This window comes from Hemiscyllium ocellatum, chromosome 35 (genome assembly GCF_020745735.1).
Source record: "Hemiscyllium ocellatum isolate sHemOce1 chromosome 35, sHemOce1.pat.X.cur, whole genome shotgun sequence".
Classification (NCBI taxonomy): domain Eukaryota; kingdom Metazoa; phylum Chordata; class Chondrichthyes; order Orectolobiformes; family Hemiscylliidae; genus Hemiscyllium; species Hemiscyllium ocellatum.
In genome coordinates, this window is record NC_083435.1 from 10749484 (window position 1) to 10810431 (window position 60948).

The 60948-nt window shown below is 44.2% G+C and overlaps 1 protein-coding gene across 1 annotated transcript; it reads left to right on the top strand.

Moving 5' to 3' along the window:
• Positions 1 to 32155: 32155 nt before the first annotated feature.
• On the top strand, positions 32156 to 57460 carry LOC132832834 (zinc-binding protein A33-like). Its single transcript, XM_060851009.1, has 6 exons — positions 32156 to 32566; positions 32802 to 32897; positions 32991 to 33224; positions 33936 to 33958; positions 35039 to 35154; positions 56563 to 57460. Exons 1-6 carry the CDS (start codon positions 32156 to 32158, stop codon positions 57111 to 57113), a joined length of 1431 nt encoding a protein of 476 aa, XP_060706992.1. The 3' UTR covers positions 57114 to 57460.
• The last annotated feature ends 3488 nt before the right edge of the window (positions 57461 to 60948 follow it).

Genomic DNA, 60948 nt, shown 5'->3' on the forward strand with positions numbered 1-60948 from the left:
TAATTTATGGTTATTAAAATAGTTGAATAAAGAACATTTTAAACACAAATGCATGGAGCAGGACTGCCACCTCCTGGCTGAAATCGGAGCTTCACAAATTTATTTCCCTTGCAGCACCGATGTAGACCACTTGATGGCGCTAGAGGACCATCTGTCGTCTTGTTGATCTTTTTCATTTCGTTCTTTGACTAATTTTAAATAACTATCGCAGTTTTTACAGTTTTTAACCACACGTTATAGGGGCAGAATTAGGCCAGTCAGCCCACTGTGTTTTATTGAAAGGCATTATTAGTCAATGTAGATACTGTACGTTGTGTTTAAAAGTTCTTAAATGCTGGAAATACAAAATTAAACAAGACACAAGAGAAACTGAGCAAGAGAATAACTTCCTTCCACAAGAAAGAAAAACCTCAAGGAACTGCGGATACTGCAAAATAGAAACAAAAATAGAAATGGCTGAAAAATTTCAGCAAGTCTAACAGCATCTCTGGAGAGAAAACAGAATTAACGTGTAGGGTCTAATGACCCTGAGTGATGGAACAAAATTATAGGGCTGCACTCCCGTTTCTGGCCAGCTGATGGCAATATTGTACCACGCAAAAGAATCGATTATGGGAAATTATTACTTGCAATACCGCTTAATGCCAGCAAGTGGTAGTGTGCACCATTTGTTCTCCAACCGGGATTTAAAAATTGAACTGGAAACAGTTCGTTGGAAATGAAAAAAAAATTCACAGATTTAGAGTGATCTAAATGCTTTGGTCCTTTAAAATATACAGTCTTGCTGAAGAATACAGTAACACAAAGTAATGGGGAAGGACAGAAAATTGGGAATTCACTTGCTGTCTCATCCCAATATCATTGAAATCATGAATCTAGTTCCTGATGAAAACTGAGCACAGTCCATTCCACTTCACCACCTCCTCACTCATTCTCACTGCTACATCTGTGAAGTTGCTGGTCCAACATGTACTGTTGAATTAATTAAAATTTCCGCTGTTAAATGTTAAAAAAGATCAAAGTCATTGTCTTCAATTTGCATCAGACTAAATCTAATCCTGTTGTGGTTCTGTTCGCCGAGCTGGGAATTTGTGTTGCAGACGTTTCGTCCCCTGTCTAGGTGACATCCTCAGTGTTTGGGAGCCTCCTGTGAAGCGCTTCTGTGATCTTTCCTCCGGCATTTGTAGTGATTTGAATCTGCCGCTTCCGGTTGTCAGTTCCAGCTGTCCGCTGCAGTGGTCGGTATATTGGGTCCAGGTCGATGTGCTTATTGATTGAATCTGTGGATGAGTGCCATGCCTCTAGGAATTCCCTGGCTGTTCTCTGCTTGGCTTGTCCTATAATAGTAGTGTTGTCCCAGTCGAATTCATGTTGCTTGTCATTTGCGTGTGTGGCTACTAAGGATAGCTGGTCGTGTCGTTTGGTGGCTAGTTGGTGTTCATGGATGCGGATTGTTAGCTGTCTTCCTGTTTGTCCTATGTAGTGTTTTGTGCAGTCCTTGCATGGGATTTTGTACTCTACATTGGTTTTGCTCATACTGGGTATCGGGTCCTTTGTCCTGGTGAGTTGTTGTCTGAGAGTGGCTGTTGGTTTGTGTGCTGTTATGAGTCCTAGTGGTCGCAGTAGTCTGGCTGTCAGTTCACAAACGTTTTTGATGTATGGTAGTGTGACTAGTCCTTTGGGTTGTGGCATGTCCTCATTCCGTTGTCTTTCCCTTAGGCAGCTGTTGATGAAATTGTGCGGGTATCCGTTTTTGGTGAATACATTGTGTAGGTGTTCTTCTTCCTCTTTTTGCAGTTCTGGTGTGCTGCAGTGTGTTGTGGACCTTTTGAACAGTGTCTTGATGCAACTTCTTTTGTGTGTGTTGGGGTGGTTGCTTTCATAGTTCAGGACTTGGTCTGTGTGTGTGGTTTTCCTGTGTACCTTTGAACGAATTCTCCGTTCGGTATTCTCTGTACCATCACGTCTAGGAATGGGAGTTGGTTGTCCTTTTCTTCCTCTCTAGTGAATCGGATTCCTGTGAGTGTGGCGTTGATGATCCTGTGTGTGTTCTCTATTTCTGTGTTTTTAATGATTACAAAGGTGTCATCCACATATCTGACAGAGTTTGGGTTGAATTTGCGGTAAGACTGTTTGTTCTAATCTTTGCATTATCACTTCTGCTATGAGTCCAGAGATGGGTGAGCCCATGGGTGTGCTGTTGATTTGTTCACATATTTGGTTTTTGAATGTGAGGCGATCATTAATTTTATCAACATTATTAATTTTCTGTGGATTAGTATTTAAGAAGCAATTTCCCTGCAGTTACACATTTGGCCGAAGGAGGGAGAGAAAGTGAATTCAGTCAAAAATGAAAGTAATTGTTTTCAGGGAGGGGCTGCTGTTGTGAATGTCTTTACTTTTTACACATCTGTTGGGAAAAGGCGGAAAATGTTCGATCAGATTGTGGGAAAGTAAGAGGTGAGTCCCAAATCCACTTTAATTTCAGGAAGGGGTCATTCCCAGTGGGATCGGGTGGATATTATTCCCACTGAAAGATCCCAATCAAATCCAAGGAGTTGAACGGGGAGCTGCTGGGGATTGTCCCGGGAAAAGGTGAGAACTTTCTCCAATGTCTCTGATCAGCTGAACAGAGCCTGGAGCTGGCTCCTGTCAGTATAAGGGAACAGGAGGGAGAGGCAATCTGCAACATTAAAGTCTCAGGGTCAAACACAGAGACTGGAAAGGGAGACGGAAGTAAAAAGGAGGAACATAGTGAGGGCCATGAGACAGAACATGACCCACTGGGGTTTTTATTTAGAGAGAAATAATTCAATCCTGGAGATAGTTGTGACGCTTCATTTCCATTTCCTGAAATAAACATTAATTGAAGAGTTTCTCTTGTGCTGAGTCCATTCTCCGATTCCATTCTTTCCCCTTTCCGGTTTTCTGTCCCCACCATCGACAGCAGTGACTCCAGGTGCCTGAGTCCTAAACTCTGGATCTCACTGTCTCAATCCTTCCAATGGTCTCTGCTCCTTTCAGGGAGTTCTGGAAAACTATCACTTTACCGAAGTTTTTACTGAAATAATTTACATTTTATTCCCTGCTTTCACTCTCAATGTCTCCCTTTCTGAAGCCCAAGAGCCGCTGTGCTTTGCTGACTGTTCTCTCAATATGACCTGTCACCATCAAAGATTCATCCACATGACCCTCCCACCAGGCCCCTCTGTTCCTGTCGATAGAATTATAACATTAAGTCAACATTGTACCTCTTTCCTCCTTCTGTTAAGACACATCACCTCATAATCCTCTGCTTCAACTCAGTCTGTCACTTATCTGCCTACTTTCTCACCCAGGATGTGAACAAGACTCCTGTCATCCATCAGATTTGGAAGAGAATGTGGTGGGGGAGGGTTTTGTAATCAGTAAGTTTGCACATGGCACAGGGATTGGCTGGGTGGTGAATAGTGAGGAAGAAGGTTTGAGCTTTGAGGAAGATAAAGGTGGGTTGGTCAGAATGGCAGATCAAATGGGAGATGGTGCGCTGTAAGAAGTAACAAGATAAGGCAGTTCTCAATGAATGACAGGAGACTAGGAAGCTCAGAGGAACAGAGGGATCTTGGGATGCTTATCCCACTGATCCTTAAAGGTGGCAGTACAAGTTAACAAGGGAGTTAGAAGGATATGGGCCATTGCCTTCATCAGTTAAGGTCAGGGGAGTTATGTTGGAGCCGTAAAACCTTTGGTCAGGCCACAGTTGGAGTACTGTGTGGAGTTTTGTTCACCTCACTACAGGAGGTGATTTCACTGGAGGCAGGTACAGAGGGGATTCACCAGGATGTTGTCCAGTTTGAAGCCTTTTACCTTTGGGGTGTGCTGGATAAGCTTGGGTTGTGTTCTTCCGAGCAGAGAAAGCTGAAAGTGAACCTGATTGAGGACCTAATGTGGGCATAGACAGGGTGGGTGGGAAGCAGCTGGTCTCCTTGTTGAAGGGTCAAGAACAAGGGGACACAATATTAAGGTGAAGGTCAGGAGGCTTGAAGGATATGTGAGAAAATAAACATACTTTCCCCAGAGGATGGTGAGAATCTGGAGTGTGTGGTCTGCGAGGGTCTGGGGGGAGAATACCTCATAATCTTTAAAGGTATGTCAATGAGCATTTGAAATGTCATAATGTTCAAGCCCATGGGCCAATGGATAATGGGATTCGTTGATAGGTCAGCACAGATTCAATGGGCAGAAGGATATCATCTGCACTATATGACTTTGTGACAGTTCGGTTTCCTGTTTAGAAGAATTACTCAACAATAGGTTTTAGTAATATAAAGTAGTTTAAACAGAATCTTAATAAGTTATGAAAATTTCCCACCTACCTTTAAAATTACTATCCCAGTAAATCAATGCGTTTAGACCTACTCTTGTTAATTCACTTGCGGTTAGTTACCCAATGGAACTGTTTAATTTCTCTACTTAGTGCAAAACTGTTTCAAGTAAAAATTCTCAATTTTCTGTTTCTCTCTGACAGCACAATAAAATGTGGTCAGTGGTCTCTCACCCAATGGTCCTCTCACTGATCTCACTTTCTCGTTGAACAGGCTGGGGCTGTTTTCCCTGGAGCATCAGAGGCTGAGGGGTGACCGTATAGAGATTTACAAAATTACAAGGGGCATGGATAGGATAAATAGACAAAGTCTCTTCTTGGGGTCGGGGAATCCAGAACTAAAGGGCCTAGGTTTGGGGTGAGAGGGGAAAGATATAAAAGAGACCCGAGGGGCAACGTTTTCACACAGATGGTGGTGCATATATGGAAGAGCTGCCAGAGGAAGTGGTGGAGGCTGGTACAATTGCACCATTTAAAAGGCATCTGGATGGGTATATGAATAGGAAGGGTTTGGAGGGATATGGGCTGGCTGCTGACAGATGGGACTAGATTCGGTTGGGATATCTGGTTGGCATGGATGAGTTGGACCGAAGGGTCTGTTTCCATGCTGTACTTCTCTCTGACTCTGTGCTCTTCCTAAGCAACAAACACTAGAGTGATACCTGTAAGGAAATGCAAATATTGGTTTTGTTAAAATCATTAGTAAAATATTCTTCATAAACAGTACTTCCATGTGATGACAAGTCTAATTTGGGGGAGGGGGATGGGGTAGTTTCATTTGAAAACAGGGCTTTCATCCTCAAACGTTTGAGAACGGTTTATCTAACCAGCCGCTCAGTTCTGTCAAACCTTCACCAACATTTCAAAAAAGAGACAAGTCAGGCTGACCTTTAATCACTCGCCAGTGATATCCATGGGAGAAAGTGAGGACTGCAGATGCTGGAGATCAGAGTCGAGAGTGTGGCACTGGAAAAGCACGGTAGGTCAGGCAGCATCTGAGGAACAGGAGAATCGATGTTTCATCAGGAAATCCATATCCAAGGATAAAATGGGAAGCCATTGTATGACAGGTCAGGAGGACTAGAAATCAAAGATCCTTTCCTGACTAGAATGGATGGTAGCTCAGTGTCAAACCGATTATATCTTTGCACCATTTGCTAATGTTACTCATCTTTCAGTGCAGTTTATGGAGAGCCAGCACAGTGTTTCCAATAGGAATCAAGTGCTGTAAGGTTAAGGCCGGAAAATTTATAATCAGGTGAGAGAAACCCCTTCACACAGAGTGTTGGGAGGATGTGAATTTCTCTTACAGGTTTAATGACTGAGGTTCAATGCTGTGGAGTGACAGGTCGTTCTCAAACTCTGCCTCAATACAGACCCCTCAGAGCCTGGAAAGTAATTTTTTTTTAAGATTCCCTACAATGTGGAAACAGGCCCTTCAGCCCAACAAGTCCACACCGACGCTCTCAAGAGTAACCCATTTCCCTCTGACTAATGCATCTCACACTATGGGCAATATAGCATGGCCAATTCACCTGACCTGTACATCTTTGGACTGTGGGAGGAAACCCATGTCGACACAGGGAGGATGTGCAAGCTTCACGCAGACAGTTATCCAAGGCTGGAATTGAACCTGGGACCCTGGTGCTGTGAGGCAACAGTGCTAACCAGTGAGCCACCATGTCACCCTTGGTCCTGGTGTGAAAAACATTTACACAGACCTCACTTCATCAACCAAAGACATTTATTGACGTGACTATTAATTTCATTAACATACTTCCTATGTAAGTTTTGATTTTGTTTGTTACCTTTTGTATGGTACCTTACCAATTCCCTTTTGAATGTCCAGGCATGGTACATACGCTATTCCCCTTTCTTCGCCCTACAAGTTTCAGCCTCAAACTAATACATTTGTCAAATAGGCTTTTGTAAAACCATGCTTGTGCATTCTAATCAAACTATACTTCAAATGCATTGTTAAGACTTCCTTAATGATGGATTCCAGCATTTTAATAACATCAGATGTTAGGCCTGAGTAATTGAACCATCAGGCGCAGTGTCATTAGGAATAAAGGCACAACAGCTTCCTCCTAACATCACACACACACACACACACACACACCTTTGCTGATTTCAGAAAATGTAATTTATCCAATCTACATTTTTATTACTTGTTAATGACCCAAAGAGAGCTGACGCAAAGCCTGCTGCAATCTGGTTACGAGCCTTGAACAAATCAGGTACCTCTCCCCACGGACTCCTACTGAATCAAGATAAATCCTGTCATCGAAAGAGGTGTCTAATAATGATCTTTTACTTCTTCCCTTTTTCTCTACTATCTTTTCCTTCTCAAATTCCAAGGTGAATTGTACAATTGCACATATCCCTCCAATTTGGAGGTGGGGTGGTCTCAATATTTTGCCTACAGAGTACCATCACAGATCTGCTCGGGAATCTTCAGTGCTGAGTAGTTCCCTCCCTTGTTCGTTTCGGTGACATTCTTAATCTCTGTACATAATGTCAGCTCCCCCAAGTCTCTGGACAGATTTGTACCTTGCTGACACACACGCGGCGTGTGAGTTTCAACTGCGGCTGAAACGCAGAGGGGGGCTTTTAGGTCTTTCTTCTCCAAGGATGGGAATATCAGAGATAGGGACGTACAGTTCCTATCATTCCATGCAATCTCATCCTGGTACAGGGCTATCATACATTTCATGCCCTTCCTGTCTCGCTTCCACCCGAGCAGAAAGGGAACTACCTGGGCCACTGGTCTACTGGCGGCATATGCAAAGCAATTGCTCTTATTCAGACTTTTTATAGTATAATTTACCCATTCAACCCAGGCATTTGCATCCCTATTTCCAGTTTCTATTTCAATGGTCTGTTTCAAGTCCTTTGCCTCTATAACGTTTACTACTTTCAGGTCATCGGGAGGGATGAAAGGTTGTATCTTATTATCCAGTAGGTCTGCCCATTTTCCCTGTCCTACCCTAATTCGAAAACAACAGCCCAAGAAATTCTTCCCGTTTGCTTTCATTCCTATCCCAAATGTTTCATCTAATTGTATATCATAGGTGCTCTCCCACCCAAGAATTACTTTATGCCATGTGGCTTTCTTTATCGCTATGTATATTGGCTACACTCTTTATCAGGATAATCGGGCCCAGTGTACAGTGCCGAGATGATTATACCAAGTACCATCCCCAAGGCTAGCCCTGTAGGACTTAAGATGTATCTCAGAGCTGCGGTACTGTCTTTGATTATCTACATCCACACAATTTACAAAGCTGCATGCATCAGCGTCTATTACTTGCGGATTATCAGACTCAGGAACCATGAATAACACACATGAAGACGATATTTGACAAAATCCCAATATTAAGAGAGCTTGTATCATAACGCTCAGCATCCCCAGCATTCTAAAAATCGTGTTGAAGCACCAAAAGACTTAATATACAATCCTACAGAAATAATCCCGCGCTCGCGTCGCCACGGTACAATCAGTTACTCAAAGTCTCTTTAGTCTGAGTTTCAGCAGGTCTTGCGTTGATATGGCTGTCCAGACTTCTTCCTCAACTGGAGATTCCACTGGTCCTTTGATCCGAATGTAGTGAATCCAGCCTTTTTCTGCCGTTCTTATCACCGTTTCGGTCATCAAAGGAGCCTGGTACGGCCCTTCCCACTCCGGTTGCAATTTAGTCTATGTCCGTGATTTTACTAAGACCCAATATCCCGGTCGAATCGGATGAACAGTGAATTCAAGGGCGGAGTCTGTGCCAATAAACTCTGTTTCCTGAGGAAAGACAAAGAAGAGGACAAGCCCAGTATATACTTCTTTTAGAACAAATCTTTAGTTTCTGGGATTGGCAGTGGCCAGAGACAGGAGCTTCCCGAGGACCTGGGACAATAGATATGAGGGAATAAACCACTGCTTCCTGTGGATTCAGGGCTGCTTCTTTTGTTACCTCATCAGCCAGTAAGGTAGCTTTCCATTCTTTAATTAACAATGAATTAATGTATTCATGTTTTAAATTACCCAGGAATCAATATGACAAGTCACTGAGAATATGTGAAGGAATCCTGTCAATTAATATTGATTCAGGCTAACACAATTGATTTATTATAAATACTAATTATTTATATATTATATAAATATAAAAATCATTATCGGTAATTCGAGGTGGAAATGCAACAAATGACCAAAACATTTTAAAAACTGTAATTGTGCAGTTCTGTTTGTTTACCAGTCACTTGTGACGTCTCATTTTGTTTCTGTAATTGTTTTGCTCAAGCACATTCATTTTTAAGAACCTCAACAGATTTCATAGCACCTTTTTCAGTTAATTCAATCCCAATTTGGTGGCAGTATTTTGTCATGAGCGCAAAACTGATGCCTCATGCCTCTCATCACAAAACTGTCGCCATAATCCAATTAACTCTTTAGTTCCCGCTGCCTTGGGCTTAAAATTTAAGGATGACCTTGCTGCCCCCATAACGACTGGGAAAACTACATCCTCTTTATAAAGTCTCACCTTTAAATTTACCGAGGGCTCCTGGTGGGTCCCCAGGGGCAGGAACTCCTGACACCCCTATTCTTCAACAAGGTTCATAAACGGCACTGCCTTTACTTCCTTTTTTGGACCTGGATACTCTCTCTTAGAGTGACCTGTCTTTCCACAGTAATAGCATCCCGCCCGTGGGGATTTCCACTTTGATCCTTGTTCCTGTCCACCAGACTCCTTAACATCTCCTCCCCGACCATTCCGGTTTCTTCTCCTTTTAGTTTCTTTATTTTCTCATCAACTGTGGCTATCATTTTGTTTCTACTTCTCATGTTACGTTGCCAGATCAATTGCTGACCCGATTTAACCAACTGGACAGCCTTAGGGCCACCTAATGGCCGTTCTTCATCACCCAATGTTTTATTTAGACCTTGAGATTTTTTTTAAGAATTATTGCAATATTTCTTGCTCCCCATGACTTCAAATACCAATTCATCAATTTATGCTTGTCTAACTTTAAAACCTGTTCCTAACTATATATTTTGGAACCTTACTTGTAAATATATTTATATACTATAAATTCATTTATTCAGTATTTAATGTTGAAAAGGTAAAATGCATACAGTTCCCAACTTTGAAATCCACATTAATTACCCAGTTGTAGTCCCTTAATTTAAACCCAAAATTAGTTTTCTTAAGTAGTCCTGACCAATCATTGCTCAATTACAATGCTACAGGTCGTGAAATAATCGGAGCTGCCTTTAAAGGATTTGTCTATTCAAGTTAAAAAAAAACTTCTAATGCATGAACAATGGCTGAATTCAAGGTCACAGATATTAACCATAGGAATTTTTTTATTACAATTTAATGTTGAACTGAAACTTCAACTGTCCTGTATAAATCACTTTTATGTAAAGATAAAAGAGATTAGTTAGAAACTAAGGTAGTCAAGACCTGTAAAAAGAACAGGAGTTAACATTTTATTTTATAATCTATAAAATCCTTAACCTTAAAAGAAATCATGTTAAATTTCCATAATAAAAATCAGATTCAAAACAGTCCTGGATCTCAAACTCCAGGGAACAAAGCACAAACACTCAATCACCAACAAACAAATGTGCGTTCAAACCAAATCACAAAGGGTTAAACTTTCTACCAGCTGTACAGCTCTTTTTTCTCTCTCTCTCTCTCTCTCAAACACTCTCTCTCTCACACACACCGTATCTCACAGACACTTTGTGAGTTTCCCACAACAACACCCCTAGGTGCTCCTCACTTCACCCCTCTATCTTTTGAATGTTTCTGGATGTCTGACCATGATTTAATTACAAAGTGTATCCTCATAGCCCTTCAGCAACTAGCCCCTCCGACATGAAGCATAATCTGATTCCTCCTGACTGTAAGGCTGTTTTTCATTGACATATAAATTCAAATATTTACAAATCCAGTCTTCGTCCGACCCGTACTTTGGCCAGAAGACGGCAGGACGAAGAATGGATTCCTTAGTCTATACAAAGCAACAATATTTAATAATCTTTTTCCTATCTTTTTCCCTTGTACAGGTATTATTTTTCCAATTCCACAACATCCTGCCCAACGGACTTTCTGGAGGTATGTTGTAAGGGACCCTGCCTCCATTTCCCTTGCCTTATTCTTTTGTTTTCCCGGAGGTTTTTTCGTTACCCACAGCACAGCCCATATTGAGTTCCTTCGTTAGTCCCTGATTAACGACTAAAATTCAATCTCAGCCACCAAGGCAGTACTTAAAAATCAATTTTCTTAGCTTGGTCTGTGCACAGAGTTGCCTGGCCCCATCTCACAGTATTTTCTATCGACCTCCTGTCACTGTCTGATTCAGATGTCTCTCTTGTGGGATTTGTACCAGTTGCCCAACGGAACGGACCAAACCGGGAAGCGAGACCTCTACTCAATGGAGAATGGGACGCGTCTTCCCAGTGGCCAGGGCCAGCCATTCCTCCGGTGATGGAAGAATATCCCGGACAGCCCCCAATTGTGAGAAACGAAGCTCACTCACTTCAATAATTTCAGTCTGAGACAAGATCTGAATCAGTAGTATTGTTTATTATGCTCTTGCAAGAGGGGTCTGGTGTCCACTGTCCACAAGGCAGGGACACACACACACACACACACACACACACTGAATTCAACAAGTACACAATATTTGTGTAATTCGTTTCTCTTCCCTCCTCCCATTGCTCTTCCCCTGTTTACATCTGTTTCTAATCTAAACCTGGCTGTTCATCTCTGAACTCATCCGGCCTTGTCCGTGACGAATTGTTTATCTCTGGCCTCACAAGGCTGTTTGTCCACCTCCCTCTGTGGTCTTATTATTATTTACCTTCTTCTCTGCCATCTGTTTCCGTGCTTATCAAAGCAATATTTCTTTTTATTCTTTATTTACACAGAGCCTTATGACCTCTTGATGGTGGTTTTTTTTGTTTTTGCTGAAGCAGGAAACAGATGCTTGTAACTGTTTGTACAGGCATATCTTACTTAACCGACACCCCCTCCCCTCACAGCATCTTATCTATTTATCTGTAACATCTACCATTGTTTGCAGGCACATTTTAGCTCAGACAAAAACAATTACGTATTTCCTTCTCATAGTTTTCATTCTTGTTAACTCAGCTCTAGGCTGAAAGAATTATACACTGGTGTGAGTTCATTTACTTTGCATAAGCAATTATGTTTGCAGAAGTAACACTGCTTTACCTATATCCCACACATATGAATAGGAAGGGTTTGAAGGGATATTGGCCGGGTGCTGGCAGGTGGGACGAGATTGGGTTGGGATATCTGGTCGGCAGGGATGGATTGGACCGAAGGGTCTGTTTCCATGCTGTACAGGTCTATGACTCAATGATTAATTTTCTGTGGATTACAGTTTATGAAGCAATTTCCCTGCAGTTACACATTTGGATGAAGGACGGAGCAAAACCCAAAGGTGAATTCAGTCAAAAACGAAAGTAATTGTTTTCAGGGAGGGGCTGCTGTTGTGAACGTCTTTACTTTTTACACATTTGTCGGGAAAAGGCAGAAAGTATTCAATCAGATTGTGGGAAAGTAAGCGGTGAGTCCCAAATCCTCTTCAATTTCAGGAAGGGGTCATTCCCAGTGGGATCGGGTGGATATTATTCCCACTGAAAGATCCCAATCAAATTCAAGGAGTTGAACGGGGAGCCGCTGGGGATTGTCCCGGGAAAAGGTGAGAACTTTCTCCAATGTCTCTGATCAGCTGAACAGAGCCTGGAGCTGGCTCCTGTCAGTATAAGGGAACAGGAGGGAGAGGCAATCTGCAACATTAAAGTCTCAGGGTCAAACACAGAGACTGGAAAGGGAGACGGAAGTAAAAAGGAGGAACATAGTGAGGGCCATGAGATGAAACATGATCCAATGGGGTTTCTATTTAAAGACAAGAAAATGCTCCTTGAAAGACACTCTTTGATCTGCCTGAAACCTGTTGGTCCAGAACAAGGGGTTGACCCTGACCGAGTGTTACAGACTGGCACATTCCAAGGTCTAGGACTACGTGCTGAGGGACCCACTACAGCTCAGGGCAGCTGCTGCCAAGGTGCAGTGGGAAAAGAAAATCTCCTGGCACAGGGAGATCCCATGATCCAGAAGGTGGGTCTCCCAGGACGGGACTGAGCTGAGTCCCTGCATCATCAGAGGATCTTGGGATCATCACTGGATTGTGATTGTGGGAGGATTGTCAGTTGAGCTGAGCTGCAATTGGTTGATTTTTGTTTTAAATTTTAAAAATATAGTGTATTCATAAAAAAGCCTTTATACATACATCGTCACAAAAGCAGTTGGGTTCTGTACAGAGTCGAGCACAGAGTCCCGTGTCACGGAGCTGCTCGGGATGAACCCTGACACAAACATCTTCCTCCAGACTTCCTTTACAAAGGAACATTCCAGAAGGAGATGTGTTACAGTCTGAACCCCTCCCCCCACAGCCACTTCGAGGTGGCCGACCAAGCTGTGGCCTCTGCTAGAGCCCGCCCCACAGGCCAGCTGGGGGGGGGGGGGGTATGGGGTGGGTCACTAATCCAGTCAAGGTGACTGTGAAGAAGGTGGAGGAAGGATCACCATTTGACCGGAACTTCTTCCTGAAGAGAATCCTCCTGAATTGCTGCGGGTTCCAAGCAGCAGGATTTCCGCCTCAGCCCTGGGAGGGTCCAGCAGTTTGCCGTCCCCACGGGGATGCACACAGCTACCCCAGAGAGGCAAGACCAGCAGCAAATGGACACTGGTAACCTTGTAAACTGTTAAAATGGGGATAGAAATTGCCAGCATCAATGTGCGCACCATCAAATGGGCTACGCAATGTGTTTCTACGATGGCCTTCCTGGCCAATGTTAAAGCCGATGTCCTGTTTCTGCAGGAGTGTGGGATACTGCACCTCAGCAGCTACAGGAGATGGTCGAGCTTGTGGGCCCATGGGCCGTCAGTTTGGTTGGGGGGCAATGATAGCCGTGCCTCCGGTCTCGGTATCCTGTTGCATGGAGGCAACTTCACCATCTCCAAGATCATGTACAGGAATGCTCCCCTGAGACTGATTAATGTTTATGCCCCAGTGGGTAAGGGTGAACGGTTGGCCATCCTGCAGCAGCTTCCATGTTGCTAGCTACGTCCAGGCCGGTCATTCTGGCCAGAGACTTCAACTGTATCATTGATGAAGATGGACGATCCGGCGGGGCGGACAGTAAACTGGACGCCATGTCCAGAGCCCTGATGGACACGGTAAAAGATGCCAAGCTGCACGACGTCTTCAGCACCCCTGCAGACGGAGCGCAGAGTAGATACACCTGGTCACGGGCAGACGGGTCTATCCGCTCAAGGATAGATTACCTGTTTGTGTCCCGAACACTCTCGGTCAGATCCACCGACGTCAAGCCGGTCTTCTTCTCTGACCACTGCCTCCTGCTGGCCGACTGTCACCTACAGGACGAGCAGCGGGCGGGTAAGGGAACGTGGAAGCTGAACACAAAGCTGTTGACCCCGGGAAACATTGAGGAGCTCAAGAGGGACGATGCAGGTTGGAGAACTGTGAAGCCCCTCTTTGAGTCCCCAGCAGACTGGTGAGAAACAGTAAATGGGAACATTAAGAAGTTCTTCATCCTCAAAGGTGTTCAGGAGGTGAGAGAGAGGTAGGGAATACTGTCCCAGCTCCAGGAAATTATGCAGAACCTGCTCCTGCTGCAGACGATGGGGGTCGATGTTACGGAGGACCTCAAGGAGGTGAAGGGCCAGCAAGCCTCGTTCTTTTCCTCAGAGGCCTCCAAGATAATCTTTCGGTTCAGGATCCGCTCGGTGGAGCAGGACGAGACGTGCTCACGTTTCTTCTTCCAGAAGGTGCACAAAGAGAGCTCCGTGCACAGCAGCCTGAAGGAAGAAGACGGCTCGATAACGTCATCTCAGGCTGACGTCATAAGGATTAGTAAATCCTATGCCAGTCTGTATGACGCGAAGCTGACCGACAGCGCGGCCTCCCAGTCGTTCCTGTCCTCTATCACGGAGGTCTTAGACAAGAGAACACGGGAGATGCTGGTCCAGCCGCTATCTCTGGATGAGCTGACCAAGGCCCTCAAGACTTTCGAAAAGAATAAAGCTCCCGGAAGTGCCGGCGTACTAGTTGAGCTCTATTCTGTTCTGTGGGATGTGATTGGCCAGCACCTGCTGGAGGTGTATGTCAGTATGCATCAGGCAGGTACCATGAGTGAATCCATGATCAGGAAAGGCATCATCACCCTCATCTACAAGCGGAAGTGGGAGAGGGAGGAACTCAGAAATTGGACACCAATCTCATTATTGAATGCGGATTACAAAATTTTGTCAAAAGTCATCGCCAACCGGGTCAGGTCTGCTCTGGGGTCGGTGATTCACCCTGACCAAACCTGTGCTGTGCCGGGCAGGAAGATTGCTGACAGTCTCGAACTCCTCAGGGATATGATCGCCTACGTGCTGGACAGAGGGTTGGACACCTGCCTGATCAGCCTGGACCAGGAGAAAGCCTTTGACAAGATATTGCATACATATGTGAGAGATGTTCTCTCCAAAATGGGCTTTGGGGAGGGAATCTGCAATTGGATCAGACTGCTCTACACCAGCATTGTCAGTGCAGTCTCAGTCAATGGGTGGGAATCAGATAGCTTCCCAGTCAGATCTGGAGTCAGGCAGGGCTGCCCTCTCTCTCCTGCCTTGCTTGTGTGCTGCATAGAGCCATTTGCCGAGTCCATCAGGAAGGATGCGAGCCTGAGAGGGGTGACTATTCCTGGCAGCGGGGCCTGCAGGTTAAGGCCTCCCTGTACATGGATGACGTTGCCGTTTTCTGCTCGGATCCGCTGTCCGTGCGCAGACTCATGTGCATATGTGACTGGTTCAAACGGGCCTCAAGGGCCAAGGTAAACCGAGGCAAGAGCGAGGCCATACTCTTCGGGAACTGGGCCGACCAATCCTCGATCCCTTCACCGCCAGGGCCGACCACCTAAAGGTGCTGGGTATTTGGTTCGGATGGGGCTGGGGTGTGCGCCAAGTCTTGGCAGGAGCGTATCAGCAAAGTGAGGCAGCAACTGGGCAGATGGAAGCTACGGTCACTCTCCATCGCAGGAAAACAAACCTGGTCATCAGGTGTGAGGCACTGTCGTTGCTTTTGTACGTAGCACAGGTTTGGTCTATTCCCAGAACCTGTGCCGCTGCAGTCACCCGGGCCATCTTCCACTTTATATGGAGGTCAAAGATGGACCGGGTCCGAAGGGACTTGCTGTACAATTCTCTGGGCAACGGGGGATAAAACACACCCAGTGTCACCCTCACCCTGATGGCCACCTTTGTGTGTGGCTGCATCAAGCTGTGCGTGGATCCCCGGTACGCAAACACCAAGTGTCACTACGTACTGAATTTCTACCTGTCCCCGGTGTTGCGAAGGATGGGCCTGGCCTCGCTGCCGCGGAACGCTCTGAGTAGTTGGACCGTTCCGTATTACCTGTCCTTCGTGGAGAAGTTTATGAAGAAAAACACCTTTGACCACAAATCCATCAGGAAGTGGTCAGCATGTAGTGTCCTTGAGACCCTTCGGGAAAAGGAGAGGGTAGATCCTATCAAGCAGTTCCCTGAGCAGACTGTCAAAATTATTTGGCAGAATGCCTCATCGCCAGAACTTTCCAACAAGCACCAAGACATGACTTGGCTGGTGGTGAGAAGGGCTCTGCCTGTGAGATCCTTTATACACGCCCAGACTCTCAGCCGCACCGCACGCTCTCCTCGAAGTAGCTGCGGTGGGGGACGAGACTGTCACACACCTCCTTCTGGAGTGTTCCTATGCACTGTCTTTGTTGGTGTGTTTGATATTATCTGAAATTGAACAGGGAGCTACAAGAGAGTAATAATTTAATGAAACAGAAACAGTTGTATATCACGGTGGCAGTTATTGAAAAAAGTTTGAGAGAAGTTGAAATGAAGGAGTCCAGAATGATTCAGAATAAGATAAATGATCTGACTCATATTCAGTGATCACCTCCTGTCTGAGAAACCAGGGAGAGATTGAAGCATTATGCACCATTCCGATATTGCCTGTTTTAATATTAGCACCAACAGTTAAAATTGCCCTCCTCTGATTTCAATATTTAGGTAGTCAAGGAAGGAACAGTAGGTTTCATATGAAAACGTAGAACATAGAACAGTACTGCCCAGAAACATGCCCTTCGGCCCACCATGTTTGTGCTGACCATGATGCCATTCTAAAGTAATTCCATCGGCACCTGGTCCTTATCCCTTTATTCCCTACCCGTTCATGTATCTGTCGAACTGCCTCTTAAATATCGCTGTGATACCTGCTCCTTCCACCTCCCTGCCATTGCATTCCAGGTATGTACTTCCAGGTCTGTGTTAAAAAATATGCCTCGTACATCCCCTTTAAATCTTTCCTCCTCTCATCTTAAACCTATGCTCCCTTGTTTTTGACATTTCCACCCTCATTAAAATAATCCAACTCTCTACCCTATCCATCACCTCACTTGGTTTTATATACTTTGATCAGGTTGCCTCTCAGCCTCCAATGCTCTAGCAACAACGATCTACATTTGTCTAACCCCTCCTTTTAGCTAATGCACTCTAATCCAATCAACATTCTGGTGAGCTTCTTTTGTATCCTGTCCAAAGTCTCCACATCCTTTCTGTGGTCTAGTGACCAGAACTGGATACAATACTCGACATGTGGCCTAAGTAAAGTTTAAACAGCTGTAACATGATTTGCCAACTTTTATATTCAATGTCCCAAGTATGCTGTACATCTTCTTTACTACCTTATCGACTTGTGTTGGCCCTTTCAGGGAGCTTTGGGCTGCTACCCAAGATCTCTACATATCAATGTTCCGATGGATTCCATCATTTATTGTATACTTTCCTCTTGCATTTGGCATTCCAAAATGCATCATCTCACAATTTTCTGGATTAAGCTCCACCTGCCATTTCTCCACTCAATTTTCCAACTGATCTCCCTGTATATCCTGCTGAATCCTTTGACAACCTTCCTCACTATTCATAACTCCACCAATTTTTGCATTGTCTATAAACTTACTAATCAGAACATTTACATTTTTATCCCAGTCATTTATCTGTATTACAAGCAACAGAGGTCCCAGCACTGATTCTTGTGGAACACTACTGGTCACAGGTCTTCAGTCAGAAGTATACCTCTCCATAACTACCCTCTATCTTCTATGACCAAGCCAATTTTGTCTCCAATTTACCAATCTATCATAGATCCCATGTGACTTAATCTTCTGGACCAGCTTACCATGAGGGACCTTGTCAGATGTTTTCATAAAATCCAGGTAGACAACATCCACTGCCCCATCTTCATCAGTCATCTTCATCACTTCCCCAAAAAACTCAATCAACTTTGTGAGATTAGACCTCCCCTGCACAAAGCCATGCTGACTATCCCTAATGTGAGTAAATTCTCTTCCTAAGAATCTTCTCCAATAATTTCCCTACCTCTGATGTAAGGCTCGCTGACCTATAATGTCCGGGTCTATCACTGTTACCTTTCTTAATCAAAGGAATAATTATTGACTTTTCTCCAGGTCTGCTGGGGCTTCATCAATGGCTAAAGAGGATATAAAGATTGTTATCAAAGCCCCAGCAATCTCCTCCCTTGCCTTTCATAGTATCCCATCAGGCCCTGGGGACTTACCTGTTTAATATCTTCTAACCTTATCTTTTATCCTGACAGAAACATGCTAGAAATGAACTCTGATCAACTGGCCTTTCAAAGACTCCCACGTGTTTGAAGTAGATTTACCCTCAAACAGCCACTCCAATCTAATTTGTCTAGTTCCTACCTAATACTGTTGTAATTAAAGTTCCTCCAATTTGCCAGTTTTACCCAAGGACCAATACTATTTTTGTCCATAACTACCTTAAAACTTACAAAATTATGATCACTGTTCCCAAACTGTACCCCACTGAAACTTCAATCACCTGGCCAGGCTCATTCCCCAATGCAAAGTCTCATTTTTCCCCTTCCTTTATTGGACTATCTACATATTGTTTCAGGAAATCCTCCCAACAAATTCTGCCCTGTCTAACTCCCTGGCATTAAGGGAGTCCCAATCAATATTGGGGAAGTTAAAATTACTCTCCCCAACAACTCTGTTATTTTTATACCTTTCCATGGTCTGCTTACATACCTGTTCCTTTATCTCCCACTGACTATTGGGAGACCTTTGATAGTGAGTGATTGAAGCTTTCTTATTGCTGATTTCTACTCATATAGCCTCACTGGATGATCCCTCCAAGATGTCCTCTCTTAGTGCAGCTTTGACATTCTCCTTAATAAGTCATGCAACTTGCCCATCCCTTTTCCATCCCTCTTTATCATGCCTGAAATATCTAAACCCTGGAATGTTGAGCTGACAGTCCCACCTTTCTCTCAATCAAGTCTCTGTAATGGCTGTTCTCTGTAATTGTTGTTTCATGAACTGATTCAGATCTAGATTCATTTGCCTTATCTGTTATACTCGTTACATGAAATATACATCAGATTACCAGTCCTGGTATGTTCATTTACCAGGTCCTGCCTGTGCTTCCTATTAGACTGACTTGACTTAACATCTACCTTTTCCTCAATCACTTCACATGACGACCTACTGCTCTGGTTTCCACTCCCAACACCACCACTACCAACTCCTCCTGCCAGTGCCATTCCGGACTGAAATGATTATGTGCTGTTACATTAAACATTTAACAACTTAAAATGAATATGAGTTGAATGACTGATTAAACCCTAATTGCCGAGTTTGGACACTGGCCTTGGGTTCACGTGGAGGAAAGCAGCAAAGAAGGACTTTGTGTTGTGTGTCAATCAGATGGATGGTATCCTGAGCCACTGATTCACTGGGTAAATGGGAAAGGAGAAGATGTGACAGCACAATCTAAAACAGAATTTATTCAGGACCCCACAGGCCTCATCATCGTCCAGAGTCATATTGATGTCACAAGTGATTCTGTAAACAAATTTTCATGTTTCATAGAATAGTTATTGAGCAAAGGACAAGTGGCTCATCTCCAGATATCAGAGTTCAGTAACAATTTGATGAGCAATATTTCTCCTCTCCTGAAGACAATAACTCAGACTGGGTGTGGATCATGAGCATTGATTCTTCTCTGGACCACACCCAAGGGGCTGCTTTGCATATTTAAACCTGAAGCGCATCGACCATCCTCAACACTGAAGCTGGGCCTGATGTGCCCTGACCCAATGTCCACATTTCATATTCCAGCTGTAGCCACTGGGTTGAGATTAGGACCAAGGACACTCAGTATTGTGGTTTTGGCTGAGTGTTATTGAGACAAACAAATGTTTGTTCAGAACTTCACCTGTAATCCAAGTGATTCCAAGTTCTATCAATAGAGACCCTTCTTGTTATTGGTATTATTTACCTGTATCAGCAACAGAGATTATGGTAAGAATTGATTAACTGATGTTATCTGGGTGGAAACCTCACTGTTTTGGACATCACAAATCGATTACTAATTCCTTTCTTTTTTTAACCTCAGATGAGTTCTTCGCCAAAGTCAATGCGACCAATATCTGGCTGATAATTCTCTCGGTGTTTGTCAGCCCATAAATTATGGCAATTACTGTCGATGTAATGATCCACAGAAAAGAGAACAAAATAATTAAAGGTTGGAGCAAAATAGGCCATCAAAAGGTGAGATTTATGTTTGTAAATTGAGGAGAAACAGTAGATAAATTGAAATTAATTGTAACTGTAGCAGATTTTTAACCATCTAAAATTAATATGAATTAGAATGTAGAGTGAAAATGATAGTTCATTTTTGTCTGTTTAGGAATAATCACTTATTTAACCACGGCTTCTCTGATAAAGAATGAAACATTATCTAATCAATCTCTGGGGAGGAATGAGACCTTTCTAAAATTTATTTTGCGTCATGTGTATCGCTGGCTTGGCCAGAATTTATTGCACATCCATAACTGTCATTGAGAAGGTGGTAGTGAGATGCTTTCTTGATCCACTCTGGTCTGGGTGGTGTGGGTACATCCACAGGCTTTTTCTTTCTGTCACAGTTTGATATAACTGAGTGGCTTCCGAGGCCATATCAGAGGACAGGTCAAAGTCAATCGCATCACTGTGGGTCTGACCGATTTCCTTTCCTGAAGGATATTAGTAAAACAATCAGAACTTCATGATCAGTACCAGCTAAATTTAACTTTTTGTATGATTCCAGATTCATTGAATTCCCCAGCTGAAAAATGTCCCATCTAATAATAGTCCAATTGGAAGCACTTAAACGGTGTTGTGTGATTTTTAACTTTGTACACCCCAGTCCAACATTGGCATCTCCAAATCATGGACATCTAATGATACCATCCTTGGGATAGACTGTCCAGAATGTTGGGTCTCCAACTTGGAGAGGGTGATGGGTGCAGGATGGCATTGTGCCAGCGTTCTTTGGGACTTTGTCACAGCAATTTTATTAAATATTCTTTTTGCTCGGCCTTGTCCCACGCACCCCATCCTGCCACTCACTTGCTGTGGCCGTACATGACAACCTAATACCAAAGCATTCTCCTGACACCTACATGGTTTCTTATAGCCCTTCTGCCAACTTAGTGCTGACTCATGCCCCATATCCACCATCCTTTGCTGAGACCCTCCACACCAACTCATTGTGTTCACAAAGGGTAAACCTCAGGGCCTATGGTGAAATAAAACAAAATAAAATAAAATGATAAATATCAATAACACAGTTCACTCTATAAAACAAATGTTGGCAATCACAATGTCATATAAAAAGCAGCAAATCTTTAGTAGCCTCCTTGTCAAACAAATTGTGGTCATATAGATGTGCAATGTAATAATAACAAGCTGTACAATGCAGGAAAACAGTAATCGTGCCATAATGTGATTAATGTTAACAATCAGCTATTGAAATTGGAATCTTCTCTGATCCAACCTACCACCACTGACAAAAATACGTTTACATGTTTCCTGTATTCAATAGCCACTGTAATTAACTAGACAAGCTGGAAAGATGAAAAAAGATCCAAAATACTATGCCCTCCCAATCCTCCTTCTGTTACTAATGGTTTCGTTATTCAAGCTAAATTCCATGATCAATGTCTTATCTGCTCTCTCTTCCATCGTTCTGATGTACGGTGTATAAATAGGACTCACCCACTTATGCAATCCCTCACTTGTGATGGAAATACCCATTTGGTAGAAGAAGCGGGTCATTGTGTGAAGTGCACTAACAAACCTGAAGGATTCGACATTAACATTATTCCACTGTTAGAATGGTGTGTTGAAAGAACGTTCAGTATCCATGACATGGGGCAAGTAAAACAAAAATTGTGCAAAAATATTATGAAAGACTCAGGTTGTACTCTTGCTCTCCATCCGTCAATGCATTTGGATAATGAAACATTTGGTAGCAAGATTCAGCTCTCGCTCTGAGTAGACTAGTCATTCACTCACAGAAATGCATCCTTGTAACTCCTTTTAGCTTTCATTGGTTATGCGAAAACAAAACCTACCCATATTTACCCAATGACTGGAATGGATGTTGTGCTCTAGTACATACCTTACCACTTTTTACCCTCCTCCATGAAGCAACTGAAATAGATGATGAATGGAACGCCCACAACATGTGAATCAGTACGGAACAAAACATGGAGGAAAAACAGAACAGAACTTACACGACTTCTTCCATCAACAAACCTGGTGGTCCAGGTTGCTGGGAGGTCTTATTCCTGGCTGAAATGTTGAGATGACCCTATAAAGCGTTTGACTTTGAAAAACTTGCCAGCTTGACCGCCCTTACTATGAAGCTGGTGAACAAAGTGTTACAGGAGACCCAGATGATGATGCTTCAGAATTGGCTAGTGCTAGATTTCCTCCTTGTTAAAGAAGGAGATGCCTGTTCAGCCATTGGCCTGAAATGTTACACCTAGATCGACGGTTTCTCGAAAGGCATTTTGGATGATGCCAATGTTATCAACAAAACGGGTCACGACGCAGGGAAGATACCTGCCCCACCATCATATGATTCATGTGGATGGAGTGTTACTTGCTGGCCATGGTCGCTGTGTGGATGGACCGAGTGGGTCATACTGATTGATAGTCCCTGGTCTCATCCTAGGGATATACATCTTCGTCCGCTTCTGCAAAAAATGGACTGTATATTTATTTTTCCCAAAGCCAAAGAGGAATCTGGTTAATCGACCTTGTCTACTCCCGTAGCCCCATGCCCAAATGATGCTGAAATGCAGTATCTATCAGACTCTACTCCTCTGGAGGATGACTCAATAGAGGAGCCACCTGACTTATTGAGAATACAAGTCAACTGAATGAAATATTTATAAATGTATAAGCTATGTAGTTGTCATGAAATGACAAAAGGAGGGAATGCAGAAGTCTCTCGTCTTAAAACTTGCCCTTCAACGTTTAGACTTATGTTGTATTGTAAGAACACATTTGCTGCACACCAGAAAATAAGTCGTCATACAGGGAGGGTCAGGCCCCAAAAGGGGGGAATACAACTTATGCAGAACATAAAGACATGTGTTCTCATCAAGTGATAATAGGATGCTCTAAGGCAGTTAAGAACATTTACCTAAACATCAGTGAATCTGTGTAATCAGGACACCGATTGATAACAGTCACGCCTGTCCCCTTGTGAAATTAATGACAGTGTTTAATTCTGACCTCAAACAAAGTTTGGTATCATCAGGCACCTTGTAATTGATGGTCAGGTGCTATCAATTATAATGGATTCTTATTACCCCTTGCAAACTAGGCAGAGGGAAAAACATCTTTTCTGTGTCAAGTCCCTGATTTGAGAGTTCAGAAGAACATAAGAGAGAGAGAGACAGAGAGAGAGAGAGAAAGAGAGAGGAGAGAAAGAGACCATTTTAGTGATGGTACTGCCAATGCCAGTTGAAAATTTACTCATCGTGCTTGCTTGCTATGGACTGAATGTAATTGAATTTTGGAACTTTATGATTATTTTGAGTAGCCATTACTGGTGATAAAATGCAAAATCTGTAAAAGGTAATATTGACAAAGCTTTAACTTACTTACTGTTCTTACAGACCATTCTACAGACATTACAGTCCGAACCACTATCAATTCTAACTAATCAGATCTTATGTGATATTTGAATTTGAATCACAACACTGAAAAACAAGATGTTTATTTGATTATATTAGATTAGATTACCTCGAGTGTGGAAACAGACCCTCCGTCCCAAAAATCCACACCGACCCTCCGAAGAGTAACCCACCCAGAGCCATTTCCCTCTGACTAGTGCACCTAACAGTATGGGCAATTTTACATGGCCAAACCACCAGACCTGCACATCTTTAGACTGTGGGAGGAAACCAGAGCACCCAGAGGAAACCATCACAGACACGGTGAGAATGTTCAAACTCCATACAGACAGTTGCCCGAGGCTGGAATCTAACCTGAGCCCCTGATGTTTAATTCGAGACTAATGAATCAGTTTAAATAAAACTTGCGGTAACATCTCAGCCTCAGGTACAGAATGATTCTGTGCTTACGATAAAAAGCAGAAGTCTGCTCCGAGCTTAAAAATTATTCTAAGACATTCTGGCACAATCGGTCGGAAAGTCATTTTATGGTCAAAAGTTTGCCCTCCTTCCTAAGAAACCGTTGTGCAAAACAGTTGTATCTGACATGCGAGCTGTGCAAGGTTACTGTTAAGTTCATCTTATCTCGAGATAAAGGTTAACATCCCATTAACCTTCTTAATTACTCACAGTTCCTGCACAATGTTTTCTGACTCATGCATTCGAACACCCAGATCACTCTGTAACTCATAATTCTGCAGGTTTTCTGTGTTTAAGTAATGCTCTTTGTTTTTAAAATTCTTCCTTGTGAAGACTTCCTTTCCCCTGACATTGCTCAGGCCTCACAGTATTCCCCATTCTCTCACCCCCACAATTCCCATCAACTTTTCTGAAGTTATTGTATGTCCTCAGCCTTGTCTCCCCACCTCTCTCGCATCTCTCCCTCTTCAACCTCTCTCACTCACTGTGGCAAAGAAACCCATTTTGACAAAGCCCCACCTTTCTTACACTTCTCCTTCACTTACCCCTTTTCCTCATACCCCCCTCCACTCCACATCACTCCTACCCCACTGTCTCCTTCCATGCTCCCACTTCAATCGCACTCCTCCCGCTCATCTCTCTCCTCACATTTCAAACTCATTCTATGTCAACATCAAACACATCACTCTCCAGGCCCTGTTACCCTCATATTCACTTGTCCTCAGTCTCCCCTCTCACTCACACTTCCCCCTCATTTTCTCTTCCAGCCTCCTCTCCAATTATTCCTCCACCTCACTCCAACTCCCTGACACCTTGCCCTCATAAGAATGGGGTACGATTCTCAACTCATCGACTACCGGTTCCAACATGCCACAGCAAAGGACCGTAATGACCTCTTCAGATGTCAGACACATACTGTAACCAATAGGATACCCTTCATTGTCTAGTACTTCCCCAGGAGCTATACCATGTTCTTCGCAGCCTGCAACACATAATCAATGAGAATGAGCAGCTCGCCAAGGCCTTCCCCACACCTCCACTACTCTCCTTTAAACAGCCACCAAACCTCAAACAGATCATTGTTCCGAGCAAACTGCCTGGCTTTCAGGACAACTCCATATAACTCTGTCACGGTAGATGCTGCAAGGTGTGTCAGAGTGTGGACATTGATATCACCATTACATGTGGGGACACCTCCCACCATGTATGTGGCAGGTACTCATGTGACTCAGCCAACATTCTCTATCTCATATGCTGCAGGCATGGATGTCCTGAGGCATGGTACACTTGGGGAAACCGAGCAGAGGCTACAGCAACGGATGAATGGGCACCACACAACAGTCAACAGACAGGAGTGTTCCCTCCCAGTTGGAGAACACTTCAGCGGTCCAGACATTTGGCCTTGCACCTTTGGGTGACCATCCTCCAAGCTGGACTTTGGGACAGGCAGCAGTGAAAAGTGGCCGAGCAAAGGCTGATAGCTAAGTTTAGTACTCATAGGTAGGGCCTCAACCGGGACTTTGGGTTCATGTCACACTACAGGTGACCCTATTGCACTATATACACACATAGACACTGCTACAGACAGACAGACACACACACACACACAGACACATGCACTCCCAGACGTGTACATGCACCCTCTCACAGACTTACACCACTTTACACTCACACACACAAGCATACACTCTATCTCACAGACACTCACAACCACCCCACACCCACACACACCCACCCACATGCACACATACACATACACGTTTGTGGGGTGAATTTGTACTTGCAGGGTTACATTGTACTTTGCTCAAAAACTGCATGAATCCGTGTAAGATACCTTTAATTCATTTTTTAGATTAGAATCAGTCTAAACGTTATAGCACAGTCAGCAGCACAAAGAGGTGTTAACAGCCAATACATTATCTGGGCTGACACCAGTTGTTCAAGTTGACTTTGAGAGTAAAAAAGTTTTGCAATTTCCATATGAAAGGAGTGATTCTGACATGGTCATTCTAACAGATGAGAGACTTAACAAATAATCAAGGTATTTTTCAATGTATAATTTCAGTTACATCACACTGTAAAATTTTGCTATACATTCTGTATCTTACAATTGTGCACTCCACAGCCACCTGACAAAGGAGCAGTGCTCTGAAATCTAGTGCTTCCAATTAAACCTGTTAATGTGACTTTTGGATTAGATTCCCTGCAGTGTGGAAACAGGCCCTTTGGCCCAACCAGTCCACAATGACCCTCTGAAGAATGACCCACCCAGACCCATTTCCCTCTGACTAATTTACCTAACACTACAGGGCAATTTGGGTAAAAAATGAGGTCTGCAGATGCTGGAGATCACAGCTGAAAATGTGTTGCTGGTTAAAGCACGGCAGGTTAGGCAGCATCCAAGGAATAGGAAATTCGACGTTTCGGGCATAAGCCCTTCATCAGTCTCATTCCTGATGAAGGGCTTATGCCCGAAATGTCGAATTTCCTATTCCTTGGATGCTGCCTAACCTGCCGTGCTTTAACCAGCAACACATCTACAGGGCAATTTGGCCAATTCACTTGACCTGCACATTTTTGGACGGTGGGAGGAAATCGGAGCACCCAAAGGAAACCCACGCAGACACAGGGAGAATGTGCAAACTCCGCACAGACAATTGCCGGAGGCGAGAATTGAACCCTAGTGCTGTGAAGCAGCTGTGCTAACCACTGAGCCACTGTGCTGCCCCATGGAGACACAGCAAGCTAACATTTCAAGTCGAGATGACTCTCTTTCAGAGCTGAAGTGAAGTGTGGAGGGAGCAGCATTTAAGGTATAATTGGCAGTGGGGGTGTGGTGTGGGTGTAGTGGCTGGAGGGTGTTGTGACAGAAAGGATGTTGATTGTTCAGATTAATTGATCAGAATGTGAGAGTGGCAGAACAATGGTGTGTCTAATTGCCATGCAGGAAAGATCAGAGTCCCAAAGGGGTGGGGGTCAGGGAGAGAGGTTATGATAACAGAGAATGTAACAAGCAAAGCCAAAAGGGAAGAAATGGCAGTTGGTTCACAATTTGAAGGTGTTGACCCAATATTAAATCCAGAAGGTTGTGAAGTGCCTAGTCTGAAGAGAAGATGTTGTTGCTCCAGTTTGTGCTGTGTTTCACTGGAAGACTGCAGCATGCCGAGGGCAGACATGTGGGACGTGAACAGGAGCTGTGTTAAAATCACCACATACAGGAAGGTTGGGGGTCATGCTTGTCACCTGGTCTGCGTTTGGTCTCTCCAATGTAGAGTAGGCCACGGTGTGTACAGTGAATACAATACACTAGATTGGAGGAGGTACAGGTGAAATGCTGCTTCACCTGGAAAGACTGTTTCGATCTATGGATGGAGAGCGGGAAGGAGGTGAAGGGGCAAGTGATGCTCCTTGTGCAGTTACATGGGAACGTGCGTTGGGAAGGATGGGGTAGTGTTGGTAGTTGTGGAATGGACTAGGGTGTCCTGGAGGGAACTATACCTATGAAATGCAGACAGGGGAGTGAGGGAAAGATATGTTTGGTGGTGGCTTTCTGCTGGAAATATCTGCAATGGCAAAGAATGATCTTTTGACTGTAGAGGCTGGAGGGATGAAAAGTGAGGACAAGGGGAACCCAATCACATTGTTGTGAGTGATGGACTAGGCAAGGGCAGAAGTACAGGTAATAGGTCAGATACAGTTGAGGGCCCTGTCAACCACAGTGGGTGGGAAACCTCAGTCATGGAAGAAGGAAGTCACGTCAGCAGCGCTGTTTTGGAAGGTTGCATCATCCAAAGAGATACAACATAGGTGAAGGAACTGGGACAATGGATGGAGTCCTTGCAGGACATGGGATGGGAAGAACAGTAGTGAAGGTAGCTTTGGGAGTCAGTGCCCTTGTAGCAGATGGCAGCGGACAGTTTATTTCACACAATGGAGACAGAGATCTCAAGGAATGGAAATGAATGAGGTGAAAGGTATAGAAGGGTAGACATGGAGACAAAATGAACAGTTTTCAAGGTATTTCAAGAAAAAGGTATTAGAAGGGACCAGTACAGGATTGGAACAAGGATTGTTCCACACACCCCATAAAGAGGCAGGCATAGCTGGGACACATGTCAGACCCATAGCCACTCCTGTGACTTGGCAGAAGTGAGATAAATTAAAGGAGAAATTGTTCAGTGAGAGAACACTTTCAGTCAGGCAAAGGAGGGTGGTGGTGGATGGGATTGTTCAGGCCTCTGGTCAAAGAAGAAGGGCATCAGAAGAATTGTAGATGGAGGTGGGCAGGGTCTGGCCAAGTGGAGAGAGGATGGAATCAAGGGAGGAGGAAATGAGCTCAGTGGGGCAGGAACAGGCTGATATGACGGGCCTACTGGGGCAGTCTGCTTTGGAAGGAAGTAGAAGCGAGCTGTCCAGGGTTGGGAGACTGTAAGGTTAGAGGCAATGGGTGGGGGGGAGGGGGGGCGAGTAGGGATCTCTGGAGGCAATGAGGTGATTGACAGCCCTGGCAACAATGGCTTCATGTTTGAATGTTGAGTCAGGGTCCAGGAGGGGGTAGGAAGCAGCATCTGAGAATTGGGGTTGTGCCTGAGCAAAGTGAAGATCACTGTGCCAGACTACAACAGCACCACCCTTGTCAGCCGGTTTGATAACAATGTGAGGGTCAGACCTTAAAACAAAGTGCAGCAATTTCAGATTGTGGGAGGAAACCAGAACACACCCACGCAGAAACGGGGTGAATTTGTAAACTTCACCCAGACAATCACTCGAGACTGGAGTCAAACCCGGACTCCTGGCGCTGTGTAGTGCCATTACAGTGTTCCATAAAAGTGCTAACAACTGAGCCATGATGCTGACCCACACTGCAGCCACACATTATTGGTAATGGATCTGGGTCTTACACCAGATTTCACCAGAGGGGTTGTCACCGGTCATGAGGTCAGTCTGCAGCAGGGTGGAATGCACAGTGGTTCCCAGCTGTCACCTCTCTCTCTCTGTCTGTATCTCCCACCCCATCCCAATTGGCAGCATCAAATGTACATTCACCCTCCCCAACCGAAGTCAATTCACCTTCCACATTTTAATCCTTTCTCGTTCAAAATTACAACATTTGCCCCCTCCTTACAAGTATGTTGACAGAACAAAGTTTACAATCAGGTACGGGTATGGATAAATGACTAGTGAACATGCAGACACAGAGCGGAGAAGTGACTGGGACATTCCTGCTCTGACAGGCTGTGACTGACAGGAGCCACAAGGATTAGTATTTGGGCCCCAGCCATCCACAAAGTAGATCAGTGATTGGAAGCTGAGAGTCAAATCTAATCTTTACAGGTTTGTTTTTTTTTAGATCACTTACAGTGTGGAAACAAGCCTTTCGACCCAACAAATCGACACCAACCTGCCGAAGCACAACCCAGACCCATACCCCTACATTTACCCCTGTCCCGAACACTAGCATGGTCAATTCACCTGACCTGCACATTTTTTGATTGTGGGAGGAAACCAGAACACACGGGGAGAATGTACAAACTCCACACAGTCAGTCGCCTGAGGTGGGAATTGAACCCAGGTCTCTGGTGCTGTGAGGCAGCACTGTTAACCACTGTGCCACCATGCCGCCCATGCCTCCATGCTGCCAGGTCAAGTGGCTCCTCCCTGCGGTTGAGGAACTCCTTCCGGAGTCTCAGTGTGACTTTTGACCACAGAAAGTTACAATGGACATGGTTTTCACTGCTGTCTTGGACACTCTTTGACCTCACAAAGGCCTTTGACACAATCAACTGGGAAGCATTTGTGGAGTGTTCTTCTCCAATTTAGTTGCAATATGATGTTTGTCGCAATCTTTGGCCTAATCCACAATAAAGTGTAAGTCATTATAATGGCAAACAGGGTCAACACCTGCCCATTTCCCTCTCTGAACCAGTGTCAAGCAGGGCCAGGTCATCACCTGAACACTGTTCTGAATCTGTGTTGTTGCAGGACCACAATGCCAACCAGCTGACAACTTTTGACCCAAGAGGACTTTCATTGTAGTCCTGCATTGTCGCTGTCCCAGAAGCTCTTGATGGGGATCAGTGTGAGCTGTAAGTTATTTTTAGTTAAAATGTGCAGCTGTACTTCCCCTCAATTTTATGCATCATTGTTCCTTTTCATGGAGTGTTCAATCATGTCAGAGCAGAGAGGATTCATTTATTTAGTTGAAAAGAACAAATCCTGGAGATCACAACAAGTCAGACAGTATCCATGAGAGAGAGCAAGCTAAGACTTTGAGTCTTGTTGACTCTTGATCAAAGCTGCTCATTTATTGTTTGTTTTCTTAAATTTGCTTGAGTTTGTTTTGATTGTGGCCACTGCCTAAAACTGGTTGTCAGGAACATTGTCATGGGAGAGCCAATTTTGATGTGAAAATTTGTTTTTGCCTTTCCCCAGAGTCATAGCGTCTTCATGTTTGGTTAACACACTGAAAGTTGCTTTTATTCTTGTTTTGTAAGAGCAGAGTAAAAAAAATCACACAAAACCAAGTTCATCCAAATGTTTATTTGGAAGTACTGTGTTTTGGAATGCTGCTGGTGGTTCTTCCAAATGAACAGACTGATTCGGGATAGTCAACAGGGCTTTATGCATGGGAAATCATGTCTCACAAACTTGATTGAGTATTTTGAAGAAGTGACGAAGAAGATTGATGAGAGCGGAGTAGTAGATGTGATCTATATGAACTTCAGTAAGGCGTTCAACAAGGTTCCCCGTGGGAGACTGATTAGCAAGGTTAGATCTCAGGGAATACAGAGAGAACTAGCCACTTGGATACAGAACTGGCTCAAAGGTAGAAGACAGAGAGTGGTGGGGGACGGGGAGGGTAGTTTTTCAGACTGGAGGCCTGTGACCAGAGGAGTGCCACAAGGATCGGTGCTGGACCCTCTACTTTTTAAAAAATCATTTGTGGGGAGGACAATTCTACGGGGGAAGGGTGTGTCTTGAGGAAGATGTAAAACAGCTTCTGGAGGAATTGTCAGGCTTCATGAATGGTTAAGAATATCCTGGATTGATCATAATGTGGAGAAATGTGAACCCATGTGGAGAAACAGATTTGCAGGGTATTTCCTGAAGGATGAGGTTGAAGAGTGCAGGTGGACAGTGGGACCTAATGTCCTTGTCACTAAATCACTAAAAGGTAATCAGTAGGTGCAGCAAGGTATGAGGAAGGCTAAAGTAATGTGACATTGCTCGGGGATCTGAGTACAGGAGCAGGGAAGACCTGCCTCAGTTGGAGCTCAGTTCGCCTGCATCTGTACATTTGGTCTCCATATCGGAGGAACAATAGCATTGCCGTCCAGGTACAGCAGCGAAGGGTCACCAGACTTATTCCCGGGATGGCGGGACGGTGTCCAATGGCGAGAAACTGGGCAAACGGAGCCTGTATTCTTGTGAGTTTTGAAGAATGAGGGGTGTTGAAGTTGACATTTACAAAATGCTTAAAGAGCTGGACAGTGCTGCTTCAGGTAAAAACAATGACTGCAGATGCTGGAAACCAGATTCTGGATTAGTGGTGCTGGCAAAGCACAGCAGTTCAGGCAGCATCCAACGAGTAGCGAAATCGACGTTTCGGGCAAAAGCCCTTCATCAGGAATACAGATGAGAAAGGGCTTTTGCCCGAAACGTCAATGTTCCTGCTCCTCGGATGCTGCCTGAACTGCTGTGCTTTGCCAGCACCACGAATCCAGTGCTGCTTCAGGTAAGATATTCCCCCCGGGGCTGGAGATTCCTGAACCAGGGCCCAATTTAAACATAAGGCGGTTGTCACTTCAGTCTGAGATGAGAAGAATTTTGAATTCCCTTGGATGGCTGTGAATCTTTGTAATTCTCTACAGAGAGGGGCGTGAGAGATCACTCTTTCAGTATGTTTCAGGAGAGAGGTCACTCATTTCTGATTACCAACTGCATTCAGGGTTATTTGAATGAGGAGGGTAAAAGGTACTGGAGTAATCGATCAGACAGAATCATGTTGAATGGTGGGGGTTGAATAGCCGAGACCCGTTCCGATTTCCTGTAATCAGTCTCTGAGTATTGCAGTGAAATTCCTCGGGGAAACGCTGAACTGAACGTGTTCACCAGCACAGGAACATTGAAACTGAAAGCGGTTTGAAACAGGAAGTACTGAGGGTGAACATGGCTTCCAGACAGCAGGGAGAGAGTTGGACCGAGGAGACAATTTGTCCCATTTGTCTGGATTTCTTCACCGAGCCGGTTATACTGGATTGTGGACACAACTTCTGCCGCTCCTGTATCACCCAGAGTTGGGAAAAGAAGGAGATAAACTCCTGCCCGGAATGTAGAGAGGAGTTTCCGGAAAGAAACCTCAGGGTAAATCGGGCCTTAGCGAATCTGGCCGAGAAAGCTCGAAAATTAAAGCTGGATCCGAAAGAGAAGGAAAGTAAACCTCACTGTGAGGTACATCAGGAAGAACTGAAGCTGTTTTGTGAAACTGACAGGAAATTGATCTGTCTGATTTGTAGAGATTCACGTGAACACAAAACTCACAACTTCTTTCCGATCAGCGAGACTGTTGAAATCTACAAGGTAAACATTGTATTTTGTAATCGATATTTCTAAGCAGCTTTTTCAGACAATTCTATGAGACACATCTGGAGCAGGGGAGACCCGGACCCTCCGTCAGGGACCACAGACAGGAACTCTATCGCTGACAGGACTCCCCAGTAACGTTCGTCTACTCTGAAATATTGTTAAAAAGGGTTTTTTTGTCACATTTTCAGGGGAAACACTTTAAAAATGTAATTTTATTTTCCAATGCCAGGATCAACTGAAAACTTCCTTAGATTCTCTCACAGAGAAGAAATCGGCGGTTCTACAAACGGAACTGACCCAGAAACGGAAGATTTCCGAAGTGAGGGTGAGTTCTCCCTGTGCTGATTTTCTGGGATCTCGGTTAGTTTTGTTCCCTTTATCGCGGGACATTAATGAGGTTTCACATTTCATTTGGTAGGAACAGGCGAGCAGTCTGCAGACCCACATCACATCCGAGTTCTCTAAAATGCACCAGATTCTCACTGAGAAAGAGCAGCGTTTACTCAGAGATCTCAGGGAAGAAGAGGAGAGGATTGTAGAACCAATGGAGAAAAACCTTCGAGAGATTCAGGAGAATTTAAATTCCATTGAAGAGGAACTCTCAAATTTACAGAAACAAATGGAACAAAAAGACGAATTGATGTTTCTGAAGGTGAGGGAAGATATTGCAGGTTATTTCAGACAGATTTCGGACATGATGACAACTGTAAAAATAATGTGGGATTTAGTGTAAAAGAGTGAACTGATCTTGTGGCTGTCCGGGCGTTTCTGCCGTTGTCACTGAAGGGTCAATGTCCCAAAACGTTCACTCTGATTTCTCTCCACAGATCATTCCAAACCTGCTGAGATTTTCCAGTAATGTTGTTATTTTTGTAACTGCTGCCACAATGTCTACAGATTCTCGGGAATACCGACATACTCCCGGGAATGGTTTGTGATGTTTTTAGTTTTGTTATTATCTCCGTGTTCCCCAAGTTTAATGATCTCCTGGAACTCCCATTGTAATCCAGTTCCAGTTCCATGTGGAGTGTGTGGGTGTTTCTGGTACGGTGGGAGTGAGAGTCACTGTGTCTGTGAGCGGAACTGATGGTCAGTTCCAGTTTATTTTAAAGCAAAAGAGAAAATGCTGGAAAATCTCAGCAGGTCTGGCAGCATCTATAAGGAGAGAAAGTGCTGACGTTTCGAGTCTAATTGACCCTTTGTCAAAAGCTTTTATCCAGTTTATTTTACCCTCTCCTCAATCTTCCTTCCAAAATGTATCACGTTACACTTCCGTGTTGTGTCTGTTCATTTCAGCAGCCTGTCTGTCTCCTCCTGAAATCTGTTACTGCCATCCTCACTGTTTGTGATTCATTTCTTTCAGGAGGAAGTTTGTCGGAAGAGAAGGTAGGACATGCTCTTTACTGAAACTCTGCCCAGTTTGCTCAGTAACTCAGGGACGGGCTGTTTTGGGGTTATTTCCTGGTTATTGTCGCCGCTTTAAAGGGTTATTCATGGGATAACATTTCCTCCGGTTATGGCTCACACGCGAGTGTTTTTATAATAAGAAGCTTATTGCAGTGTTAAGACAGTGTTAGATTTCATAAAACTGTTCTGCAGTATTGTTAGCAATGAAAAGATGACTGTAAATAATACAGCCTGGTTCTCAGGATGATTTTGGCTGTGTGTGTGTGACTGTGACTTTGAGAGACACACATTCCAGGGAATGGCCTGTCCCTGCATGGATCCTAACCAAACGCAGACAGTCAGAGTTTGAAGGGAAATCATTTTTGTTTCACCTTTTACAACACTAACTTGCACCGTAGCCTTCATTAAGGGAACAATAAATGCAAAATGAAAAAAAAGTATTTAATTAGTGTAATGTAACGTACGTTGGAAAGTATAGAAAATAGTCACTGAGATATTAACCCAGATGATTGGTGTGGGATTTAATGCGTCTTAAAGGGGAATGAGGAATAGAGAGATGGAGAGGTTCAGGAAGGGAATTCCAGAGCTGAGGGTCTCGGCAGCTGAAGGTCCAACCTCCAATGAGGGGAGAGACTAAAATCAGAGATGGTCAGGAGGCTGGAAGTAGAGGAGCAGGATTCTCGGAGGGTTGTGGGACCCACGTATTACACAGTTGGACATGAGGCTTTTAGATGTTTCAGGAATTTTTCTCTGTTCCACAAGCTCTGTTTATAATACAGCAAGAGGATGGAGGGAATGTTCATCATCTCCATGGTGTGTGATGTCTCAGTAACTGATCTGTTATCAGGACATGGGCCTTTCTCTGGACCTGAGGGTTTCCAATCCTTACCCATGCATTATCGAATTCTGTTTGGGTCAGTTATAAAGATAAGATGAACATTTCACTTTCTAGCTCATTGACTGAAACACAAACAAATGCTGAAAGATTGAATATTTAAATCATTTCATAAATATTCCAACAAAGCAGAATTTACAATGTCATCTGTTTAAGACTTACAGGGTTAGTGCGGAGAAGAACACACTCACAGCTGCTGGTGCCTCTTTATCTCTCAAACAGTTCACTTGCCCTTTGCTGTGCACAGTCTGGAGAGAAACAATACACACCATTTATCCAGGTAAACGTGTATATTCATTTTCCTGTTGATAACCGCAGTTAGATGAGATGAGATACCCTATAGTGTGGTAACGGGCCCTTTAGCCCAACAAGCCCACACCGACCCTCCAAAGGGTAACCCATCCAGACCCATTTCCTGCTGACTAATGCACCTAACACTATGGGCAATTTAGCATTGTCAATTCACCTGACCTGCACATCTTTGGACTGTGGGAAGGAAACTGGAGCACCTGGAGATAACCCATGTAGACACAGGGAGAATGTGCAAACTCCACACACACACGTCCGAGGCTGGAATCAAACCCAGGTCTGCAAACCACGAGCCACTGTGCTGCCAGTTGTGCATAGAATCTGAGGCCCCGGTTTACATCTTCACATCGCGAGTTGTTGATTCTGGGAGGCTCTCTCTGGAAACAGTGTACTTACTGTGGGTGGATTTCGACGAGTCTCTGAAGCCATCAGCCCTGTGTGACAGAGCAGTGAAGGGCTCTGTCTAACCAGAGGAATAACACATGGAAACAGGATTTCTGGAGGAGACAAGGCTGGCTCCATCTGGAGTGACATTGGAGGAACAGTGTTTTCTCACAATATCAGTGAGACATGGAGACATTAAAGAGCCAATATTGACAGGCACATATCTATTGGAGGTTGTGTGAGAAACAAAATCAGAAGTTGCTTGAAAAGTTCTGCTGGTCTGACAGCATCATAGAACATAGAACAATACAGTGCAGAACAGGCCCTTCGGTCCTTGATGTTACGCTGGCCTGTGAACTATTCTCAGCTCGTCAATTCGTCGGAATTGATAAAATTTTCTAATTCCCAACTAGAGATGGAGGCAGCATTAATGTTATTATTTATATACTGGAGAAAGATTTGTGGTTGGAGGCCAGAATAGGACTGGATCAAGAATGTTCCACATACTCACAAAGAGACAGGCATAACTAGGACCCATGTGGGTACCCATGGTCGCCCTATGTCCTGAAGAAAATGAGGGGAGTAAAACGAGAAATTGTTGAGGGTGTGGATGAGCTTGACCAAGGGGAGGAGGGTGGTGGGGGGTGGGGTCAGTTCAGGCCTTTGTTCCAGGAAGAAGCGGAGAGCCCTGAGATCATCCTGGTGGGGGATGGGGGTGTAGAAGGATTGCACATCCATGGCGAAGAGGAAGTGATCAGCAGGCTTCATAACGAAGTCAGGGTTGGATTTAAGAGCACTGCCTCCAAGCTGACAGTCCATCACCCCCACACAGCTCACTTCTACCTCCTTCCCAAAATTCACAAACAAATTCATTGTTTCTGCCTGTTCCTGCCCCACAGAACTCATCACTTCCTACCTTGACTCAGTTTTTTTCTCCCCGGTCCAATCCCTGTTGACAGGATGGTCTCAGGGCTCTCCGCTTCTTCTTGGAACAAAGGCCCACACCATCCCCAACCCCACCACCCTCCCTCCTTGGCCGAGCTCACCCTGAACTAATTCTCTTTTAACTCCCCTTATTTTCTTCAGGTCAGAGGGGTGAGCATGGCCCCCAGTTATTCCTGTCTCTTTATGGGATACGTGGAACATTCTTGCTTCAGTCCTATTCTGGCCCTTCCTCACAACATCTCCCCCAATAGATTGCTGATATCATCAGTGCTACCTCCCTCTCTAATTTGGAATTCGATAAGATTTTTGATTTCAATTCCAGCTCCCATTGCACTCTCACCTTCACCCGGTCCATTGCTGACTCCTCCCTTCCTCAAATCTCTGTTTCCATTTCTGGGGATACACTGGCCACAAAAAAAGCCATTGACTCCCAGTTACCTGGGCTATACATCGTTACGTCATGCTTCCTGTAAAGACTCCAAACTATTCTCCCAGTCCCTTTGTCTCCATCACATTTGTTCCAGTGGTGCCAAGTTCAACAAAAGAGCCGTGAAAATGTCCACCTTCTTCCTTACTGAGGTTTACCCAGCACTATTGTTGTCAGAGCTCTCAACTGTGTCCAAACCATCTCCCACATTTCAGCCCTCACCTCCTCTCTTCCCTCTTGCAACAGTGATAGGATTCCCCTTGTCCTTACCTGCCAACTCACCAGCAACTCCAACCAGAAGATCATCAGCCACCATCTCCAGTGAGATGCCACCATCAGACATCACGCAGCTCCAATTCCTTGTCAGCCATCCACAGGGACAGTGCCTTTGGGACATCCTGGCTACTCCTAATACCCCTCCAACAGCCTCATGGCAGATTCCCTTGGAATGCAAGAGGTGTAACATCTGTCCGTTTACCTCCTCCCTCCTCAGTCAGCAAGGGCTCTAATGTACCTTCCAGCTGAAGCAGCAGTTTACTTACACTCCACACAATCTTGTCTGCTGCATTCCCTGATCACAATGTGGTCTCCTCCACATTGGGGAAACAAAGAATAGACTGTGTGATCACTTTACAGAACCCTTGCTTTGTATTTTTTTTCCGCAAAAAAAACACCCTGAGCTTCCAGTTGCCTGCCATTTTAACCCATCACCCTGTTCCCTGGCCAACATCTCTGTCTCAGGTCTGCAGCAGTGTTCCTGCAAAGCTCAGTGCAGACTGGAAGAACAGCACCTCATTTTCTGCTTGGGGACACTGCAGCCTTCCGGATTCAATATGGTTTCAATGACTTTAAGGCCTGAGCTCTGCCATCTACATATGCTAACCCACACAGCCAGGTCTTGTTTCCACAGACCTGAAGACAGTAAGGACAGAAGATGCTAGAAGTCAGAGTCAATAGAATATAGAGCTGGAAAAGCACAGCAGGTCTGACGGTGTTGAGGAAGCAGGAAAGTCGACATTTTGGGTCAGGATCATTCATTAGGATTCACCAGTCTGACCACTTGTTATTACACACCACCCATTGTGATCCATTAACAGAATCCACTAACAGCTCCTCACCCTCCAAACCATATCATTATCCAGTCCTTTATCTATCTAACGGCTCTTCTCTCTCTTTGGGCTCTATTTCTAACTGTTGTTTACTCCTTATCCCCTCCTCACCACCCTATCTTCTGTACATAAACCAACATTTTCCAAGCACCATCAGCACTGAGGAAGGGTCACTCGATCCTATACATTAACTCTGATTTCTCTCCATAGATGCTGCCAGACTAGCTGAGCCTGATATCGGTTTAACATAGTCACATATTAAACAAGACAGAGATATTTGTAAACTTCCATAAGGAAGCATGAAAAGGCAGTTTGCAGATAGTGAGGCTGATAGAATCATAGGATCCCTTTAGTGTGGAAGCAGGCCATTTAGCCCATCGAGTGGACAACAACATTCTGAACAGAATCCCACCCAGATACAAGCCCCAGTATATCTCTGTAACTCCATATTTCCCATGGCTCATCCAAAAAGCCTGTGCATCCCTGGACAATATGGACAAAAATTGCATGTCTTTGGACTGTGCAAGAAAACCCATGCAGACATGGGAGAACAGTCAAACACCACACAGACAGCCACCTGAGACTGCAATCAAACCCAGCTCCCTGATGCTGTGAGGCAGCCACGTGGTCAATATTGTGAGTAATCTCAAGTGAACTGTGCCAAGAATCCGATTAGAGTCCCAATTCAGTCTCAGGGTTCTGATTCAATGCAATGTTCATGGTCAGTTTTTCAAGGGTTTGGGATGGGTGGTCCTGAAAAAAATACAGGCAATTGGGAAGTTGCTATCATTTCCAGGTCAGGGAAGGGTGTGATTTGGGATGTTAGGAATATATGGGGAAATGGAAATCAAAGAAGCAATGAATTGCCAGATGAATAATTAACTCAACTCCTAGTAATGGAAAAATCATTACAGAGGTGGGTATGATAAATCAAATTGTGTTCAAATATCACCCATGTGCCCACATATGACCCAAAGAGCTTCTGAACCATTGAAGTGTTTTAGTGGAATATTCCCTGTTGTAATGTAGGAAATGAGAGAATCAATATGGGAACTGTGAGGTCACAGAAGTAGCGTTGGGATGATGAGAAAGTCATCAGTTTTGATGATATTGTTTGTGGTGTTAACGTTTGGTGACACCAAGGGAACTTACACATTGTTTTGTTTCTAATAACGATGCAGGAGAGAAAGAAGTAGGTCCTCGAGGTTAGTAACATCTGGATTACTCCCAGTACCATGTGGTAGTGACAGCAGGAATAGGAGGATAGGGCAGATTCATGTGTGGCCAAGGAACTGGTGTGAGGAGCAAGGATTTACATTTTTGAACCATTAGGATCTTTGTGGGGTAGAAGTGAGCAGTATAAGAAAAATGGGTTGTACCTGAATTGAAAGGGTCCAATATCCTGGTGAGGAGATTTACCAGAGTAACTTGGGATAGTTTAAACTAGTAAAGGGCGGGTGGGTGTTGATGGGACCCAAACAGATAGTAAGAACAGAAATAAGACTGAGGCTGGTGTTGTAGATAAAGGGAGCAAAGTAAATATTCAAGGTAGGCAGGACAATGGCAAAGAATGAGGTAAATCTGAGAAATTAAACTGCATTAAGTTTGACGCAAGAGGCCTGACAGCAAAGGCAGATGAATCTAGGGCATGGTCGGGAACATGGGACTGGGATAACATTGTTATTAGCGATGAAACATGGCACAGGGCATGGCAGAACTGGCAGCTTAATTTACTGGGGTACAGATGTTAGAGTAAAGATGGAAAGGGAAGCAAGAGAGGAGGGGTGTGGCATGTTTGGGTAAGGATACCACTAGGCCTATACTTAGGGAGGATTTTTTGCAGCAGCAGTGGGAGTAGTGAGAACGAGGATAAGGTGGCTGCTGGGAAAGTAAATTAATCCTTCAATGGGAAAAGTGGAGGCTGTTTAAGGAGCACTTGTTGTGAGTGTTGGATAATTTTGTCCCACTGAGACACACAAGGAATGGTAAGGTGAAAGGAGCGTTGGATGATAAGAGCAATGGGATTTCTTGTCACCAGGAAGAAGGAAGCTTACTTAAGGTTGAGGAAGCAAAGATCTGGCACAGCTTTAGAGGATTACAGGGGAATTAGGAAATAACTCAAAAATATACTGAGGTGAGCGAGGAGGGGCACAAAAAAGCCTTGGCAGGAAGGATTAGGGAAAACCTAAAGTCGTTCTGCACTCAGTAAAAAAAATAAGAGAATGATCAGAGAGAGGGTAGTGCTGAGAAGGGATAATGGAGGGATCTTATGATTGGAATCTGAAGAGATGGGGACGCCGTAAATAAGTTTTTTGCTTCAGTATTCGCGTGAGACAGGGACCTTGTGAATAGTGAGAACACCATGGACCAGGTTAATAGGCTTGAACAGATGGATATTAAGGAACTGAATATGCTAGAAACTTTGGGAAGCATCAAGATAGATAAGGGCCCAGGGCCAGACTAGATATATCCAAGGTTATTACGGGGTGTGAGCAATGAGATTGGTGCACCTCTGGTGATGATCTTTGCATCCTCAATCTGAACAGGAGTAGTACCAGCTGATTTGAGGGAGGTGAATGTTGTTCCTCTGGTCATGAAAGGGAATAGGGAAACCCCTGGGAATTACAGACCAGCCAGTCTTACATCTGCGTTGAGCAAGTTACTGGAAAGGATTCGGAGAGATAGGATTTATGACTATTTGGATAAACATAGTTTGATTAGAAGTAGTCAGCATGGCTCTCAGAGGGGCTGGCCATACCTCACTAATGTCATTGAGATCTTTGAGGACATGATGAGACAATTTGACGAAGGTCGAGCAGTGGATGTGGTGCATGTGGATTTCAGTAAAGCATTTGATCAGGTTTCCCACAGTAAGCTCATTCAGAAAGTTAGGAGGTATGGAAGACAGCCAAATGTGGCTGTCTGGATACAGAATTGGCTGGCCGAAAGAAGAGAGTGAGTGGTAGTGGATGGAAAGTATCCCACCTGGAGGACGGTGACCAGTGGTATTGCACAGGGATCTGTTCATGGGCCTGTACTCTTTGTAGTATTTATAAATGACTTGTACGAAGAAGCGGAAGTGTAGGTTAGGAAGTTTGCTGATGACACAAAGGTCAGTGGTGTTGTAGATAGTGTCAAGGTCTGTTGCAGGCTGCAACATGCATTGACAGGATGCTGAGCTGGGCTCAGAATTGGCCAATGGAGTTCAACCTTGATAAAGGTTAGGTTGATCTTAGATTAAGATAAATGCTCAGCACGGCATCGTGGGCTGAAAGGCCTGTACTGTGCTGTACTGTTCTATGTTCTATGATATTCCTGGGACACCATCCAGAAAAGTTATGTGGGTGTAATGAAGAAATAAGAAAAGGATGATTATCTCTTTTGGATTGTCATATAGGCCCTCAAATAGTCAGTGGGAAATTGAGAAGCAACATGTTGGGAGAGCTCAAATATCTGTTAGATTAATAGGGTTGTAATGGTCCTGAATGTCAACATTCACCGGTAGTTTACTGTGGAGAAGGACACAGAACTTGGGAAAGTAAATAGTGACGTCTTGAAGAGTCCATATGACAGAAGAGGAGGTGCTGCAGGTTCTTAAACTGCATTAAGGTGGATAAAGTCCCCAGAACATGATTACGTTTATCCCAGAATTTTGTGGGAAGCTGAGGAATAAATTGATGGGCCAATTGCTGAGATATTTGTATCATTAACAGCCAAGGGTGAGATGAGGCAAGGCTGGATGATACTTAATGTGCCATTATTTTAAAAAGGTTGTGAGGAAAACCCAGATGAATGGGGAGACTGATGTCACTGGTGGGTAAGTTGTTACAGGGGATTCGGAGGGACAGGATTTACATCCATTCGGAAAGGCAAGGAATGATTAGGATAGTCATCATGGTTTTGTGCATGGGAAACCTGAATCATTGGGTTTGAGTTTTTGAAGAGGTGACAAAGAAGATTATTCTCAGACTCTTTCAATTCCCTCACTCTCATACTCTCTTCCCTTTCTATCCCACAACGCCCATTCCTGTCAGTTCCCATTGTTGTTATTCTCACCCTCAGCATTATGCTCCCTTCTACCTCACTCTCTCTTCTGCCCCACACTCCAATATTATCTCTCCCCTCCGCCTGGCACTGCTATTACATTGATGTTCCCTCTAAATCATTTCCCAACTATACGTCCCCATTATTCTAATTGTTAATAATCTCATATTCTTCCCTCCCACACTGTATCACACTTCTTCCTCATTTTTATTCTCATTTATCCTTGTCCATCCATCTTGTCTGGATATCAATAATACAAGGACGTTCACATCAACATAGGTAACCATAAAACAAAATAAAGAACTGTGAATGCTGGAAATCTAAAACCAAAACAGAATATACTAGAAAAACTCAGTAGCTCTGGCAGCAAGTGTGGAGAGAAAGCATAGTTAATGTTTCTGATCCAGTGACACTCCTACAGAACTGGATTGTAACTTGAAAAAGGTGGTTTCTAACCTGAAGATAGGGTGTCTAGGTTTGGCAAGAAATAAAAATCAGTGGAGACAGAGCCCAGAAGGAGAGAAAGACAGCAGACAAAGGGATGGATAACGGTGAGCCAGGAGGACAGAAAAGCTGACAGTGGGGACGATAAGGAGGTGAAATAGGACTGGCTGTGCTGAAAGTAGCCCAAGTCATGACAGAGCCTGGGGTGTCCGTGGGGTTAAAGGACATGGAAGGAGGTATTCAGGCCATAACATTATTGAACTCAATACTGAGTCCTGAAGGCTACAGATTCCCCATGTGGGAAATGAGGTATTGTTCTTCCAGATTGAGGCTCAGCACAAACTGGAAGAACAGCGTTTCATTTTCCACTCAATTGAGGCCACATGGAAAGAACTTTATCAAAGTTGGGAATTACATTGTTCGCAGTGGACTGTAGACCCAACACAGTCAGAAACAGATTAATCACTGATATGTAGCAAATCTCAGAGAAGTGCAAGAACAAAATGATAATCATCTCAGGGGAATTCAGCTTCCCCAGGATGAACTGACACAGGCAGATTGTGAAGGGCTTAGACAGGACAGAATTCTTAAAATGTCTCCACGTGATCTTTTTAAGGCAATGTGTAGAAATTCCAACAGGAGACAGGGCAGGGCTGGAACAGCTGAGATTCACCAAGATGTTGCCTGGGCTGGAGTGTTTCACCTCTGAAGACAGACTTGATTGGCCAGGGATGTTTACATTGAAGCAGAGAAGGCTGAGGGGAGAACCTGATGAAGGTGTAGAAAGTTATGAAGATTATAGACTGGATACAGGAGGGTACTTTTCCCCTTAATGGAATGAGCAAGAACAGGTGCATAGATATAAGAGAAAGAGCAGGAGTTTTCAATGAGAATTAAGGATGATACTTGTCCCCAGATGGCGGTCAGCATCAGGAACTCACTGCCTGAGAGGAGACAGAAACCTTTGCAACATTTAGGAAGTTATTCAGATGGAGTGATAGATTCACACAGGTTGGAAACAGACTCTTCCATCCAATCAGTCTGCAGTAACCTTGTCCCATTTGCCAGCATTTGTCCCATATCCCTCTAAAACCTTCCTATTGATGTAGGTGCCTTTAAAAGTTGTAATTACAACAACCTACACCACTTCCTCTGGCAGCTTATTTCATACATGCACAACCCGCTGCGTGAGACAGTTACTGCTTGAGTTCTTTTTCAATCTTTCCCTTCTCACCTTAAACCTAAGCCATCTAGCTGTGCAGTCACCTACCCTGGGAAAAATACATTAGCTATTCACTCTATCTATGCCCCTCATGGTTTTATAAATCTCTATAAGCCCACTAACCTCTGGCATTTCAGGGAAAAAAAGCCCCAGCCTATTCAGGCACTCCCTATAACTAAAACCCTTCAGTCCCAGCACACCTCTGCAAATCCTTTCCACACACTCTCAAGCCTCACAACATACTTACCCCATGGAAGGGTAACCAGAACCACAGTCCAATGTGCCACACCAATGTTTCACACAGCCACAACTTGACTCCCCAACCCCAACACTCCAACCAATAAAGGCAAATGTGCCATAATCCCTTGTTACCACCCTGTCCATCTGCAAACCTGCTCCAAGGAACTATGCACCTGCTCCCCCAGATCTCTCACTCAGCAACATTCCTGATGGCCACACAATCATCTGTATTAGTCCTGGTCTGGTTTGCCCGACAAAATGCAACACCTCCCATTTATCTAAATTAAACTCCATCTGCCACTTTTCGGCCCATTTGCCCATCTGATCAAGGTCCCGTTGCAATCTGAGGTAATCTTCTTTGCTGTCCATTTGATGATATTTTTGTGTCATCTGCCAACTTAGTAAACATGCCTCCTATATTCACACCCAAGTAATTTATATACATGACCAAAAACAGTGGGACTCAGCACCAATCCTTGTAATATACCACTGGGGACAGGCCTCCAGTCTGAAAAGCAACTCCGAACATCACCCTCAGTCTCCTACCTTCAAGCCAATTTTGTACAAATTGGCTAGCTCCCACTGGATCCCATGTGATCTAACTTTATGAACCATCAAGTCGACCCTCTGGAACCTTGTTGAATGCTTTGCTGAAGTCCATATTGACAATGTCTACTGCTCTGCCTTCATCAATCTTCTTTGTTAGCTCTTCAAAACAAGACACGATTTCCCACTGACAAGGCCATGTTGACTATTCCTAATAAGTCCTGCCTTTCCAATTGCATGTAAATCCTGTCCCACCCTCTCCAATAACTTACTTACCATTGACATAAAGCTCACTGATCTGTAGTTCCCTCACTTTTCCTTACAGCCTTTCTTAAATAATGGCACCAAATTAGCCAACCTGTATTTCTGCTATCTCAGCTGTAGATGTTGATAATACAAATATGTCAATAAGGGCTCCAGCAATCTCTTCCCTAGTTTTTGCAAAACACCTGATTGGATCCTAGAGATTTACCTAGCTTTGTATAATTGAAGATCTCCACAACACATTCTCTTCTGTAATATGAACTCTTTACAAGACATCACTATTTTCCCCCCAAGTTTCCTAGCTGCTGGGAAATGGAATAGAAGTTGATAGTCTCTTGATGACCAGCTTGGTCACAGTGGGCTAAAGGACTTAATTTGATTCTGTGTTACTGTATTGCTATGTCGGTTGGTTAGCTCAGTTGATTGGACAGCTGATGCGGGATACACAGTAACAGTGCAGCTTCAATTCCTACACTGTGAAGATTTAGTCTTCTCATCCATGCCCCTGCAGTGAGGGATGTTGATGCTGATAATAAACTCACCACCAGCCTTCTCTCTCTCAGAGCAGACAGCAGCCTTTGATTGAATTCCCTATTGTATGGAGACAGGCTATTCAGCCTAACAACTCCACACTGACCCTCCGACGAGTAACCCACCCAGACCCATTCCGCTACATTTCCCCCTGACCAATGCACCTGACACTATGGGCAGTTGAGCATGGCTAATTCACCTAACCTGCATATCTTTGGAGAGTGGGAGAAAACCCACGCAGACATGGGAAGAATGTGCAAATTCCACAGAGACAGTCACCTGAGGCTGGAATCGAACCCAGGTCCCTGGCACTGTGATGAAGCAGTGCTAACAACTGAGCCACTGTGTCACCCCTTGTCAACCTCACATTCGTTTACTCTTATGACTCAAGAAGTGGACTCACCAATTGTCCCTATGAATAAAAGGTGGCATTTTTACTGCTTTGTTCGTCTTATCATCTCGACATTAAGGTTAACCTCCCATTAACCTTCTGAATTACTCACTGGTCCTGCATACTAACGTTTTCTGACACATGCACTGGAACACCCAGATCACTCCATGTGCACAATTCTGCAGGTTTAAAGTACCAATTTGAGTTGGGTCAGGGAAACCCTGATAGACTCAACCTATAACCTCTCTTGGTTCATCCTGCAGATCATACTCTGTGGTAGTCTGGAGGATAAAAATTTTTACAGACGGCTTAGTTCAAATCATTACCTTTATTGACCAATAGCATCAAATGTTACATTATAACAGAGATATCTACAAGCCGGGCTTGAGCTAAGGTTCTAAAACATTTAGCAGAGTAGCAGTGCCACCTCTTACCCTAAGAGCTCACTCAGGCTACTCCCATTCTTCCTGCAAACAAGCTGTCTTTATGCAGACTTTTATATTAAAATTACAAAAATGCCTCATGTTCTTCATCAGATAAGCAGCAATAAAATGGCAAAAGTTTGCACAGGAACAGAAACTCATTGACAGGTCTGAGTACACTTGACCAATTAAGTTACATGCACATCAAAGTGGGAACTCTTGATCAAGTCAGGCCAAATAGTCAATTGCTTTGGCTAATACTTCGAAACAAGAGACTAGTCTAAACTAAGTGGGAAATGCTCAGTTACTAGCTCCAGTATCACTGTCCTACAAAATGTTTTTTTCTTTGAAAATCAACTTAAGATTCCCAGAATGCAAATTGAATTAATAACATTCCCAGATCTCGAGCTCCAAGCGACAACACAGAAACATTCAATCCATGACAAGCCAGTGTTCACTCAGATCGGACCACAAAGAGTTAACCTATCCACCAGCTTCCATCCTGTCCGTCTGCCCGTTTGTCCGTCTGCCCGTCTGCCTGTCTGCCTTTCTCTCTCTCTCTCTCTCTGTTTTCCTTGAACCCTTCAGTCAGTGAATGTAATTTACAGAAGAATGTTTTCCTGGCCTCTAAAGGTTAATGAGACATTCACTTTCCAGAACAGTTAAGATGGTGGAGCTGAGCTTCATAAGTTCAAATCTGCTCAGTGTGATATGCACAAAAATGTATCAGGATTGTTCTATTACATGCATATTCAACTCAGCTTATTAGATTACAAATGCTTTTCCTATTGAGTATGAGTTTTGATAAGATTCTTCAATATTACCAGACTTTTAGTTATCTGATATCTAACTGTGAAATATGTGCCCCGGCATGAGAAGGAAGCACTGCCATACATTTCACAAGTGAACAAATGTTAGCACCTTATTTACACCAATCCATTGACACCAAGAGCAGATGTCCCCAAATCTTCTGAACAAAGACCCCCCACCCCAGCCTGTGGTCAAGCTGTTTGTCACATCTCCTTAACTGATGTGTAAGGCTACCAACTTTCTCATTCACTCCTTTTATTATTTCATGATAACAATACAGCATATATAAGCACAATTAGTCCATTCAGTCCATTTGGATTTTTATAAGTCGAGGGTGTCTTCTGGCAACTCATCGCCCAGAGGAGCAGAGTCAGAAAGATACCTGATTTCAGCATAAAAGTTTGAACATGGAGTTAGAGGACTGAACAAAGTTTGATTAACAAGATTCTTCTTTGGCTAAGGCGAAATGCAATACACAGTTCATTTCACACATAAGCGGACAACAATGTATATTTCTGGCATGAAATCAAGGATTATCAGTGCGCCCCACACGAACCACCCACACAGTGACCATAGCCAGCAGATAGGACTTCATCCACATGAGTCGGTCGATGGTGGGGTAGGTATCTTCCGTGCATCTTGACTTGTTTGTTAATGACATCTGTGTCATATACAATGTCTTAAGAGAAATCATCAATGTCGGTGCAACACTGTGGGCCAATGACAGAACATTGCCTCCTTCTTTTGCGAGAAGGATATCTCGCACTAATCAATTCTGAAGCGTTATCTCTGTATTACTTTGCTCATTAGTTTCAGTGCGTGGGCAGTTGAGTTGGCCAATTTTTCAACGTTGTATGCAAGGTCGCCTTGCTGATCTAGGGCCATCTCAACACCCTAGCCTGGAATAAGGCCTCCCATCAATCTCAACCACCAGGTTTGTTGATGGAAGAAGTAATGCAAGTCTCCTTTTGTTTTTCCTCTAAGTTTTGTCCCAGAATAATTCATATATTAGTGAGCTTTCCATTCATCATTTACTTTAGGTATTTTATGGTGGAGGGCAGAAAGTGGTAAGCTGTGCACGAAAGCACAGTGTCCATACCAGTCATTAGGTAATATATGGGTAGGCCTTGTTTTCACATAGCGAATGAAGGCTAAGTGGAGTTCTGAGGGTGCACTTCTGTGAGTGAATGATGAGTTCAATCAGAATGAGGACTGAATCTCGTAAACAGTGGGTGTTATCAAATGTTCAGTTATCCAAGTGTATTAGCGGATGGAGAGTAGGAGTATAACCAGTGTCTTTTATAACATTTTTACACAGTACTTGCTTCACTTGCCCCATGTCATGGGTACTGGAAGTTCTTTCAGTGCACCATTCTAACAGTGGAACAATGTAAACGTTGAATCCTTTAGGTTTGTTAGTGCACTTCACACAGTGACGTGCTTCTTCTACCAAATGGGTTTGTCAGCACAGGTGGGGGGTTTGCATAAGTGGGTGAGTCTTATTCATATATTGTACATCAGAATGATGGAGCAGTGAGCAGACCACACATGGATCAGGGTGTTTAGCTTGAATAAAGAAACCATTGGCAACAGAAAGGGGATTAGGGCGCATCGTATTTTTGGTCTTGCTTCACCTTTCCAGCTTGGCTTGTGAACAATCAGTAGCTACTAATTACGGAAGCTGTATAAAGGTACATCTGCCAGTAGCGATAGGTTGGATAGGAGAAGGTTCTGTCAAGAAGGTATAGGTTGACAGTATCAGAGCAATATATGCCTCAGAGTTCTGCAATTTCGGCATTATGTGTTCAATACTACAATTCGTATGGTTCATTTTGGGAGAGGAACAGACAAACATTTCAAAGTAACATTTTTCGGCTGATGGAGTGGATGAAATTATGGAATCATTCCATCTCATGACAACTGGCATTGATGTATTGTGAGGGTGACAATAATGTCGAAAGTGATGTTTGGATGTGTCACATGTGAATAGCTTAAGTAAGTTTCAGCTGGCAGCTGCATTCATAGCTTCTGACAGTATTGGCACAAGTTTCATGGAGCTGAAAAATTCTATCTTCAGGTGGAGCGGTGGGGAAAAATAATACACTCATCGTCATCGGAGCATCGTGAACCACCAATGCCAATGCCAGTGTAGCTGTGATTACATTGGCATTCTGCACCTAAATTGTTGGTTTTGTTTCTGCAAGTAGCATTGGGGTGACAAGTGGAACACATTGGTGTTCTCACAGTATCAAGGGTAGTGTTCAGAATTGCAATAGAGGTCACAAAATAGGTAGTGGTGAGCAGAGTGAGTGTTGTTAATTTCTGCTGTTTCATGGTCATCAGGGTTGTCTTGTCATGAGTGGTAATAGTGACATCTGTGATAGTGATGTTGGTAGGTGATGATATGGTCATCAGTGTAGGGGGAAGAGCCATTGATAGGCATCTAACATTCTCATTGTTTTGCCATGTGGCATGCTCCAAAGTATTATTGAGATTGATATAGTTAATTCCTGTGACATTGTTCATACCAACAAATGTACTTCTCAATTTGATTCATTAGCATTGACACAGATTCCGTTCAATCACATTGGCGGTTTAGCCAGTCAGAGATATTGTAGATGGACAGATTACATCTGGGCACATGTACATGGGTTGGGTTTTCATCGGATGATCACACTCATACTAACACAGGTAGACTATCCTTTATCCAAAATCTGAGATGCTCCAAAATTCAGAGGTTTTTCATGGAGTTTTTTTCTCATTAACAAGGTTGAATGGCATGCAAACAGCTAACCGACCTCCACACCCACTCAATGTGTGTCACTCAGATGTGACATGGGGGGACGTGGCCCGGGACGTGGCCCAAAACTGACAGGCCACAGTCTGTATCAAGGCCGTTTTACTCACAGTGAGTCTGCTCTTCAGTAAGGTGTCTAAAATTTCACCATCAAATTGTCACTTAGTCTGATATTCAAAAAATTCTGAATTCTGAACACCAGCTCGTCCCAAGCATTTCTTATATTAAAAAGAGCAATCAAGAGTACTTGCAGCCAATTAAGGCCTGTTTCATCCCCTCACTTTCTAAGCTGGCCTTTGAAAGTACCATTGGCTCTTTCTACAATTCCCACTTCTTGGGTACAGTTGGCATACTGGAATTTCTGATTCATATTCAATCTCTTACATATTGACTTGTTTAGCTCCACACAGAATTAGAGACCTTTATCGGAAGAGACCGTTACTGGTATTCCAAACCTGGATATGATTTCCCTTAGTAGAATTTTACAGGTAGTTTTTGCTGTGCAGTCAGTACAGGGATAAGCTTCAATCCATCGACTAAATACATCAATAATCACTAAGCAATACTCTAAAGGATCTTACTCACATCAATTGCACAGACCACTGCTTAATAGAGGCCGGCAATAATCCAATCTGACCTATTAGATTCACCCGGATGCATAAGCATGAGTTATTCCATTGGGTATGGTTATTCCATTGTAAAATTTCTAAAACTTACTCAATTTTTCAGGGAAATAGCACATTCTAAGAGATTAAGTCTTGGGACGCCGCTCTGTAAATGGTCCTAATCCTATTAATAAAATGAACAAATCCTTAGGAATTCTTTTCATAGTCTGGAGCCTTATTGATGATGCCAGAGCATTTGTGATGCTTCCAAGGTTGGTAAAGATTAACAAATGGATTTTGTCCCTGATTCTGGCCAAATGGGTTTGGGACTCTTCTCCTCAGTAAATTTCCCTTTGGCCATTTTATATCAGGGTGAGTGCAAGGACTAACATTAACGCCCTTAAACATTGATTGTAATTCATTAGTGTCTTTAGGACTCATTTGTCGTGGGGAAATGGCACTCAAAGGTACATTCTCAGGGTTCCCTTCATGTCTTAATTTTAGTTGATTTCTAGTGCGGGTGGCAATGGGATTATGGTAACTTTTATTATCTGAATTCTCATTATGCTGGACAGGAGAGGCAAATGAGGTGAAAAGAGTATGGGCTTTGGCACGTTTGTCCTCAGAAAGGAAGGGGGTTTAAGGGGCTTTTGTTTCGTAACACGTGTTTGTTTTGTTCATACTACGGATGGGTTTCATGGATAACCCTGTTGGGGAAGCAGAAGATGTCAGTTAACAGGGAGGAGATCTCCTCCTCTGAATCCAATTCAAATTCCTTGCCCGCAGGAGAACTCTTGTCCTCTAATAATGGGCCTTTGGGATAGGGGGATATAAGGAGTTGTCCTTGTTGTCCGTCTGGTCTAGCACGGCTGCAGCTGCAGTCTGATTTTTATTTACCGGTTTCCCTCTTCTTTGGGACCCCTTGAAATCTCAGATTAGGTTGTGGTTCTCTGTCTTTATTTTTGTGATTTTTTTTACTCCAGCCAACTCGAATTCTGTTTCTAAATCTTGTGCATCATTTTCTTTTGTTCTGTCCAATCTAATTCAAATCCTTCCTCAGTTAATGGACTGATACTCCCTTTAGTACAGTTTTGTCTCCATGATGGCTGCATGGATTTTTTCCCATTTCTCTTTAACTATACTTTTCCACACTGATATGGCTTCTTTCTTTTTACTCCCACAATCTTTTTTCCACATCTCTTGGTCAACTTCCATGAGGAGACTTAGATCCTGTGTGCCTACCAGAGGCCAGTCCTTATTCTGTTGGGCAGCTGCACTCTGAACTGTTTCTCATAATGAGGATACATCCTCACTAACTCTGTTAATGGACATTTGCCTTCTATATTATCTAGGATAAAACCTATATTTATCCTACTTATTGTATACCTTCACAAAATTCTTACCGTTGTCTCTTACCTTCACAAAGTCTCTGTTTTTAGGGCCTACTTAAATGATCTCATTTGGGGTTCTATCAGGGTATGTGAGAGTGAAATGGGGGACGCAGCACACAAAATGTAGACAGGCAGCAACAAAGGTATAACCTTGCCTTGTGGGCCCATTGGTCTCGAATCTGACCTTTAGTTGAACTCTTCTTTTCCAGTTTCACTAAAACCATACCCATGCTCAGAACACCAAGTTGTTAAAATACGTATTTGAGACAGCTCAGGGAAACCCTGATATACTTGACCTGTAAGCCTCTCTTGGCTTGTCCTAGAAATCATACTCTGTGGTAGTCTGGAAGATAAAACTCTCACAGTTTCGTTTAAATCATTACCTTTATTTACCAATGGCATTACTGTTACATGACAACAGAGATACCTACAAGCCGGGCTTGAGTTAAGGTTCTTAAACCTTTACCAGAGAAACGGCGCCAGCTCTTATACCTAAGAGCTCTCTCAGGCTACTCTCCTTATTGAGTATGGCTTGACTAATTCAGCTACATGCAGATCAAAGTGGGAACCCTTGATCAAGCCAGGCCAAATTGTCAATTGCTTTGGCTGGTACATCATAACAAGAGATTAGTCTAAGGTATGTGAGAAAGGTCATGACGTAACCTTGCTCAGCTAACATGTCCAGTATCATTGTCCTACAAAATGGCTTTTTCTTTTAAAATTATCTTAGATTCCCAGAAATTAAATTCAAAACATTCACGGAGCTTGAGCTCCAAGCAACAGCACACAAACATTCAATCTATGACAAGCCATGACAATCCATCAGTGTTGTATGCATGAAAATGTATCAGGATTGTTCTAGTAAGAACATATTCCACACACTTTATTAAATGAAAAATTATTTTCCTACTGACTACGAGTTTTGTTAAGGTACTTCGATATAACCAGAATTTTAGTTATCTAACATCCAACTGTGAAATATGCACAATCTTCTAGCCCCCAAGGACGAAGTACTGCTACACATTCCACAAGTGAACAAATGTTATCACCTTATTTACGCCAATCCATTGACATTAAGAACAGATGTCCCCAATTCTTCTCAACAAATGTCCCCTGCCCACCCCACCACACCCTGTGGACAAGCGCTTTCCTGCAGCTCCTGAGCAGATGTGTAAGGCTACCAACTTTCTCATAATGCTCCTTGTTTTTAAAAATCTTCCTTGTGAAGACTCCCTTCCCACTCACTTCACTCAGGCCTCACACTATCCCCATTCTGTTACCCCACAAACTCCCATCTACTATCCAGAGGTTGTCCCACCACCTCACCCTTGCCTACCTGTCTCTCTTTCTTCTTCTTTCCTTCTTCAATCACACTCACTCCTTCCGGCAAAGCAACCCCTTTTGATAATGCACCATCTCTCTTATACTTCTTAATTTACTCCTCTTCTTCACACTTCCCTCCACCACACCACACTACTCATCCCTCCCGTCTCCCTCCATGCTCCCACTTCAATGTCTCCGCACCTCCATCCTCTTACTCTCATATCCACTTGTCATCATTCTTCCCACCCTCACTCACACTCGCCCCTCATTTTCTCTTCCAACTCATTCTTCTATCACTCCCCCACCTCACTCCAACTCCTGACAGTCACATCCCCCGTCTCTTCACTCCTCACCCCACACTCTCGGCCTCCCCACACACATCTCCATTTGTCTGTCTCCTCCCCTCTCTGATTCTCCTCCTATAAGTCATTCTCCTCATGTTCATTCCCCCTCCCAATCTCCTTCGCTGCCAATTTCCCTCTCCTTTTCCTTTACCTTCGCCTCTGCCCTCCTCTACAATCATGTCCTCACACACAGCCCAGCTCTTTATTCACCCCATCACTCTCTCCCAGTTTCCTTGTCCTATCCCTCACTGCATTCCCCTTCTGTCTCCATACAGGCCCCACATTCCTCACCCTCCATCCCCATCACTCTTCCATGGATCTCACTGTCCACTCCCTATGTCAAAGCAATACTCCCATTTGGTCTTCCATCCAACTCTCTCCTGTTCTCATTGTCTCCCTTCTGCTCACTCACTCTACTCTCCCTACCGTCACCTCTTCCACTCCCTCTCTGCCCTCCTGCTCACTCTCCATTCACTCTTCCCTCTCATTCACTGTCCCTTCTAGCTCAGCTTCCCATCCCGGTCACCCTCCCCTCAACTCATTCTCCTCCTGGTTTGTACCTGCCATTTACGATTCCTGAGGCCAAATAACCACTCACTTTTCCACATTCACCACATCCATGCCTGTCTCTCAACTGTTCACGATTCAGTCCTCCCCCACCCTTCCTTAATTGTCCAACATTCACAATTCCCTCTCCCCCGCCACCTCACTCTCCAATCCTCACTTTCTTGTCATTCCATATCCCCCCTTACACTCTGGTTGCCCACACTCTCTGACCTCCCTCCCCATCAATACCCACTCACTCCATCCTGCTCTCCCCTTTCTCCTCAATCTCACAGCAATCTCCAGCTCACTCCTCCCACCCTCTCAGCTGACTCTTCCCTCTCCCTCACTATCCTCTTGAGCACAGCTTCCCAATCCGGTCAGTCTCCCCTCAGCCTCTCTCTGCTCTCACCCTCTGCCTCACACTGTCCCTCACTCCCATCTCACATTCACTCTCCCCCAATCCATTCCTCCATAATCGCTCTGCCATGATTACCCCCACCCCTGACTCTCTCATCCCTTTTAATCTTGCCTCCTCACACTCTCCTTCCCCTTCACTCTCGCCTCCAATTCTCTTCCCCTGCACCTCATCCTCAAATTCACTCATGTTCTCCACATTCCACTGACTTCCTCAACTTCCGAGACCCCACCGCCTCCTTCCTTTTAAACACCCAACCTATACTCCCCTCATCTTTACTCTCCACTTCCCCTCACAGACTCTGCTTCATCCTCCAATTCACTCACCTCCAGAATCCCCACAAAACATTATTTTGTGAACCTCTCACTTTTACATATGTATGAATTCCCTGTACTCTTAACACTTCACTCCCCCAATATACCTTGTCCCTCCCTGTCACTCACTCCCCTCTCCCACTCACTCAGCCCTCTCATGACCAAAAGGAACCTATATTTCTCCCCTCCAGCTCAGCCATCCCTTCCTCCTCACTCTCCCCTCCCTTTCTCTCTTCTCCTCACTCATCGCATCTCCATCCCTCAACCCTCCCACTCACTCTCCCGATCTCTAAACCTCAAAGGTCCACTTATTTTGCAGACCTCCTGTCCTCACCCTCCCTTTCTATACTGCTATTCGCTCTCCACTACCCCATCTCAAACAGTCCCCTCTCCTCACAAAACCTCCACACGCTCTCTCACTTCTTATGCAGTTTCCAATCATTTCCTCTTCCATCACATTCCCTATCTCTTCACTGTCCCATTCCCTGCCCTGAAGTTACAAACCTCCTACTCATTTCCTCCCAATCTCCATCATGCTCCCCTACTCCTTCCCCAAACTCTCCCTTACAAATGCGACCTCGCCCTACCCTCCCTCAGTCTCCCCACTCCCTTGTTGTTCATCACTCCTTCCTCCTCTCACCATCCCAATTCCCACCCACTCACATCACCTCACTCTCCCTTTCCTCTTGCATTAACCAACTTTCCACTTCCTGTCCCCTCTTGCCCCAATCTCCCTTTCCCCTCACCCTCATGTTCCTTTCATCTTGTGATCGCACTTCTCTCCGTGCTCTCTTCCCCATAACTCTTCTGTTCTTTCATTCTCCCCTTGCTCTTCCTCTCCCTTAAACGTTTCATCACGCTCAATCTCCTACTCACTTTCCCCTCCTAATTTTTCTCTTTCTCCTGGACCTAGCCATCTGCCCTTCCAGTCCACACCCCTTCCCTCTCGCTCAGTCTCTCCTCTCCCTCACGCCTCCCTCTCCCCACTCCACCCTGTCCATTCTGTTTACTCTCACTAACCCCTTTACTCTCTCCCATACCCCTCACTCTTCCCGTCGCTCTCCTGTCCCCCTCAAGGCCCCCACAATCTGACACTCCCCTGTACTGTCCCATATCCCCTTGTTCTCCCCTCACTCTCCTTCCCCACCCCCTGAGTGGTTCATCTCCCTCCGCTTCTGACACACTCTCTGCCCCTCACTCTCACCTCACCTTCTGCTTCAGTTTACTCTCCCCAGCGCACGCTAACCTGTGCCACTACCATCCCTACAATTTCCCCTTCTTCTCCCCACTCCACCTGGCTCCCCAGTTGATATTGCACTTCCCAACCTATTCTCTCCCTCACTTTACGTGTTCCCAATGCTCTCACGCAAGTATTCAACCCTCCCATTGCTCACCCCCCTCCAAGCTCCCCCTCATTCTCCACACCTCCCTCTTATACCACCCCTTCACTCTGTCCTCCGATCTCTCCCACTTCTCCTCACTCTCACCCACATCTCCTCCTCTCTTTAACCTTCCCCTCCCTCCTGCGATACGGTTAAAGTTAGGGTTTTGTTCTTCCTGTGTCCTACATTTCCCACCCACTCCCCTCCAAATGAACTCTCCCCTCCCTCACTCCTCCCTCCCCATCCTTCCGTCTTACCCATCCTTCCTTCTCATCCCCCCATTCTCGTTACTCACTGCACTTTCTCTCACTTCCCTTTCTCTGATCCTCTCCTCCTTCAAACTCCCCTTTTCCAGGTTCGCCTTATCTCCCCTTCACTCCCATCCCCCTCTATCGCTCATCCCCTCACTCCCTGCGCCCCTCACTCTCCCTGGCCTCTCTCTCGGTCCCTCTCTCTGACGGTGTTATTTGATCTCTCCCCCAGCTCCAGCCTCTCTGACTCTGGATCCGAACACAGCGCATCCCCACCTCATCCTGTCTGAGGACCGGACCAGTGTGAGACTCGGAGACACAGAGCAGCCGCTCCCTGACTCCCCGGAGAGATTTGATTCCTGTCTCTGTGTCCTGGGATCAGAGGGATTCACATCAGGGAGACATTACTGGGAGGTGGAGATGGGGGAGAAGACATGCTGGGGTCTGGGAGTGGCCCGAGAGTCTGTGAAGAGGAAAGGGAGGATCACCCCGAGCCCGGAGACTGGATTCTGGATTGTGTGGCTGTTACCCGGATGGGATTATTTTGCCGCCACCTCCCCCTCACGGACCCCCCTCTCCCCGAGTGTGAATCCCCGGAAGATCGGGGTTTTCCTGGACTATGAGGGTGGACAGGTGTCATTTTACAATGCGGACACCATGTCCCATCTCCACACTTTCACCCACACTTTCACTGAGAGGCTCTTTCCCATCTTCTGTCCGGGAGGGAATGACGGCGGGAAAAACTCCGCCCCGCTGACAATCTGCGGGATTAAAGGGCACTGACAGATCCATCCCATAATTTCACCCCGTCCCCCTGCCTCCTGCCAGCTGTAAACTGATGGGGGTCAGTCTCAGTCTGGGGGAGAGAGGAGGGGGAGAGAAGAAACATATAGAAGCTCAATTGTAGAGAGGGACTGACTGGGTAGAATGGGCTGTGAGCTGCAGGAAACCGGGGACCTTCCTGCCTGTAATGTTGCTCCACAGGCGGGAGGTGGCGCTACATGATGGTGTTGGAGATGAATCAGTCAGTGGGTCTCAGACTGGGCTATGGGGAGTCTTTGCAGGGGGAGAAAGTGAGGCCTGCAGATGATGGAGATCAGAGCTGAAATATGTGTTGCTGGAAAAGCGCAGCAGGTCAGGCAGCATCCAAGGAGCAGGAGAATCGACGTTTCAGGCGTAAACCTTTCTTCAAGGCATAAGAAGAAGGGCTTATGCCCGAAACGTCGATTCTCCTCCTCCTTGGATGCGGCCTGATTTGCTGCGCTTTTCCAGCAACACATTTTTCAGCTTTTTCCAGGGGGACACCAGATCATTTCACTGCAGGGTCATTGGAGTCTTTCTTGGGAGACACCAAATCATCTCATAGCGAGACTGAGAGAGAGAGAGACAGAAAATCTCAAGAGGGGAGAGTAAGCGGGTGGAATTGGTGAGTTGATAAGCAATCATTTCGTTTTCTACAAATTTCCAGGGGTGCGTGTTAATCCTGCAGGAGCAGCTGAATGTTATGCTCCTGCAAACCTCCCAAAGTCTCTTCACGGCGGAGGGGAACCCCGCTGTTGTCAGCGTGGACTTGTTTTTTTTCGGAAGGTGGGGAGGGGAGCTGGAGCCCAGTTGCTGCTGTGATACTGGATCAGTGGTGCTGGAAGAGCACAGCAGTTCAGGCAGCATCCAACGAGCAGTGAAATCGACGTTTCGGGCAAAAGCCCTTCATCAGGCTGTGATACTCGATTCTTCAGTTTACTCTGGCAGGGAGTTCGTGTCGTTCTCAAGCTGCCGGGACCACGGAGTGTTTCATCGTTTCATTTTGTTCATGAGGTTTGATTCTTATCATGTTAATAACAATGTCAAAGAGATTTTATTCAGACTCTCACCATGCTGCAGAATGTCTATTCTGCATATGATTAAATAACAGCGAGAAACTGAACTTGTTTTGATGAATTTTATTTTGCAAAATGTCACTGCTTTGTCATAAATTTGGAGGGCAGGAAACCTCAAAGTTTATGGGAGCCTATTTTACTTTCGAATAGTAACCTGTTTTAGAACTGTACACATCCACATTGGGTGAGATTGCTTTAAGTACTGTTTTGAAAATCTGTCGAATTTGAAAGTAATGGGTGACCACATCAGATTGCGGAAATCATGACCAGATGATATTTAGCTATTTTAAAACCACTTCCTTTGGTACATACTGGAATGTAGGTGGAATCGTAGTTGTCTCTTATCCCTAATTTCTTGCTCTCTCTTCATTGGTAACATCAGCGAGATAATCCTTAAAACATTATAATGTCACTGTCAGATTTATTAAAAGCAACACTGTCTGTAATCTATTCGGATTGTGTCTATGTTTGTGAAGTTAGAATTTAAATTGTCGTGGAGGATAACTTTTGAATAGTTTCTTCGATCAAAAAAATCTAAGATTCACTGGAACAGAAGCAACAATTCTCAATATAAATTCAAGAAATAATAGATAAACTTGCTATTTATTTCATTTGCAAACGTCTCCAGAGTTTGGATCTTTACATCTGGTATTCCAGACTGGATTATTTTGAGTGGCCAGTTGCTGAGGGCGGCACGGTGGCTCAGTGGTTTGCAGTGCTGCCTCACAGGGACGTGGATTCAATCCCAAGCTCGGGCGACTGTGTGGAGTTTACACATTCTCCTTATGTCTGCGTGGGTTTCCTCCAGGTGCTCCGGTTCCTCCAACAGGGCAAAGATGTGAAGGTTAGGTAAATTGGCCATGCTAAATTGTCCATGGTGTTCAGGGATGAATAAGTTAGGGGTTAGTTAGGGGTAAATGTAGAGTAATAAGCTAGAGGAATGTGTTTGGGTGGGATACTTTTTGGAGGGTCGGTGTGGACTGGTTGGGCTGAAGGGCCTGTTTCCACACTATAGGGATTCTATGTTCGGAGTGACTGGAGAGTGAGTTGCCTCAAATTGATACCAGGTTTATTCTGGAACTTCAGTCATTGCCATATTCAGATGGTCATGGGGTGGGCAGTGAGAAGATCTGCCTGTTTCAACATTTATGATAGTAGAGACATTTGGATATGGGTATTTAGCTGATCCCAATCCAATGCCTGTATCCCTGCAACCCTGCCATTTTTCTGTTTCAATTCAGGTGTCCATTAAAATCAAATTAAAAGTTAGATATCTGAAGATTGTAAAATTTTAATATTTCAGCTTTTTCAAAATTAAAATTTCAACGTAAATCAAGAATGAACAGCCTCGTGAGACCAATCTCCATGATAGGAACTTCTAAGAATAATCTTGAACACAGTTGGACAAATGTGGTTTAATTGAGGAAAGCCAGTAAGGGTTTATTAAAAGCAAGTCACGTTTAACCGTAATGATTGAACTTTCTCATGAAGGCACAGTTAGGATCGAGATGGGAATGTATCTCTGGTCTTGAAAAGGTCTTTGAGAAATTGTCACTTCAAATTTAAATTTTCACAGAGCATTGGAGGTTGAGCGGTGACATTATAGAGGTTTATAAAATCATGAGGGTTATAAATAATGTGAATGGCAGGTAACTTTTCCCTAGAGTACAGGATTTTAAGACTGGGGGATATTTTTAACGTGAGCGAGAAAAGGTTTAAAAAAAACAGGAAAGACTTTTTTTCATCCAGCGAATGGTTCCTGTGTGGAATGAACCGCTGGAGGAGTAGTGGATGTGGGTAAAGTTACAACATTTAAAAGACATTTAGAAAAGCAAATGTTTGGAGGGATATGAACCAAGTGACTTTAAGATAATAAGACATAGAAGCAGAAATTAGACCATTCAGCACATCTGTTCCACCATTCAATCATGGCTGATAAGTTTCTCAACCCATACTTTGTCCCTGTAACCCTTCATCCTTTTGATACTCAAAGTGGGACTAATTTAGTTTGAGATTGCGGTTGTCATGGACTGGGTGGATGCAAAGGTCTATTTCCATGCTGTATGACTGTAAAAGAATGAAAAGTAACATTAAAGCCTGTGGAATGAAATGACAGTGATATTATGAAAATGAATGCTTCATCGTTTTGAAGAAGGGTCACTGGACCGAAAACACTAACTCTATATAAATGCTGTCAGATCTGCTGAGCCTTTTCCAGCAATTTCTGTTTCTGATTTCCAATATGCAGAGTTTTTTGCATTTTCTTTTGAAGATGAATTTATTTGGGTGTCAGTGAATGTATATTTTTCCAATGGGATGAGTTTTACAATGATGTTTCCAATGAGTCAGTTCCTGGAGCACTGATCTTTTGGTAATTATTAATGAGTTGAGTGTGGGTATACATCCCTGAATTTTGAATAATACAGATGGAATGAAAGTAAGCATTATTTGAACATCAAGGAGATCAAAAGTGGACATCTAGAGGACAGAGATTTGTCCATGATATGAACTAACATGTTTCAGATGTAATTGATGTGAAGTCGTACATATTGATTTTAAGCACTGTGTTACATGATCAATCATTTGTACACGCGTTCACCAAAGCCTGTCTGTTCCTCCAATGGCTTTAGAATTTACCTCTTTATTTTTGTGGTCCTACTCTTTGAAACAAATAAATGTACAAAAAGGATCAAAGCTGTGAAGAAGTTCTACAAAACATTGTTTGACCTCTACTGGAGAGT

Bases quoted from the DNA above. Each gene is read 5' to 3' on its own strand.
- LOC132832834 (XM_060851009.1), top strand. From the start codon at position 32,156: ATGGCTTCCAGACAGCAGGGAGAGAGTTGGACCGAGGAGACAATTTGT. The intron at 33,225-33,935 runs GTGAGGGAAGAT...CATTTCTTTCAG, and splicing joins ACGAATTGATGTTTCTGAAG to GAGGAAGTTTGTCGGAAGAG. The intron at 33,959-35,038 runs GTAGGACATGCT...TAAGACTTACAG, and splicing joins GAAGTTTGTCGGAAGAGAAG to GGTTAGTGCGGAGAAGAACA.